The sequence below is a fragment of the Dipteris shenzhenensis genome, chromosome 9 (genome assembly GCF_047967505.1).
Source record: "Dipteris shenzhenensis isolate YYH24624 ecotype China chromosome 9, Dip_SZ_1.0, whole genome shotgun sequence".
NCBI lineage: Eukaryota > Viridiplantae > Streptophyta > Polypodiopsida > Gleicheniales > Dipteridaceae > Dipteris > Dipteris shenzhenensis.
In genome coordinates this window covers 14,242,660-14,314,748 of record NC_141604.1, presented here as the reverse complement: position 1 = coordinate 14,314,748, position 72,089 = coordinate 14,242,660, and the positions used below count along the sequence as shown (strand labels likewise).

The following is a 72,089-nucleotide window of genomic DNA, read 5'->3' as shown; positions in this document are numbered from 1 at the left end:
AAATTATTTTTTTGGCATCCACTACTTTCATTTCAGGGGGTGGTCTTCCTGCCATTAAGTACCCAATGATATTTGCACACCAATCTGGAGCAACACCTATCTAAAATAGTGTGGCATCTGGCAAGTCATCTTCTACTACAATATATTCTTCTTTTGACTTGACACAAGACATATGATTGGCAATGTACTGTTGGGCACCTTTGCGAACCACTATTTTGAAGTTGAATTCTTCAAGCAAGAGGAGCCATCTCGTTATTCTTCTTGTTGTACACAGACGATTCACAAGATAAAGCAATGCTTGATGGTCGGTGTAGAAGACAAAATCATTTGCCAATAGATAGTGTTGAAATTTCTTAACACTATACACCATTGCTAGGGCTTCTCTTTCCGTGGTGGTGTAGTTGATCTCTGCATCATTGAGTTGTCAACTGGCAAAGTAGAATGGGTAGTCTTTCTTATGTTCACTAGGTTGGAAAAGCACACTCCCAATTGCATACTTGGAGCCATCAATATGAACATGAAAATCAATATCCCAATTGGGAGATATCAGGATGGGTTTTGTGATTAGGCGCCACTTTAAAAGCTCAAAGGCTTGGTCACACTCTTCTATCCATAAGAATTCCACTAATAATTTATAAAGTGGTCTGGCTATCATGGCATACCACAAGATAAATATTCTATAATAGCCGGCATGTCCCATAAAGTGTACACCTTTGGAATTTGTAGGAGGAGGAAATTCCATGATGATTTTGATTTTGTCCATGTCAGCTGCAATCCCATGTTGAAAAATGATGTGTCCCAAAACAACTCCATCGGTGACCATGAAGTGGCATTTTGTTGGATTTATGGAGATGCCCTACTCCCTACATTTGATTAGAACTGCTTCAAGACATTTGAAGTGGTTTATTTTGTTCAAGTGGATGCACAAATCATCCAAGAACACTTGTAGAAACTTATTTAGAAATGACTTGAAAGTTGTGAACATGACTCTCTGGAGTGTGATCGGGGCATTACAAAGTCCAAATGGCATGACTCTATAGGCAAATATGCCCCATTCTATAGCAAATGTTGTTTTTGATTGGTCAACATGAGCAATTTGTACTTGGTTATAGCCACTGAAGCCATCCAAGAAGCTATATATCTCGGATCCTGCCACCTTTTCCAACACTATTTCTATCAAGGGTAGGGGAAACCCAATCAGTGCGCTCGATCTCATAGATAAATCTGCCATCTAAGAGTTTTTCTAGTTTGTGCATAAACCATGGTGCCATATTTTGGATTTGTTTGATAAGGTCCACATACCGTAGGGTGGGCACCTTCCCTTATAGGTATCATGTGTATTGCCATTTTTGGTGAAATTCTTTTCATTTCCTTGTATGACCATGCTAAGCAGTCTCGGTATTCCATTAAGAGTGCTTTGAGCTTTGTTTCATCTTCTTGTGTAAGCTATTTCCCAATGAAAACCAATTTTTCTTCCACCCCTACAGGGGCGAGGTTTATTGTGCAAGTTTTTACTGGTCCCTCATAGATTGGAGTCTCTCCAATGCTATCAGTTTCTTAAACTTCAAATTCTCTTAGTGGTCTTGGCATTGCTATGGGGACACTACCACTTGTGTAGTTCTTGAAGTACTTCGGCACTTCTCGAAGATCATCCTCTGATGGTGTTGAACTAGCCTGACATGTGCTATGGGTACTAGATGGCATAGTATTATTAACCAATTTTTTAGGCTCCTGTAGACTTTCTTTTTCTAAAGTCTCTTTATCGAGCTTCATCCGCACATGCGGCTTATACTTTCAAAACTTCTTACGTTGGGAACTATGGGGTAACTTTTCCATGGGCAAAGTATTCCCAAGTAAGGGTTCATTTGCTATGCATACTCCTTCAAGTCCATCAGGGGACCATTCAAGAGGAGGTGGCTCATATTTTGAGGGAGCTGGCTTGGTAAGATACAATTCGATTTGGACTCGTTCGAACTCATTGAAGTGTTGGACCTTGGCTTTGCGGCGATATCCTCCTTCAGCTTTCTTGCGCGATCTTCTGCTTTTATTCAACTTTGGAGTTTCAACTTTGGGAAGGTCAATTGCCATTAGGGCATGCAGAATGGTTGTCATTGTCAAAGACTTGATCTTCAAATTGAGCATTCTCAGCCTTAGTTTCAAGGTCCCAAGAAAAATCTGAGTCCTTATTGGTATGGGTATCTTCTTTAGGTTCATTATTCCACTCGAGGTCAACCATAAAGAATGGCACCTCTAGATCGATTGGTTCTTCATGTGTGAGTGGAGGATCTACCTGCATTCCTTAGCATCAACCTACGAGAGGGATCTAGTGGATGGTAGAAGTCAATGGTTGCCAATGCTTGGATCCAATTATTGACATTGCTTTGTGTATCCCCACTATGGCATGCTGTTGCAGGGGATCTGATTTGCTTGAGATTGTCGTTGAAGAGGTTTCATCCAACACTCTAGGCACAATTGGTTTTATTGCTCCTGTCCCCACATTGACATTTACTGTGGTGTTGCGATTTTGGATTGTTAGTCTATGAGTTCCCCAATCATGGAGAACTAATGCTTCACGCAATGATGTCCAAGCAAGATTTGATAGGATTTCTTGGGGAGATCCAAGATTGTGAATTGAAGGGAAAAGCGGACTCGTGTGACTTTTGTTGAGATGAACCCATAGATTGTTTGGCAAAAGGATCAATATCACCGCAAGGTTGTGTGTGAGAGGGAAGGGACGTTTAGGGATGATTTCACTATTCCCAAGGGTTTTGCCCGTGAATCATCAGCAAGGCGTATGCTGAAATTAGCCTTTTGCATTGGTGCAAGATCCCATTCATCGTAGAGCTCCTTGGATAGGACATTTACACCTACTCCACCATCCACTATGGCTTGGAATTCATCATATGCCTTATGGATCAAAGGCACAATGATGTTGCGTATGTCATCTCTCTCACCCATCCGCACAGGGATATCTTATATGTCTTCCATAGGTGGAGGGGGATTTGCGAGTTCAATCCAGCCTTTGAAACTCTTCTAGAGATTGGGACACTCTCCATAATAGGATTCCAATGGGAATTGACACATGACAAATTAGAATGCTAGAGAGTGCGGCTCCTTCAAGTTGGCATGGAGGTGCATTATGTTGCGAATTCTGTTGTTGGAACAAAGGCTCTAGTACAGTATCAATACTCGGTGGGGCCTAGTCAGGGATTGGATCTCTGCTTGCTTCTCAGCCTCAAATTGAGCTTGTTCCTTTTGTACCCATTGTTGAAGTGCTTGAAATCGAGCCTTCTCCACTTTACATTCAGGTATGGAGCTTCTTTTATGTGAGGCTCGAGACTTAATGTGGATGAGCTTGGCTGTTCATTGCTTTATGGAGGTAGATGCATGGATAAGTCTGAGGTGGTGGCTGACATGTGAAGCTTTTGCTCCATGGCCTGCATCATTTCTTATTTTACCTTCATGGTCATGGCCTCTAGGCAATCTTCATTAGACGTTTCGGCAGTGGACACGGATTTTCCCTTTTTAGAGCGCTTATCTCATGCACTGGCTCTTCCATCATCACTATTGGTGTCAGAGTCGGTCATGCCATCCTCGATGTCAATGGTTGCCACATGAGCATCACTGAATGTTTCGTAACTGCTAATCTTTTTCATGTCTTTGTGGATTTTCTTCCTTAGGCCTGCAATGAACTAGGCCGTAAGGTTGGGGCATGGGTCACATTTGGCAATTAAGTGTTTCATCTTGCCCAAGTATGTGCATACATCTTCTCGCCGACCTTGTTTGAGCTTACTTAGTTGGAGAGCAGGATGTAGTTTTTTTGTTTGAAAGCACCTTTTGAATTCTGTTTACAGCAGGTCCTATGTGGCTATGTCTTCTACTAGGAGGTCTAGGTACCATTTTGAGGCTTCATCAGTTAAGGCCATGGGGAACCATGCAACCTTGGTTTCATTGGATTGATCTCCACTAGCTCGGCATGCGGCATCAAAATGCTGGAGGAATCAGGCTGGATCTCCCCTACCATTGTACTTAGGGAGTTTGAGTTTGCCCAAGGGGTGCCTGCCTTGATTGTTATTGTTGTTACAGCCAAAATGGTTACAAGGGTTAAAGAAATTGTTCCCATCTGCTTCGAGTTCAAGGTCACCATCATCGCGATGCATCTCTACCATGCTGTGTCATGGAGTCAAAGGGATTTGCTGAATTTCAAGGGGGGGAATTCAAGCAGAGGGTTGTCAGAGGCATTGGTCGAAGCGTAGTTGCATGCAGATTTGGTGAGAGGTGGAACGGGTGCCTATGTCGTAAGTGCAGGTGTTGTGTGTTATGGGGGTTCGAGATGTGTTAGTGTTGTAGGGATTGTTGTGCTAATAATGTGCCTAGGATTGTCCCATGTGTGTAGGGAAATGTGCCAGTGCAGACAGATCGTCAATCAGAGGTCATAGCGAAAATTTATGAGCAAATTAGTACGAAAAGGGGCCCACACGATGGGGGCATGAATTAACGAGTGCTAGGGATGTCAGAGTGGTGTGCAATGGGCTAGAAAATTGCCCCATACTATGGTGTTTCCGTGTGTGAAACCGTGGTTCAAATGAGGTCCAGCTTGGCCACTAAATGGATTAGTTTCGATGCCTTAAAGTAGGGGCAAAATGGGGCCCTTTTTTGGTGGGGGGGTCCTTTGGCTAAAAGTATAGTGTGAACGGACTTAAGATGTAAGGTTGGTTAGTCTAACTGGCTAATTAGTGTAACTAGCCAATTACTCTAACTGGCAGTTACACTGAATGTTAGTTACTCTAACCTAACATAGGTCAGCCTAACTTAAACTCAATTAGTTAACCTAACCTAGTTGAATTTTAACTAACCTATAGTTGAACTAACCTAATGATAGTAAAACTAACCTTGCATACATGTAGCCTAACTAACTAAGCCTAGGTTAGCCTAACTTAACCCAATTGAACTAACTAAGTCTATGTTAGCTTAACCTAATCCACGTAAGCTAACTAACCCTCGGGTTAGTTTAAGGGTTTTTCCTTTTTTTTCTTTTTTCTTTTTGGTGAAAAAAAAACCGAGGGGGGGGCGGCCGCCGGGAGGCTATTGGAGGAGGGGTTGTGAGGAAGGAGGTACGTCAAAGGGGTGGAGAGGGGTGTGTGGAGAGGAGGGGAGGTGGTGAGGATGGGAGTAGGGTGGTGGTCGATGGAGAGGGAGGACACTCTTACGTAGGGCTCAGAATGGGGAAGAGGATGGAGGCTAGATGTGGAAGAAGAAGAATGAGGGGATGGAGTGGGTTTCTATAGGATTGGGTGTAGGGTTAGGGTTAAATCCTAAAACTCTTCCTGGGCCATAACTTTTCATTGTTAGCTCGGATCGCTATTCTGTAAAAAGGTGAAATGTTCAAAATTGTAAGCTCTACGTATTGGTGTCCATTATCTAGCCTGATTTGTTCTTCAAGTGGATTCTTTTTTAGATATAAAGAAAATGGCACAAGAGATATGGTCATGTCAACCTCAAGTACTTGTTAGATCTCAGGAATCAGAATATGGCAATTGGGATTCCTAAGCTACAGTTTCTTGGAAAAGTTTGCGAAGCATGCTGCTTTGGTAAACAAAAGCGAACCAATTTTGTCAGAAGTGCCTCTCCTGCACGAGGTATTCTTGATTTGATTCATACAGATGTATGGGATTATGCCCAAACCCGCAGCATCAATGATTCACTATATTACTTGACTTTCATCGATGACTACAGTAGATATTGTTGGGTCTACTTTCTAAAAAAGAAATATGAAGTGTTTTCCAGATTTTAAGAATTCAAAGCCATGGTAGAAAACCAGACGGGCAGAAAGATCAAGGTCATAAACTTTTGCAGAAATCACGGCATTCGAAGACAATTGAAAGAATGGGACTTTAGCAGACAATGCTAGAGCAATGCTTAGTGAGAAGCATCTTCTGAATCAATATTGGGCAAAAGCAATAGCCACTGCAAACTATTTGCTTAATCGGCTTCCTACCGAACTGGTACAGGGTATGACTCCTTATGAAGCATTCACTTGACATAAGCCACACATTGGGCATCTCCGCATATTTGGTTGCATAGCATATGCCCACATAGATGATGATCATCGCAAGAAATTGGATGCAAAGTCACGCAAATGCATCATGATTGGCTACAGTGAAGAAAGCAAAGCATACAAGTTCTATGATCCCATCAATCGCAAGGTCATTATCTCCAGAGATGTAATCTTTGATGAGGAATCGAAATGGAAAACCTCACCTACACAGGAGATAGAAGCATCGACTTCACAGTCATCTACAAAACAGGTTGATGAAGAAGAGCAAGAATTGCCAGCAACACCCCAAGCAGATCCACAGCAACTCAAACGGTCTACTAGGGAAAGCAGACCTCCAGCCAGATTGACATATGCTCAGAAAGGCAAAGTAATTCACATGCAAACCACCAACTATGCTCTTATGACTACCATCATGGCTACAAAAGAGCCAGTGTACTTCAAAGACACAGTAGACAAGCCAGAATGGCAAACTGCTATGAATGAAGAAATTGATGCTTTGTATAAGAATAATACTTGGGAATTATGTGACTTCCACCAGGAAAGAAGGCCATAGCCAAAAAATGGGTATACAAAGTGAAGTACAATCCAGATGGAAGTATTCAAAGATACAAAGCCTGACTAATTGCAATAATATGGTAAGGACTATGATGAGACTTATGCTCCAGTAGCACAGATGGATTCCACATGGTTCTTGATATCACTAGTGATACTCAGTAGATGGAATGTGTATCAGCTCGATGTCAAGAATGCATTTCTCAATGGTTATCTAAACGAGGAAGTCTACAACAACAACCGGCAGGTCATGTTGAACCAGGAAAGGAGAATAAGGTTTGCCATCTCAAGAAAAGTCTCTATGGCTTAAAGCATGCACCCAGAAGTTGGTACAGCAGAATTGACAAGTATTTTGCTAATCTGGGATACATGAAATCCAATGCAGATCATACTCTCTACTACAAAGTTCAAGGGGAAGACATTACTATTGCACTTTTGTATGTAGATGATCTGATTGTGACAAGAAGCAAGGATAGCTTCATCAGAAGATTAAAACAAGACTTATCTGCAGAGTTCAACATGAAAGATCTTGGACTAATGCACTATTGTCTTGGAATTGAGTTCTAGAGAGATTCAGATAGCACATTCATGAGTCAACTCAAGTATGTTGGTGACAGTCTCCTGAAGAAGTTTCATATGGCAGATTGCAAGATTGCAGCCACTCCCATGGAACAAAGTTTGAAACTTACTAAAGATTCAGAAAAGCCTACAGTCAATGACAGGTACTACAGGCAGCTCATTGGATCTCTTATATATCTGACTATCACTCGGCCAAATATTTGTTATGCAGTAAGCTCACTTACACAGTTTATGGCAAATCCAAAACTGTTTCATTGGAATGCAGCCAAAAGAGTCTTCAGATACAACAGAGGTACAAGACAATTTGGGATAGAATACATAGGAAGTCATCCACGGTTGCATGGATACTATGACATTGACCATGATGGTGATCATGAGACCAGGAGATCGACACAGGGATATGCATTTCTACTTGGTCAAGGTGCTATATCATGGTTGTCAAACAAATAGCCAACTGTTTCTTTGTCTTCGACTGAAGCAGAATATAGAGCACTCACTACAGGTGCATGTAAGGCTATATGGCTCAGAACACTATTGTCAGAAATAGATTACTTTGATGAGCCAAAACCAACAACAATATACTGTGATAATCAATCGGCTCAAGCATTGGCCAAGAATCCAGTATATCACTCCAAGACAAAGCACATTGACGTAATAGAGCACTTCATCAGAGAAAGAGTGTTACTTGGTGACATCACACTGCAGCATTGTGATAGCAAAGAGAATGTTGCATACATCTTTATCAAACCACTCGATAAAGAGCTTTTCGAGAAACACCGACTAGCTCTTGGTTTGACACAGAGGAAGGACATTCCCATTAAAGGGGTGTGGTGGAATGTAATACTTGGTCCTTCTTCGATTCCACAAAATCATCATCTTGAGGGAAGGCCTACTTCATGATGCTGATCTTGAGGGAAGGTGGTGAGAGTTCACGCTCAACATCATGTGATCACGTGTGCATAGCACCATCATGTGATCATATGTGCATAGCACTAACCTTATAGAGTACTATAAAGGAAAGGGTTAGATCCCCTAACCCTAACCCTAAATGGGTTTGTATATATTCTATTTTTTCAACTAAATCTCGTATCCAATTAGTCATTTGTGGTGTGCTCTCTAGCTGTGCCCTCTCTCCTCATCTCCACTGTTCTTATCTCCACTCTTCTCCTCTCCCCTCTTCATATTTTGTCAGGAGTGATGGCAATACCAAAATGATCTTAGCTATACTGGCTTCAAATGGTCATCTCTGCACAAAGTCATCGCCGTGGCTCACCTTGTCTCTGCGCCTACTCATTGTGCCTCTATGCCACCCCATCACCTGTTGACTATGCGTGCTCACTATGCCTCTCACTGTGTTTCTGTACCTCTACCCAGAATCCTTCTGCCCACCTTCTATACAAACACATCGGGTCGCAACCACAAGTCACCATCCCAGGTGACCTTGTAGCGCAAAACAATGCTGCAACTCGCCACAATTGTAACACCTCCTCACATTTTTAACACCTTGCATCCTCATGGTCCGCATTCACTGTGTCCCACACATCGAGCTCTGCCACCCTCCGTCGCAGGTTGTGCGACCATGTCTCTTTTCTTGGGAGGTGTGTGCAAGCCGCCAACCCATGATGTGGCACGACATCCCGCCTGCCATAGCTTTGTAGGCGTAACTCCTTTGTCTCTGGTTCTGACATCTCACCTCTGGCTCTGCCTCTACCACCTCCTCTGCCTCTTCCTCTACCTCTCTGCCCAAGAGCTGCCAGCAATCATGACGGCACCCCCTCATCATGATGTAATAACTCTCCCCCTCATCTCCATCTCATCTCATGATCTAACGACTCCCCCGCTCATCTCCATCTTGATCTAACGATGCGAAAGCTTTGAACCTCTTCCAAGCTCCAAAACCTCCCCGAACCTCTACCTTGAACCTCCAGAATTCCTCCCCTCTTGTCGAACCTCCCTCCTCTTTCCCAACCTCCACATCTCTGCCACATTCGCATGTTTAGTAAAGGTCCCACATGGCAACCTCTTATGCCTCTCAATGTACTTAATATATAGTAAGAAGTAAGATGTAGAAGCACAACAATGCATATTTTTTGGAACAACTATGCATGGTACACGATAAAAAACACAGAGATACACAAGGGACTTTTATGCCAAAGCTTGGCCCCAACATATCAAATTGTGAATTCCAGCGGTATTGTGAGTCAAATGCAACACTTATCCAGTATGTCCCCCCATACATTGAAAAATGGAAAATTCCCATTATTTAGTTGTGGAGAAGAGAAGAAGGGTGAAAAAGAAGAGGGAAAGGGCATTAAAAAACTAAGGGATAAAGGGCGGAAAGAGGAGTTTTTTTTAAAAAAAACTAAGGGATAAAGGAGGGAGGTGGGAGTTTTAATTAAGAGCGACCACTTAGGAAGAAGGCATGTGCTAAAAGGGGAGGGAAAATAGGGACCATTTGAAGGGGGCTTTAAAGAAGAAGGCACGTACTAAAGGGAGAGGAGGAAGAGGCACCATTTATAATATTTTAGTCAGCACTAAGTATGTTCTTCCACTCTATAGCTTAGTGGTAGGGCTCACCAATGGGAAAGAAAACATTATGGGTTCAAATCCTACCCTCTTGAATAATGTGCACTCCTCTTAGACATAGCTTAAACTAAATTAATTAACCCAAACAAATTAATTTATCCATGGACACACATAAACTAATAAGCCTCCATGGTCACATGACACTGAAGTGAAATTTTTTCTCTTTCTTGTTTTTAATGGAGACTCTTTGAAACTAGAGTTCATTTGAACTCAAGATCCAATTTTGCACCTATATAGACTCTTCCCATTCCATCACCTTTGCTAAACCATTTTCGCATGGAACCTATACACAAATGTGTACTCTTCCTCAAAGGACATAGATTTTCACTACAGGAATCCAATAGCTACTCAAGCTCAAAAGTAGTCCCTTTTGGAATTTCTTTTGATTTATTTATTTTTAAATGTATACTCTTTGAAACTAGATTCCTATGAACTCAAGATCCAATTTTGCACCTATGTAGACTCATCCCATCCCTTGGCCTTTGCTAAACCATTTTTGCATGGAACATATACACAAATGTGTACACTTCCTCAAAGAACATAGATTTTCTATTAAGGGAATCCAATAGCTACTCAAGCTCAAAAGTTGTCCCTTTTGTAAGTTCTTTTGCTTCAAGGAACCCCTACGCAATTTGTCAAATGTACACACCATTCCCCCTTGAGATTTGAACTTGAGTTTGAAGTGAGGACTTTTTGACAAAACCAAATGCTCAAAGTTTCACTTCTTGAAGAATAGGCATTAGTTCATTATACTTCCAAATATTTGATGACCATTAGATCCCTTTTGGAAGTTTTTTTGCTCCAAGAAACCCCTACACAATCTTAACACACAATCCCCCCTTGCGATTTGAACTTGAATTTAAAGGGTTTCTTGAGGAAACCAAAATTTATAAAATTTTACCCAAGCTCAAAGTTTTCCTTCTTTAAGAAAAAGCATTAGCTTATTACATTTCCCTCAATTAGATGACCTTTAAATCTTGTCTTTGATTACACATACCCCTCCATCTAATCACTTTTAAGTTCTCATTTCATTAAATGTTTTATCTTGGATCTAATTGCAAGTATCAAACATAGATTGCTTTCTTCAAAACATGCATTATCATATGAGTTGATGCTTCATTATCAACTCACTATGGGTATTAACATTCAACCAATGTTGCAAAATGGAACAAGTTTCTCCAAGTCAACTTTATAAGAGTCTAATGTCACCTATTCAACTTTGTCTAAAAAGCTACATTCATAAATTATTCAAATTCCAAAGTTGACACATTTCCACCCTCTAGCTAACGTCTTAAGATTGAATTAACAAAGTTAAAATTTAGTAATCTTCTTATCTACATAACATGCTTACTCTCTTCTAATTTGAAGATGTCATTCATAAAGCAACTTGAAATTTTAATTACAAGTTTCAATTTGATTGGAAGATGTTACTCATAAAGCAATTTTGTTTTATAATTCCAAGTACATCTATTTTCAAATTTGAAATTCCCTTCCATTTCTATATGTTAATCGAACTTCAACATTGCTATCTTTTACCAACTTTTTTAAATACTCTAGCTCAGTTCTAAATTTAGTATAATTCACTATTACCCACCAACCCAAAAGAAAAAGAAAAAGAAAACCATTGATAAATTTTGCAATGAGGCACCTTGGAAGAGAAGAGGAGCTTAGAAAAGCATCGTGTTCCACCTCTTGACTCTTGACCTATCACTTCCTCTTGGATTACCACCATTGGATAAGGGTCTCTCGAACTACCATACCCTTTGACTGTTGTATTATCTTAGACTATCACCTTAAACTCTTACACTACCACAAGCTATTGGACTACCACCTTGGGACTTTGACATGACCACATCCTTGTACTACCAAGGCAATAGGACTCCCAACACACACACACACCCATGGACTCTGAGTAACAGATGCATACACATTTAAACATGAGTAACACACATTCATGTTCCTGCCCAAACCAAACATGATGCACACTAGATCCATCTAAGGGATATTTTTTTGTCCTTTCTTTTTACCTTTTGATGAAGAAATGGGAAGGTAAATGGGAGCTCAAACCCTCTTTCAGTTTACTTCTTATTGTCTCCGATTTTACAAGAGGGACATGTACTTCAAATTTCTCTTTTTGTTTCAATGGTATGTTTTCCAATGATATAATTATATATACCTTTGTAAGACTAGAATATGAACAATGATACAAATTTAGATTTTTTCTCGATTGCCTTTATTTATAGCACAATTTATTGTCTTCCTAAATTGATTGCCTATCAAAAGATTCATCACAAAATTCAAATGTTCATCCATCACTAATTGTAGATGTTAAGCCTATTGCCTTTATTTATTGCACAATTTATTGTCTTCCTAAATTGATTGCCTATCAAAAGATTCATCACAAAATTCAAATGTTCATCCATCACTAATTGTAGATGTTAAGCCTATTGCCTTTATTTATTGCACAATTTATTGTCTTCCTAAATTGATTGCCTAGCAAAAGATTCATCACAAAATTCAAATGTTCATCCGTCACTAATTGTAGATGTTAAGCCTTGTAAGACCACCCTAAAAGACTAAAATCTTAATGTAAGACCCATGAAAAAGGACCTTCAAATAAAGTGCACTTGAAAGTAGGAACAACCAATAAATTCAAATATCACCAAATTACAAGTAAAAAAGTTCAATTTCCAAAAGTCCAATTAAATTTTCCAGCAACACATACCAAGAAAAGAACTTCATAATACACAAGAGGACCCTCTTAACTCAAAATATATTGTCAAGGCTTTGGAAGAGCAAAACAAACCAAAAGTAGAAATAGCCACTATAAAGATACAAGATTAGTGCTAAAGATGGCATACACAAGAAAAGATTCCCTTTCGTAATACTGTAGGCATTGATTAGAGAATTAGAAAATTATAACTAAGTGAACAAGGCAATAGAGCTTTCCTAGAAAAATATTTAAATGAAAGGAGACTCATCTAGGAGGACTAGTGTCTTTCATTTGCTTTTTGAACACACAACCAATGGATCCATCACAAAGACATTCAAACCTTGACAAGTGAAGGCATGCAAGGCCATGAGATGAAAGGTAAAGCTCTTGTACACCCAAAATCACGCTCAGAAACCAAGCATCCTTTATACCTCCTTTATACCTGTACGCTATATAGTTTAAAGCCATGAAACAATCCTACAAAAATCTTGGATAGCAAAGCTATTTTGAAACTTTACCCTAAACTTAGAGCTTAGTTTCAAAACCTGATCAGGAAATTTACAGACTAGTGTTACGCAAAATTTAGCCGGTCCACAATCAAGTTCTTCAGTATACATAAGAATTATTCCAACAAGAGAACCTTTAGTGGAAAGCAGACTGTTCCATTAATCTGTACTTATATATTAATACATTATACACAATCACATTCTCCAATATCTGGCTCAATACTGTATATCCAACACTGAACCTGCTCAAGTCACAGAACTCTGGCAACACTTGCTCTTTCACCTGTTTTACTCCAGATCTCACACATCATGCAGACTCTTAAGTTTAGGAAGTCTATTGACAAAGAACAATGGGGGATCCATTAGTAGAAATGGCAGAACAAAGGTATTAGAAATGGAGAAGCCTCCACTTCGAGACATGGCCTTTCCTCCCAATTCCATAAACACGCTGGTTTATCGATACTTGAACCACCTAGCTTAATCCTCCAAACTTAAGTGAAGGACAATCAGGCTCTGAGATAGACTTTGAAAAGGACACTGATATACATAGCAAATCCAAACATAATAAATTCACAAGACAGACAATCAGAAGCCCCAAAACTTGCAGGCTATTGCAGCTCAGAATAAAGCCATTCCAAAAAACATACTTCGTGCAACACACTAGCACAGCACATTCAGAAAACTCTCTTTGGTTTTCTACATAAGCACGAATGAGACACATGGGCAATATAAATGGCAGAACCTGAGGTAAGGGCAACAGAGAAATGTCTATTATAAAAGGGGACCAAATTCAATTCCATATACATGTGAAAATGGAACTCATGCCCCCTTCAGTTTGCAGGCCACAAGGTCAACTTTTAAGACAAACACACAGTAAATACATTAAAAATAGCAAAACATCCCGCCATTTGAAGTCAAAAAATTGCAAGATAGATTGACAGTCCACTGCTTAAAGCTGAACAGGCATGCAGCACAGAATAATCTTTAAAATCTCATGATCAAGAAATGCTTGTCATCTATGAACATCGGACGGGCACTCAAGCAACACTACTTCCAATTAAGGCACATCAAAATGCAATGGGACTCAACTATCTCACATAGCCATCCCTTTTCCAAGCCCTCACTGAGGAGTTATCAAACTCTGGATTCTATGCAAACAGTATAGAAAGAGAGAGAGTAGATGAAAACAAGCTATACCTGCTGATTATAACTGTGTAAGCAAGCAAGATAGTCGCAGACATAGGGGACACAAGAATTGGGTATACACAGAACAGTAGAGTGAGACTGCTACAAAGGAAGGTACAGCTATGATTCAACGTCTATCATTGTGACACGTGGCTTAATGAGGTCTCACAAAAGGAAAACGGGGGTTTATGCTGCCTACTGTAAGGAAAATCTCTAATTTAAAGCTCATATGATACCCCTTTTAGGTTCCACTCACAAAACATGCAAACCTTACAATTGTCATTCTAAAATTTTGCTCAGCACCAACACAGAGCAAACCTTAAATAAGAAAATAGGAAAATCTCCACCACTGATCAGAACAAGAATAACATGCAGAAATAGACAACTAACACTTTCACTTTTGCAAACAGTATTTTAAACATAACCCCAAAAAAAACTGTATCACAACTGTCACTTTCCTCCAATACCAGAACATTACCATCTGACAAGTAGGCATTTTGACTATCATGTCCCAAATAAGAACTAAAGCAAGATACAAACGAAGTGAAAGGAGTCCAATAATTCTCAATACATGAACCAAAATGACTAAGCAAATCATGCAGGGTGCAAATTGCAATCCATTGCTTTCACTTAGTGGGAAACTCAAGCGTTTCCAATCAAACGGGGGTTCTCCTGTTTTGTTGTACGATGGTCCACAGCATTCTCAAAAAAGATAGCCTCAACATTGCAGGCCAAACTTATCCTGGAATTGTTGACAATCAGAAACCACAGAGATATAAACAGAGAAAACCCAAAAGCTACTAAATCTCACAGCAGCTCAAAAGTAATGTTACTGAAGACCAACAAATAATGCCACTCAATTTCATTGCAAATGGCATAAACGTGATCTTTACGAAAGGCAAACAGAAACAACGACCATCCCTCTCACCAAATGTGGCACTTAGAGTTCATGTTTAAGAAATAAAAATTAATAATCCAAGAAAAGAAAAAAAGATGAACTGGAGGTGAACAAAGTACACAGAATACTAGAGGCCCTACTTGAGCGAAGCAAAATGAGTCATACAATCAATCAGATTAAAAAAGGGATGGCATGGGCCCTACTCTAGCAAAGTAAAATGAGTCATACATACAATCAGATGAAAACAGCGATGGCATGGAAGGAATCATACAAATGTAGAAACATCGACACCATGATCAAACAATTAGAAACAGCAAACATATAAAGCAATAAGCAGACAAATATCTGGGAAAGAAAGCACCACATAAAGTAATGGGGAAGAAAAACAGGGAAGGAGAAGCAAGACTTAAACACCATGTTCTGATGAAAAATAACTAACAAAACAGTGAAAACTGTGGAGCGAAAAATTGACAGTAGATGCTTAAAATAGCCAATGTTCAGCTCTCTCTCTCTCTCTCTCTCTCTCTCTCTCTCTCACACACACACACACACACATCAACATAAATGCAAGAAGGGGGCCTAAGAGACAAAGTGCACAATGAAAGCATGACAATAAACAAGTAAAGCTCTTACCATATGCGCGCAAGCTGCAGAAAAATAGGCTTTTGCCTACATTCCATAATACGGCATTGACGGTACAACTCCTGTTTGTGCACGGGGAGCAGATGACAGAGCTACCTGTGCTTGAGTTTGATAAGGAGACAAATTATACTGGCCTTGACTTTGGGCATACTGACCTTGACCTTGAGTGTACTGGCCTTGCGCCTGACCATACTGCCCTTGAGCCTGACCATAGTGGCCTTGAGCCTGATACTGCCCTTGAGACTGGCCGTACTGACCTTGACCCTGAGTGTACTGACCTTGACCCTGAGTGTACTGGCCTTGACTCTGAAGAACTGGGGTCTGAGAAGCCATAGATCCTGGCGGCACGTTGTACATGGAGGCTGCCACTCCAACACCAGGGTAAGCTCCAGATTGCCCTCCATATGCTGCCACCTGGGAACTGTAAGGACCCATAGTTGCTTGGGTGGTTCCATATGAAGGCAAACCCAGAGAGGTTTGGACCTGACTAACGCCGGGATTCAGAACTTGAGCGTGGGAGGGGTTAATAATGGATGAGGGGAGAGACGCAGAAAGAGAGGGAGGATGGCTCTGGTTTGGCCCGGCAATGTTAGGGTGCATACCAGAGTTCAATGCAGGATTCAAACCTGTATTCATAGGGGGGTTCGAGCTTTGATTGTAGGCAACCCCCGTTGACATCATACCTTGAGGTACTGCACCATATTGCATGTTAGGAGGAGCAGATGCAGGACCACCTGCTTGAGCCATGGGTAGCTCAGAACCATCGAGTTGACCTTGCATTCCTCCCGCTTTCTGTTTCAATCCTTCTACAGCAAGCTTGCAGAACAGTTGCTGCCCGTCTAAAATCTTTACGGGTTCTTCAAGCGCACGCTTGGTGGCCTCCGCTGTTTTGAAAATGAAGAGAGCGAACCCTCGCGACCTACCTGTTTGCTTGTCGAAGCCAAGAGGCCCTTCCTCGATCTCGCCGTACTGTGCAAAAAGGTTCAGCAAGCGGTCCGCAGGCCACTCCATGGGGACATTTCCTACATAAACCTTCCTAGCTGCAATGTCTTGAGGCTGTTGGGCCGGGGCAGGTCCAGTGGAAGCCAACTGACAAACGGTCATTCTGCCGTCTATCCTCTTACTAGGCTCTCTTAAAGCATTCAGAGCTCCATCCATATGCTTGAAAGTGATAAACCCGTAGCCACGGCTCTTACCGGTGTTCTTGTCCATGATAACGATGCCCTCTTCCAAATCCCCAAATTGCGAGAAAACGCCTTTGAGGGTGTCGGTATTGGTATCCCAGCCGAGGCCACGGACGAAGATCTTGCGATGGACGGGGTCTTTGTCGGCGAATTTACGAACCTCGTCAAGGACATCGTAGTGGCGGAGGGTGGCGTCGATGAGGATATCGACGAGCTGTTCTTTGGAGAGGGGGTCGATCATGAGGCGGGCATCGTCGGGGGTGAGTTCGAAGGAGGAGGGGGGAGGGGCGAGGGGGGCAACAGGGGAGGGATTGGGGGCGGCTGAAGCTACTGGTGGAGCTACGGGAGGTACTACGGGAGCAGCAGGAGCAGAGGGGGAGATGGGGATGGGGGCGGAGGAAGGGGGGGGGGAGGCGACGAGGCCACCATTTTCGTCGAGCTTTCGTTTTTTGAGGTCCATGGAAGCAGAGGAGAGCTAATGCTTCTTCTGCAGGAGAAGCAGAGGAGGTTGGCGATGGAGAGGAGCTTCAGCAGCAAGAGGAGGTTGGCTATGGCGGGGACGAAACAGGGTTGCAAAACACAGAAAATTGGAACAGCAAGAAAATTGCAGCTTTGACAAGGACGATGCAAAGTCTCAAGAAGAAGCTCAAACCCTAGCATCTAACTCAAGATCAAATAAATTTACCACATCCTTAGTTAGTTCCCTTCAAACCCTAACTCATCCCCCCCTTGCCAACTCAGCCTCAGTTATGCACGAAAAACCCGCGTACCCTGTAAATGCACCTTCTATTTTTTTATTTTTCCCTTCCAATCAAAATATTTATTGAAGGTTTCCTACACCTTTGTGAGTGCAAAAAGGTTTTTGGCCTCCACTTGTGAGGGTAGGCTTTCCTAGAATGATGGTTTCCTATTAAAACGAGTAGCGTGACCCGTCTCTATGACACGTTGGAGACCCGCTCCGCTGAGTCTCAAGGTGGGATCTTGAAATGTCTTTTATTTCCATTGTAGGCACCTCTTGGCTTTGCTTTATGCTTAGTTACTCAATGATTCAACTATATGAGCAGCCAGGGGATGTTGATCGAGGGGCAAAGCCCCCCCTTTTAAAAAAGCGTGACACACACACACACACACACATGTTCTCTCTCTCACACACACTTATCCGAGCACTTCTCTCTCTCTAAGGCCTCCAAAAAGAAATCAATTAGAATTGATTTTATTCCTATTTTTTGGTCTATTTTATTTCTTCATTTGCTTGTTTATTTTTGCTTAGTCGAGTACCTTCTTCCTTTCTTCTTTATTTCGTGTTTCCTTTCTCTCTTTTCTCTCTTTTGTTTGGATGTATTTTAGTAAGCACTGGGTTTGCCCAAGAGACTGCACGGGTCTTTGGAAACCCAATATAGCTGCCTATGCTTGGGCACTGATGATGACATAAGTATTGCTTTGCTTGCTAAGTATGCATTCCTTTTGTTTTTCAAAAAAATTTGTAACCTCTATTTTCTTCTCTTGTGTTTTCTTTTTTTATTTTTGTGTATATTTTTGGACTTTAAGACAACAAAAAATCTAAATTTGTACGATTGGATATATTCTAGTCTTACAAATGTATATACATTAGTATTGACTCAAAGCAATTGAATAACGATCTACTCCTTGAATAGTCTTTGTTAATTTTAGACTTCCTTAGGGCACAATGGGTTCTTTTTATACATTAATATATATCTTTTCACATTATTGCTCATCCCCCTTATCATTAGTGTTTTGCTAGTGTCATGTTGATTTGAGCCTCACCATTTGTGGTAGCTTTGGGTACCATCACCAATCACACATTTTCTAACATTATTGCTCATCCCCCTTATGATGGTGTTTTGTTAAAGGTGTGTTGATTCAAGACTCGGGATTTGTGGCAGCTTTGGGTTCATCTCCAATTTGATTTAGTTAGCATCCTCACTTGCTCCAGATTTTTGCTCATCTCCTTCATGATTGATGTTTTGCTAGATCGGGCGTGTCAACTCGAGCCTCATGATCTAGCAGAATAGATAAAAGACATATGTCACCAACTGCCTGCTGCCAAAATCATTCTTTCCCATGAGGATCTATTGCCTTTGTTCCAACTCTCGTCCTTTACCTTCATAAGAGGAGGGGTGGCACCTTTGAGTGCAACCTCACAAAAGGAGCATAGATGTAGAGATATAAAGAAAAGATCTGAATTTATATTGGTAGGTGTTGTTGTCTAGCCTTTCTAACATCAAGGTATGCACTGCTATTCTAACATAGCATATTTATGTCAAGCGAGGTGCTAATGAAGGTGCATTGCTAGGAGAGGCCTTTACAAGGCATCTCTCTCTCTCTCTCTCTCTCTCCCTCCCCCCCTACCCCCCTTTTGTGTGTGTGTGTGTGTGTGTGTGTGTTCTCTCTCTCTCTCTCTCTCTCTCTCTCTCTCTCTCTCTCTCTCTCTCTCTCTCTCTCTCTCTCTCTCTCCCCCCCCTACATCCCAGGCTCACGCTTGATGCCACGTGTCTTCTTCTTGACACTTGCGCAAGGAACTCAGCCACTTGTTAGACTCGGGCCATGTCACTTTGGTAGTTGATAGGCTGGTCAGTGGTGCACACTGCACGCTAGCAATCTAAGGCAGCATTCTCTCTACAGCATCAGCTCCGGGACCCACGTCATTATCATGTAGCATGCTGCAGTGGTTGCAGAGAGTGGTTGCAGAGACTGCTTGAGCATAGGCAGCCAAACAGGGTGCAAAGGAATGTCTACAAATGGCAGCATTTCGACACTGGATTGTCATACATTGACATGGCAATTGCATGTAGACTCGTGCCCCTTTGTCCCATTGCTCGCCGTGAATTTACTGCAATCTATCATGAATTTACTACAATCTATTGTCGCAAGACTCCGGGATCCACCTTGCAGTGTCTGTCCGTGTCTGTCCGCGCGATAGCACTCCGCCATGTGTTTCTCCACTGCTCTGTCTGTCCGTTGTGCCTTCTGCCACGTGCCCATGCGCGGCTCCTCCAAAGGTCCCGAACCTTCTCCCAACTTCCCCAAAGCTCCCGAACCTAAGATTTTATCCACGTGGCATAAATAGATCTTTACCGAGTGGTTTGGTAAGATGTCTGCAACATTTTCTTTGCTATCACAATGCTGCAGTGTGATGTCACCAAGTAACACTCTTTCTTTGATGAAGTGCTCTCTGACATCAATGTGCTTTGTCCTAGAGTGATATACTGGATTCTTGGCCAATGCTTGAGCCGATTGATTATCACAGTATATTGTTGTTGGCTTTGACTCATCAAAGTAATATGTTTCTAACAATAGTCTTCTGAGCCATATAGCCTCACATGCACCTGTAGTTAGTGCTCTATATTCTGCTTCAGTCGAAGACAAAGAAACAGTTGGCTGTTTGTTTGACAACCATGATATAGCACCTTGACCAAGGAAAAATGCATATCCCTGTGTCGATCTCCTGGTCTCATGATCTCCGGCATAGTCATTGTCACGGTATCCATGCAACCGTGGATGACTTCCTCTGTATTCTATCCCAAACTATCTTGTACCTCTAATGTATCTCAAGACTCTTTTGGCTGCATTCCAGTGAGACTGTTTTGGATTTACCATAAACTATGCTAGTGAGCTTACTGCATAACAAATATCTGGCCATGTGATTGTCAGATATATAAGAGATCCGATGAGCTGCCTGTAGTATCTGTCATTGACTGTAGGCTTTTCTGAATCTTTAGTGAGTTTCAAACTCTGTTCCATGGGAGTGGCTGCAATCTTGCAATCTGCCATATGAAACTTCTTCAGGAGACTGTCAACATACTTGAGCTGACTCATGAATGTGCTATCTGAATCTCTCCAGAACTCAATTCCAAGACAATAGTGCATAAGTCCAAGATCTTTCATGTTGAACTCTGCAGATAAGTCTTGTTTCAATTTTCTGATGAAGCTATCCTTGCTTCCTGTCACAATCAGATCTACGTACAAAAGTGCAATAGTAATGTCTTCGCCTTGAACTTTGTAGTAGAGAGTATGATCTACATTGGATTTCATGTATCCCAAATCAGCAAAATACTTGTCGATTCTGCTGTACCAACTTCTGGGTGCTTGCTTTAAGCCATAGAGACTTTTCTTGAGATGGCAAACCTTATTCTTGTAGACTTCCTCGTCTAGATAACCATTGAGAAATGCATTCTTGACATCGAGCTGATACACATTCCATTTGCTGAGTGTCGCTAGTGATATCAAGAACCGTATGGAATCCATCTTTGCTACTGGAACATAAGTCTCATCATAGTCTTGACCATATTGTTGTGCAAATCCTTTTGCAACTAATCTGGCTTTATATCTCTGAATACTGCCATCTGGATTGTACTTCACTTTGTATACCCATTTGTTTGCTATGGCCTTCTTTCCTGGTGGAAGGTCGCATAATTCCCAAGGGTTATTTTTATACAAAGAATCCATTTCTTCATTCATAGCAATTTGCCATTCTGGCTTGTCTACTACATCTTCGAAGTACACTGGCTCTTCTGTAGCCATGATGGTAGTCATAAGAGCATAGTTGGTGGTTTCCACCTGAATTGCTTTGCCTTTCTCAGCATATGTCAATCTGGCTGGTGGTCTGCTTTCCCTAGTAGACTATCTGAGCTGCTGTGGCTCTGCTTGGGGTGTTGCTGGCAATTCTTGCTCTTCTTCATCAACATGTTCTGTAGATGACTATGGAGTCGATGCTTCTATCTCCTGTGTAGGTGAGGTTTTCCATTCTGATTCCTCATCAAAGATTACATCTCTGGAGATAATGACTTTGCGGTTGATGGGATCATACAATTTGTATGCTTTGTTTTCTTCACCGTAGCCAACCATGATGCATTTGCATGAGTTCGCATCCAATTTCCTGCAATGATCATCATGTATGTGGGCATATGCTATGCAACCAAATATGCGGAGATGCCCAATGTGTGGCTTTTGTCCAGTGAATGCTTCATAAGGAGTCATACCCTATATTGGTTCGGTAGGAAGCCGATTAATCAAGTAGTTTGCTGTAGCTATTGCTTCTGCCCAATACTGATTCGGGAGATGCTTTTCACTAAGCATTGCTCTAGCACTATTTGCTAAAGTCCCATTCTTCCTTTCAGCTCTTGCATTCTGCTGAGGGGTATCTGCACATGTGAATTGTCTTCGAATGCCGTGATTTTTGCAAAAGTTCATGAATGCTGAAGACATGTATTCACCTCCTCTATCTGATCTCATGACCTTGATCTTTTTGCCTGTTTGGTTTTCTACCATGGCTTTGAATTCTTGAAATCTGGAAAACACTTTAGATTTCTCTTTCAAAAAGTACCCCCAACAATATCTGCTGTAGTCGTCGATGAAGGTCAAGTAGTAAAGTGAACCATTGATGCTGCGGGTTTGGGCATAACCCCATACATCTGTATGTATCAAATCAAGAATACCTAATGGACAAGAGGTACTTCTGACAAAGTTGATTTGCTTTTGTTTGCTGAAGCAGCATGCTTTGCAAAACTTTCCAAGAAACTGTAGCTTCGGAATCCCAATTGCCACATTCTGATTCCTGAGATCTAACAAGTACTTGAAGTTGACATGACCATATCTCTTGTGCCATTTCACAGATAGTGGCATCTGTTGCGGTTGAGCTGACATGGCATGCTTATCTGGTACTGTAGCTAGCATTCTGTATAAGCATCCTTCTTTGACACCTTTTGTTACTAGCTGACATCTTTTGGATTTGTCTCTGATAGTGCATTCATCACCATCGAAGATGACTTTGTAATTGTGTTCCGTCATTTGACCTACTGACAAAAGGTTCTTGCTGAGCTTCGGAACATAGAGCACATCTTTCACTAATCCTTTTGTACCAGTGAAATTGTTCATAGGGATAACACCTGTCCCTTGAACTAGATTCGGTGTATTGTCTGCTGTGTAGATGACATTTTTCTGTCCTTCTGATGGTTTTATCTCTATGAACCATTCTTGATGATTTGTCATATGAGATGATGCACCGTTGTTGATGTACCAAGGATCCTGTTCCACTTGGTCGACTTGATAGCTGTAATCCTCTTTGGGATTGAAATCAGTGTCTAGGTACACTGTATCAGTCTGATGCAATTCCTCGCTTGTAAGAAACATATTTCCATGTTCATTTGCAAAATGACTGTGACTAGAATGTCCACCACGATGATTTTCTCTGCCTCGAGAATTCCCTCGATTACTACTGGATTGACCGCCTTGGTCGTACTGTTTCTTGCGACAATCTCTTTCATAGTGTCCAAACTTGTGATAGTAGTTGCACTGAATGTTTGACATGTTGGTGGATGCATTCCCTCGTCCTTGGAATCTTCCTCGGTTCGAATGATTTCCTCTTTGCTGATTCTGATGTTGCTGAGGATGATGCTGATTCTGACTTTGATTTTGTTAATGATGATGACTTTTCTGGTATGATCTACCTCTGCCTCTCCCTCTGCTTTTGTTTGAAGCTGTGAATGCCTGATCATTAGAATGACCTTTATGTCCTTGAATGGCCTGAGTCCTAAGTTCTTCACCAAGTAGAACTGACTGAAGTTCTTCCAGTGTCGGAATTTGCTATTGGATGGCAATACTCTGGACTAGATTCTCGTATCCCTCTCCTAGTCCATTCAAAATGACTTGAACCATTTCTGCGGGGTTCATAGTCTCTCCTGCTACTGCAAGTTGATTGTTGTAGTCTTTTATGCGGAGTACATAAGCATGACCGGTTTCACTACTGTTGCGGAAACTCTGGTTGATCTGGTTTCTCAGGGTGAGAATCTTGGATGTGTTCTTGGACTTGTAGAGAGCTGCGAACATATCCCATGCTTCTTTTGATGTCTTGACTGTGTTGAGTTGTCCTGGCATGACATCTTGCACATTCTGCTTGATCAGGTGATAGGCATACTTGTCTTTCTTATCCCATTCTGCTTGAGCTCGGGCAATGGCAGGATCTGCTACTGGTGCGGAAACTATTTGTGTAGATGTAGATCCCATTGCTGGTGCTGTGACAACAGTTGGAGTAGAGCTACTTGTGGCTGGATCGTCCAATGGTCTAGGTGTAGACCCATTGACATACTCCCATTTGTCCTGAAGCACAAGAATGGTCTCCATTCGGTATTTCCATGTACCGTAATTGGAGTTTTCTAACTTAGCAGATGCCTCCAGATTGAGGTTACTAGTCGACATGGTGCAAGAAATGTACTCAAAAGTGTTGTGAAAATCTCTGTATGAATCAACTACAAATACACTGACTATGCCAAGTGAAATCTCTGTACCGTCGGTGAAGATAAAACTGCAGTATATAAAATCTGATGGTGGCCAGCTTGCCACGTGTCGGGATGTGGTTGCCTACCAAAATCTTTTAGATTCCGACAGAAATTCTAGATTCTGTCATTAGTTTGGTGAGTCGTCACTAGAGGACGTTGGAGGACGGAGATGAAGCTCAAGGAGTTGTTGCCCGCCACAAGGGCTTGAAGGGTTGTCATCCGTCGAGGTTGTGCTTATTGCAGACTTGAGTGGAGGAGCCTTGTTGCAAGTCGATGGCCGTCAGGAGTCCGTCGGTGCTGCAGGTCGCGGGTGGCGCTCGTGTAGTGTGCAGTGGAGAAGGACCGAGAGCGTGGTCGTTCGTGCAACTGAGCTTGTGCTTTGTGAGCGATGGAGAGGCGATGGCCTTAAATCACTGGAGGCTCGTCGCGATCGCCTTAGAACTGGAGGCTCATTGCGATGGCCTTACACTGGTCGTGCGCTCTGTGGCCTTTGAGGCTGTAGGAGGCTATAGTCGGAGCGGCTGACTATGAAGGCATTGGGCTTCAGAGAAAAGGCTAAACTACAGGAGGCTTGGGCTTCGCTGCTGCAGGGGTGCTTTGAGTCGACTGTGAGGCTTGTGAAAGGAGGCGCTTGGTCCAGGAGATCCACACTGAAGAAGAGGATTTAGACGGGCTGGCCGAGCCATCTGCTGAATGCTTTGTTGAGCTTTTGGTCGTAGAAGAGGCTATGGCCTTCGTTGGAGAGCGTCTGGCTAAGGAGAGGTTGTTGAATGAGAAGCTTGCTGCTTCAATAGTCTACTCCAGACCCTTGGAGAGCCTTAGGTAAAGCTCGTTGTGGCGAGTGACAGACAATAAAATCTCTTACAAACACTCAAGAAGAAACACCAGATGAATATATCTATCTCATAACAGAAATCTCTCATGAAATCTCTCTCTCACAATAAGAATGTCTCACAAAAAAATGAATTGAAATCCTCACAAGGAAATCTCAAGAAATGAACGGAAATCTCTTAAGGAATGACGAAAATTTTCTCTCAAATGGACGGATGAAGATCTCTCATCGGAAGTGGACTCTCATGGAGAACACTCAAGAGAACTCTCAATCTCACAATCTCTCTCACACTCTCAAGAATTACAATGCCTCAGCGCAAGGGAGCTTTGATACCATGACAAAATATGAAGAGAGGAGAGGAGTGGAGATGAGGAGAGAGGGCACAGCTAGAGAGCACACCACAAATGACTAAGTGTACACTAGATTTAGTTGAAAAAATAGAATATATACAAACCCTTTTAGGGTTAGGGTTAGGGGATCTAACCCTTTCCTTTATAGTACTCTATAAGGTTAGTGCTATGCACATATGATCACATGATGGTGCTATGCACACATGATCATATGATGTTGAGCGTGAACTCTCAACAACCCATCCAATTCATCTTCTATTTCCTTATTTTGGATGTTGGGCAGGCCTTATGAATGATTTTCATCAATTATATGATTTCCCTTGTTTAATTTATGATGCATACATGAAAATTTCAATACCTTTAAGATATAATAGGGATACGGTTTTTTACTTCTAGCTCAACAATTGACAAGTAGTTAATACTAAGGTGTGAGGAGTCAGGAGTCATAACTCCCTATGTGGTCAGTTGGCTTCCTAAGTTCAAACTTCTAACGTTAATTTGTCAACAATGAATTTTTGGCGCCTACTATGGTCTACCTACTCCTCGGCTCACTCCTCACAGCTAAGCCCTTTTTCCACTCTCAGTTCTATGCAAGTTACTTCAAAGTTCAAGCCCCTGATCTACTCAAGAGGAGACTGTGTGAGGTTGGACTCTAGATGGAGTAGCTCGATTCGATTCCAGGCTTCATCACCACACCAACTTTCAAGTACTTAGCGACTAGGGTTGGCAGGGTTCCGCATAATTACTTCGTTGCCTATTGCAAGATAGTGAACTTCGAAGCATATGGTACTCTCAAGATGAAAATTTCAGGTTCAACAGTTGCTCTCGCACATCGCCTTCATAAATCTTTGCTCGCCCAAGCCCCAATCTTGTTCTCTTTCAAAATAAATTCAGTTGATGACCTTGAGGCTTGGGGCTAAGAGCATTCAACATAGTGCACTTGTTCCAGATGCCAAATCTGAAATTCATAAAACAATCAATGATTGCATCTAGTGGAAAGACATTCCTTGAAATGGGATTTCAAAAACAAAGTGACACATTAGAGGATGATATTACCAATCTATTTTGGGCCACATATTTCTCCTGATGTTGATGATGAGTGGGCTATCAAAGAAGAAAGTGTCTCTTTATCTTGATTAAATCTGGATCCTCTTCTAGTTCTCTTACAATATTTTCCTAAATTTTTTGGTATCCTTTCAGCCCAAACATTTGCCAAATGGTGAGCAACATTATCCATGACTGTTGTATCTATTCATTTAATTAAAAGTTATTTATTAAGCATACATCTGTGTGTGTATGTGTGTGTGTGTGTGTGCATATGTACACACATATAGATGAATTCCATATGATGCAACTTTGAAAAGTTTCAGAACAGACTCAACTAACATAATTGATTGATCCTAATCAATTATGTTATCATCATCACTGTTATCTTCAATATACAACAAGTCTATACAATATCCTCCTAAATTTTCAAGTATCATTTCAAGCCAAACATTAGTCAAAATAAAAGGCAAGATCATCCATGAACAAAATCTTCCTCTCTCCCTCCCCCCCCCCTCCCCCTCTATCTCTCTCTCTCTCTCTCTCTAATTGTAACAAGTTTTAAAGAAATCACCCAAGTGACGTGATTGCTTAATCCTCATTGATTACATCATCATCATCACCATCACCATCATCTCCAATATTCACCAAGTCAGCCAAAATTGGTTCCTCTCCCTCTCTAGGTCCATCATAAGTATCTAATATATCATGTGGAAATGATGATGGGCATGAGAAATCTCTATAGAGAAATCAACAATGGAATCGCTATTTGCCCTTGCTCTTGGGATGTGATCAAGCACAACACTCCAATTTCGCTCCTTTGGGTCAGGCGCATAAAAAACTTGTTATACATGTGTAGCCATGACAAAGGGTTGGTCATTAAGATTTGAAGAGCTCATTTTCCTTGTTGTGTTGACTAGTTGGAATCCATACTTATCTATTTCCATTGTAGCATTCTTTCCTTTGGTATCAGATTTGAACCAATCATAGTACAATAAGATGGTAGTGAGAGACCCAAAATCCAATTGAAGTATCTTCTCAATCTTTCTAAAAAGGTGAATAAAGCTTCGTGTGGGATTTTGATCTTTGATACTACTTTGGCTTAGCATATCGAAATATGTTGTAACTCCACAATTTTGTGTTTTTTCCCCAATATCTCCAAGTGACGTGATTGCTTAATCCTCATCGACTACATCCTCATCATCACCATCATCTCCAATATTCACCAAGTCAGCCAAAATTGGTTCCTCTCCCTCTCTAGGTCCACCATAAGTATCTAATATATCACGTGGAAATGATGATGGGCATGAAAAATCTCTATAGAGAAATCAACAATGGAATCGCTATCTGCCCCTGCTCTTGGGATGTGATCAAGCACAACACTCCAATTTTGCTCCTTTGGGTCAGGCACATAAAAAACTTGTTATACATGTGTAGCCATGACAAAAGGTTGGTCATGAAGATTTGAAGAGCTCATTTTCCTTGTTGTGTTGACTAGTTGGAATCCATACTTATCTATTTTCATTGTAGCATTCTTTCCTTTGGTATCGGATTTGAACCAATCACAGTACAATAAGATGGTAGTGAAAGACCCAAAATCCAATTGAAGTATCTTCTTAATCTTTCAAAAAAAATGAATAAAGCTTCGTGTGGAATTTTGATCTTTGATACTACTTTGGCTTAGCATATCAAAATATGTTGCAACTCCACAATTTTGTGTTTTTTTCCCAATATCTCCATCTTTTGTCCATAGATGGTATCCATTGACATACATTTGTTGATGAGAAACTGCCTTATGATGACCAGGCCCTTCTGCCAAATCAAGAAGTGTAAAATAGTCATCACCTTCAAAGCTGCCACTTTCAACTAAGTCGGTGACCTACACGAAGAACATAAATAAAGTTAGAACTATCTTTATTCTAGCAAATCTACATGTGAATGAAAGTCAAGGGTATTATTACTCACCTTTTGTTTCGACCACATTGGAAAAGTTCCCAAGTATTTCATTCTTTCATTATGAGAGACATTCTTTCGTGAATGTTGAAACATCACTTCAGCCTCCTCTTCAAATATCCTATTAGAAGATCATAATAAAAGAATGTAATTGCATAATATTTGAAAGAACATGATTGGATGTTCAAGTTGGTTAAAGAAATTACCTTTTCCATTTCATGATGATTTTGCTATTTTCCAAGACACAAAGATGGGCTTGATGTCTTGTCAAGTTATCAAGTACGATCTTCACTCCATTCCCTTTCAACTCCTCATTGTAAAAAGTTTCATGCTCCTCTACATCCCATACTCTTCTGCATGATCCATCAAACTCGCTGATATACTCTGAGAATAATCCCATAGCTTCTGTGATTGCGTATCCCTAAGCTATACTTCCTTCTGGGCTTGCCTTATTTTTCACATATTGATTGAAAGTCCTCATATTTCTCTCAAAAAGATACATCCATCTGATACTAACAGGTCCCCAAACTCTCAATTCCTCAACTCCATGAATGAGTAAGTGTGTCATAATGTCAAAGAAGGAAGGAGGAAATACTTTTTCCATTAAACATAAACATATATGGCTTCCTCATACAATGCATCCCATTGTGTCATGTTCAAATCTCTTGCAGATATTTTGTGAAACACAAGACTTAGTCTCATAATAGTGGAGCGAACAAAATCAGTCAAAGAATGTCTTATTTACTAGTGACAGTATCTGCAGAAGGAAAATATGATAATCATGTGTTTTCATTCCTTGTAGCTTTTTGCTAAGAACATGCTTTTGCAAAGGTGCTGAGTACCCTGTTGGAACTTGATATTCTTTACAAATGCAAAAAAAACATCCTCTTCCTTCTTTGTAAATCTATATGACGCAGCTGGCATTTTTAACTTGTCATTTCTTCCATGGACTACTTGAGGCCATAATTTTGGTTGTATTTTCATATCCTTCATGTCTAGACGAACTCTTAATGACTGTTTATTTGATTCTTGTAAGAGTGTCTTTAAAACATTTTCAGCAATATTTTTCTCCACATGCATCACATCAAGAGTGTTACGAATAAGAAATTACTGCATCATGGAAAAGAATACAACATTTAATTTTTCATGGAAGATAAAACAAGGTATTTTAAGTTTTTTTAATCATGTAAAAGCATGAGTTCTTACCTCCCATTATGGCAATGTATAAAATATTGACCATCTTTTCCACCATGTCAATAACCCTGGATCTTCTTTAGGCCTCCTAGTACTTTCCGATAGCCACTTCTCCCTTTGTCTACAAAATTCCTTTATTTCTTTGACACTAGAATATATAGGATGCTCTCTATATTCAGTGGAGCCATTGAATGCAATTCTTAAACTTCTGAATCTATGGTCCATTGGAAGAAAGTGCCTATGGCCTATATATTCCATCTTCTTAAGGCATGATGAGTATCTTCCTCGAAATGCAGGACCACACATAGGACAAGCATTGTATCCCTTTGTGTAGCAAACCAGAAGTGAGCCCATAAGCTAGAAAGTCATGGATGGTCCATAGCAAGATTCCCCTCAAAGTGAATATTGTTCTTCTTATATCAGATTCACTTGCATCATATGCATTTACTCCAATCCATAAGACTTGAAGCTCATCAATGAGAACCTAGAACATAAAACCTGAAATATTATTTTTCATGCAATTTCACAACTAAAGCAAAATACTACATACATCTATACCACTTGTGAAATTTTTTGATGCCTACATCATGCATAAAGGTCGCATTACCTGCAAGTACACATCAATTTTTTCTGAAGGAACTTGTTTTGGACTTGGTATTAAAAGTGAGAGCTTAAAAAAGAACTTGGTTGCCAACCACGGTGGTAGATTGTAGTTCACAATCAACAAAGGCCATGTGATCCACACACTACATAGATCTGAAAATGGATTCACACCATGAATTGCAAGAGCTAATCGTACATTTCTTTTCTCTCTTTCAAATTCTGGCCATGTACTATCCACATGCTTCCATGCTAATGAATCCACTGGATGCCTACATAAACCATCTTGACTTCTTCCACCAACATGTCATTTCATGTTTTTGGCAATAAGAGGACATCTATTAAATTTTTTTGATATTAGAGCATAGAAATGCATGTCAACATGTAATAGCATAAGGTCAAATATAAGATCCACAATTTACATACCTTTATCATCTAAGAAGTCGTGGAATCAAAGAAAAGTGCCGTAATATTTTTTGAGGAACCTTTGACTTGCCACTTAACTGCCATTGACTTTCATTGCACTTGGGACACACTTCCAAACTTGTGTACTCCCCATGATATAAAATGCTTCGTTGACACAAGCATGGATATTATCACATTGTAAGCCCAACTCATGAATTTTACTTTTGGCCTCATATGATGATGAAGGAAGATAATTATAATCTTATGTTTTAAAAGATAAAGGAGCTCACTAAAGCTAGTTTGTGATCATCCATGCACCACCTTTAAATTGTAGAGTAAAAGAGTTGTTGACAATGAGCTCACTTCACATCCATCAAAAAGTGGTTTCTTTGCCTCGCTCATTAAATCTTCAAATTTGGATATGTTATCAACCTCTTTCTCCAAATCATCATCACCATAGCATGTATCCATTCTTTTTGAGTGCATGGATGCCTCATCACAAACTTCAAATCTATCTCGAAGCATGTCCTCAATTTCTATATCCTTATCTAGTCTATTTTTAACATTTGCATGCTGCATATATGTAAAACAAGTCCTTAGCCTTCTAAATGTAAAGAAAAAACCAATTTGAATAGACACACATGTGTATAAGCAAAAGAAACCTAACATACCTTCTCATTTCCATCAACTAAATTATTTTTCCATGCCCCTCTCTTTAGTAAATGCTCTTCAATTCTTGCATAACTTAAAGTCGAGCATCCATGGCATGCCTTGCAAGGACAAGGATATAATGTAACACCTGTTAGGTGCATGTATTCTCTACATTCTACTAAAAGCACTTCGATTACATCTGCTTTATCTTCCAATTCTTTTTGTGAAAGCATTGTCCAACTCTTTTCTGAGATGTGCATAGTGTAATCAAGATCAATATGAGAAGTTTCATAACAAAAAAGACAAATGTAACCTAAGAAGATCAAATAAAACATTGAAATACGTAGCACAATACATTCAAGAAAGGTAAGAGTCATTCTCTAACACAAAAGGTGAAGTGGAAGTTAAATAAATTCATAAAATGTGAAAATTTCAACTCCAAGCATAATGTCCATGAGCAACTGTCTCAATAAAACCTACATGTCCATCTTCTCTCCAAGATGGACATGTAAGATTATACACCTAGACTACATTCATTAGGCTATCATCATAGAGGGAGCTATTAATATACCCTACTACATTTCCATCAAGAACATCACCCACAATGTAAGTGTTTTCTTCCTCTACAAGATGCATAAGACCTTAGGGCTCTAAGCATCTATTCTTCTATTTCTTGCAGGCGGCATTTCTTGTGTAATTTCAAACATTTTTGCATAATGGAAACACTACTAGACGGACACCAATTTAGTATTCTGATGTTTCTTATCATTTCTACACCATTGCCCGATTTAGTATTCTGATGTTCCTTATAATTTCTACACCATTGCCTGATAAGGTATTCTAATGTTTCTTATCATTTCTACACCATTGCAAAATGGAAATGCTACACCATTGCCCGATTCAGTATTCTGATGTTTCTTATCATTTCTTCCAATGCTTGCGCTAAAAATCAAAGCTGTCTTGTAGGATGACCGCATTCCTCTAGATTTAGAGGTTACGAAGACTCTAAATAGCTAGCATCATATTCCTTGAGTCACATTCGGGAAGCATGTAGATTTTATACTGGAAGCCTATTTAGTCCATCAACTCTGGCTAGAAGTAGCAGTAGGAGGCTCCCACCGATTCAAAGGATGGAAACTATGGATGAACAATAGCAAGCGCTTGTTGTTTTTTGAACAAAAGCCGAATAGGTGAACAATGTTCATGTGGCTATTTTTGTTGAGGAGGACAGAGCAGTGGCACGGGGCAGCACAGGTGTTAAATTTAGTATGTTTCATGTTGTTTCATAGTTTCATGTCAATCAAGAAACACTTTGGGTCGATAAGCATGCAAAAGTTTCTAATTGTGCACATGCATGATTGTGCATACATGCATGTGAACGGTCAAGTGTCAGATAGCCATGCAACCATGCACATGTGTTAGTTAGAGTAGGTTTTATGTGCTCACAAAGTTTCCTATTGATTTGGAAACATCCGGGTCAATGGGCATGCAAAATTCCCCATTTGTGCACATGTATTGGGCCTAGGTGCATGAAATTTTGCATGTGTGGACCAACATGGAATTATCAACTGTGAGATTGTCAATTAGAGTAAGTTTCATGGTTATGCAAAGTTTCACATCACATCTAGCTTGGTAGGCATGAAAAACTCCCCATGTCTGCACATGCATGGCACATAGGTGTGTGCAAATCACGTTTGTGGACCATCATGGAATGTCCAAAGCATCATATGGCCATGTAGACTTTCAAGGATGTCTATTAGAATAATTTTCATGTCCTTGCATAGTTTCATGATGAATTGGGAAAATCTGTGTGGATGGGCATGCGAAATGCACTATTTGGGCACATGCATGATGCATAGGTGCATTAAATTTGCATATGGACCATCGGGGAATGCTCAAGAGTGAGATGGCCACGCAACTTTGTAGATAGTGGTAATTTGAGTAGGTTTCATGTGCTTGCAAATTTTCATATCAATTGGAGATAATTTGGGTGGGTGGGCATGCAAATTTTCCCATTTGTACACATGCATGGTGCATAGTTGCAATTCTACCTAGATGTTTCTTGATATGCACAAATGGGAAATTGCGTATGCCCATCTACCTAGATGTTTCCCGATTCACACAAAACTTTGTGAGGAAATGAATATTACTCTAATTAACCCCCTTACAAGGTTGCAAGAAGGTGAAGATGGAGTGTACATGAAAGATGATGGAAGGGGAGGAAAGATCCATCTGGGGACAAGACTACCAGAGTCAGGTTACAAACTTGATTCTTTCTTTTCTTTTTTTACATGAGAATAAGAGATTTATATTAAGAAAAAAGAAGAAAATACATACAATTAAATCGTAGAAAGGTAAGCATAAGCTACTCTACAATCTACTACTAGTTTACTGCAGTAATGCAGAACTGAAAGGAATTCATCGAGCACATGACAACAAAAATGCTCAAGAAAGGCAATTTGTCTAAAAACCACAGAATTACGAGCGAGCGAGATCCTATGAATAACCATTGTGGGAAGAACATTCCAGATAAATCTTTGACTAATCCATCATCTTCCCCCAAACACCTGATAGTACATTCTTCCATCTATTTTCAGAAGATAGATGCCCACAATCCTAAACCATGTGAAAAACGTGTGCCATACAAGTCGTATGATAGCACAACCTGGAAACCAATGCAAGTGTGTGTCTAAAGAAAACCGACAAAGAGGGCAAATAGGAGACATATCCTCACCCCACTTAGCAAGCCTATCTCGAGTCAAAAATCCGACTGAAACCATCATCTATAAAGTGAAATTTAGTCAAGCAGAGAAAATAGAAGACCAAGCACGCCTTAAGCGTAATCTCCATATGAGAATGCCATCATGCAAAGCATAAGAGCTCAAGCCAAATCAAAAGAATCATCATTGGAGAAATCCTTGAGTGCAAGATGAGGGGTAGAATTAGCACCATCAATAGTCACCCCAAATCAAAGATCCAAGGATGTGAAGATAAAAGAACTAGTCAACCAGTCATCATGGATCCGAGAAAGAAGGGTTTGCAAAAAGCCCAACTTTGTAGTTGTTGCCGATACTACAGCACCAAAGTATCCCAATTATGCCAGTATGAAAACCTAGCATACCAGAGGTCTTTGTTGGCTGTCGATGATGGTTTTGTAATCATCTGAACTTGATTCTTTATTTATCTGAAATGTCTCTCTTGAAAGAGAACAAACGATCTCATCTAGCTCAACCTCTTTACGTTAGTACATATCTAGCCTTGGTCTCATATTTCATGCTATGTAGTAGCCAACAAAGTTTTTTCCCTAGGTGGGTTTTCCCCCAAATGTTTCAAATTCCCCATGCTTGCCTCCCCCAACCCCTTTTACACCTTTTAAGATCATTCACTTAAATAAACTTGATGACAAAACTTTTGGATGAAAAAATACAAAGTTTAGCCTTTGACATGCCTCATCCTAATTTATACATCAATAAACCTTGTGCGCACATGCATTCACTAACATCATTTTCGTATCTCCTTTAACCATAGCATCAATAAACTTACCTTAAACTTGTAATTGTTAGACATCAATGCTCCACTCTCGTGTAACTATGCGGGAACTATCTAACTCTACTTGTAAGCCCCCCATATAAGGAGAAGGCATTTGAGTAGCTAAGTTATCCGATAGGTCCTGGTTTGGTGGACACCAGATGGGAGCCATGTGTGGCCTGATGGCTGGATAACTTCAAATAGAGTTAGCACACTGCCAACTAGGCTACATGCAAGTGTGGGAAGGCATCCCTTGACTGACTGCACTGAGGGTAGATGGAGCATTTCTCGGGGCAGCCCACTCTCGAGTTGTGGGGCCCATTTGGAGCCCCAAATGATCTCGGATGGCTCTGGGCCGAATGGCAACCATAGGTTAGTTGCTCTATTCTACGCCACGGTTCTATCATGTAGTCGGTGGCCTACTTCGGGACCGAGACCTCCATTCGACTGTTTTGGGCCGACTGGGTCGGTCACCCAATTGGGTCTAACCGACTATATAAGAGCAAGCCCATGAAGCCTATTATCATCATCGGCTATAGCAACCCTGATTCCTTAGCATCTAGCCTCTGTCCTCTACTGTTTCCATCATGCCATCGAAGCTTCTCACATAGGAGCGCATGGCTGGCAGGCAGCGCCATCTATTGTATCAGTTTTACAGTAATCAAATTTTTGATTCTCCATACTATCTGCTTTTCTCTCTTGCACACGAGTTCCTGTTATCTATTGAGCACAGATGTTGTATTGTTTTCTTACATGGTATCAGAGCTTGGGCTCTAGCAAGAAGATTTGGTAGTGTGTTTCTGTTTGCGAACAGATTGTGAGGGATGGTCCAGCCCACAAGACTGTGAATCCCATCGTTCGGCGAAAGCGAAAAGTTGGACGACACTAACTATCCACTCTAGAAGTTCAAGATGAAGACCATTCTAAGCGCATACGAGCTTTGGGATACTGCTACTGGGGTGGACATGAAGCCGGCGGTTGCGAGACTGAATCCAACCAATGCAGGACAATAGATAGTACCAACTGCGGATCAGATTCTCGCATGCATAAGAAGAAATGCAGATGCACTATGTTCTATTGTCTGCAGTGTAAGTGATTCTGTCATGGCGTTAATTCAACATGTCACCATAGTGGAGGAGGCATGGACGGTCTTGAAAAATCAGTACGAGACCACGAATCAGACGTGGATTCAAAATCTGGAGTCTCAACTCGTGAACGAGAAACTATCTAAGTCTGAAACGGCAAAGAAGTTCATCACCAGGGTGAAGAATCTGCGTGATCAAATGACTATGATTGGCATCACCATCACCAGCGAGAATCTAGCACGAAGGTGCATGCAGATTCTCCCACCAAAGTATGATGGTCTTGTTACGGTGCTGAATACGTAGAACAGAAATCCGCCCCTCAACTTTGAGGATTTCAGTGCGATGCTTCTGAAGGAGGAGATGTATCAAAAGACGAGGACTGGAGAAGATTCGGCTTTCTCGGCTGGATCAAAGAAAGGTAAAGGTAAGGACTCTGGTAACCCATCTTCTTCTGATGATAAAAAAGAGAAAGAAGAAGATCAAGTGCTTCTATTGCAACAAGGCAGGGCACAAGCAGAATGAGTACCGGAAGAAGATTGTAGATGAGAAGAACGGAGTAAAGAAAGAGTCCAGCAACAGCGCGCAAGCAATACCAGTAGAGATATTTGTAGCAATTGAGGAGATTTGCACGGAGGAAGTTCATGTACCTGTAGATGTAACTTGGATTATTGATAGTGGTGCATTGCGCCACATGACCAGTCATAAGGATTGGTATACCTCTCTACATCCGGTAGGGAATGACATCCTGGTAGTAGTCGGCAATGATGCATAATGTCCAGCAAAAGGAAAAGGTACGATTGCTCTCAAGTCAGATGGAGTTGTAAAATAGTTGTCCGATGTTCTTTATGTGCCAGATATCAAGAGGAACTTGTTGTCCGTTTCTGCGATCATGGATTGGGACCTCAAAGTTCACTTCGATAAGAATGACGCATAGATTTTGAATCTTCAAGGGAAGGTCATTGGTAAACGTACACGGTGCAACAACATCTACGAACTCTCAGCTTTTAGTGCTCGAGCCGATGTGAGCAACACTAAGCTGTGGCATGAGAGGTTTGGTCATCTAAACCTTAGTTCTTTAAAGGAGATGCATAAAAGTGGAATGATTACAGACCTACCAAAAATTACAGATCTGCCCGATGTATGTGAAGCTTGCATGATGGGCAAGCAACATCGGCAGCCCTTTCCTAAAGAGGCCAGCAGGGCAAAGGCTCCTCTAGAGCTCATTCACACGGACCTCTGCAGAAAGATGGAAATGAAAGCTTTGGGTGATTCCTACTACTTCATGACACTGATCGACGACTACAGTAGAAGGATATGGATATACTTCCTGAAGACTAAAGATGAGGCTTTTAGTAAGTTCAAAGAATGGCATGTAATGGTCGAGAAAGAAACGGAAAGGAAGGTGAAGAAGTTGAGATCAGACAGAGGTGGGGAGTTCACATCAAGTGAATTCGAAAGTTACTGCAAAAGTCACGGGATCAAGAGGCAGAAACCCCCGCCACATACATCATAGCAAAATGGAGTAGCAGAGCGCAAGATGCGCATCATCTGCAAAATGGGCAGGAGTATGATGAAAGGGAAAGATTTGCCAAAGACTTTCTGGGTTGAAGCATGTAACACGGCAGTTTACATTCTGAATCGTAGTTACACGAAGGCTGTGAATGGGATGACTCCATTGCAGGCCTTTTTTGGTAAGAAACCTTCAGCTGCACATTTTAGAGTTTTTGGATGTGATTGTTTTGTGCATGTCCCTGATGGTAACAGGACCAAATGGGATCTGAAGAGCCGGAAGTGTATTTTCTTGGGCTACAGTGAAGAGGCGCAGGGTTACCATCTCTATAATCCTGTTACCAAGAAGGTAATAGTAAGTCGCGATGTGGTCTTCTCAGAACAGCCGCATCAATTGGAGGAGGATGCTTCCTTCCCAGACAACCAGGACTAGGATATCCATCCAATACAACCACCAACAGTAGACCGAACTCCCCCAACGGTGCTTGGGAGGATTCAAGATAAAGAAGAGGAAGAAGAGCCTACAGAACCACAACAGCAACGGCCATTCTCGAAGTGGGTAAAGCAGCTTTTGGATGGCAGAGAACCTCCAGCCATTGAGGAGGAACTATCTGAACACCGCCGATCCAAGAGATTAGAGGAGCAAAGAAGGGCGTAGGAACACTTGGTCAACTACGCTTTGATGACAGAGGTGATCCGTGCTGAAGAACCCAAGTCTCTTGAAGAGGCACACAGTGATGATAGGTGGATGGAGGCTATGCAATTGGAGTATGGCTCCATAATGAAGAACAACACTTGGGACCTTGTGGATCGACCACCAAAACGCAAGGTAATCGGCACCAAGTGGGTGTACAAGACCAAGTACAAGGCTCAGCTCGTGGCAAAACTCGTGGCAAAAGGATTGGCATAGGTACATGGTTTTGATTATCAGGATGGCCTTGAATTCACCTTTTTTAAGGCTTGTGAAAAGTATTATGCCCATCAAATACCATTTTCATGGATAGAAGCATAATGATGCATGTTGGGAAATATCCATTCCAAGCTATGAACATGACATCAAATGGCCATGATACTTTGCAAAGGAGTTGAACTCACCTATTTTAAAGATTTTGTAAAGTTTTAAACCCATTTAATACCATTATCATGGCTAGAATCACATCAATGCATGTTTTTCAATGCTCATGCATGATGCATCGTGAAAAACTATGAAAAATCCATTTCAAGCCATGCAAATGATATCCAATGGTCATGAAACTTTGCATAGGCCTTAAAATTCCCTACTTTAAGTCTTGTGAAAAGTATCATGCCCATAAAATACCATTTTCATGGCTAGAAGCATACTGATGCATGTTTTTCAACGCTCATTCATGATGCATGGTGAAAAACTAGGAACTATCCATTCCAAGCAATGCAAATGACATCAAACGGCTATTATACTTTTTAAAGGACTTCAAGTCTTCTATTTTAAGGCTTATAAAAAGTATCATGCCCATATAATACCATTTGCATGGCTAGATACACATTGATATAATACACACCAATGCATGTTTCTCAACGCTCATGCATGAGAAATATCCATGCCAAGACAAGCAAATAACATCCAATGGGCATAATAGTTTGCAAAGGCTTGAACTTGCTAGTTTAAGTCTTGTGCAAAGTGTCATGACCTTTGGATGTCATTTTCATGGCTAGAATCTAACAAATGCATATTTTTGAATGGGCATGCATAATGCATGCTAGAAAACCATCGGCAGCCCTTTCCTAAAGAGGCCAGTAGGGCAAAGGCTCCTCTAGAGCTCATTCACACGGACCTCTGTGGAAAGATGGAGACGGAAACTTTGGGTGGTTCCTACTACTTCATGACACTGATCGACGACTACAGTAGAAGGATATGGATATACTTTCTGAAGACTAAAGATGAGGCATTTAGTAAGTTCAAAGAATGGCATGTAATGGTCGAGAAAGAAACAGGGAGGAAGGTGAAGAAGTTGAGATCAGACAGAGGTGGTGAGTTCACATCAAGTGAATTCGAAAGTTACTGCAAAAGTCACGGGATCAAGAGGCAGAAACCCCCGCCACATACATCACAGCAAAATGGAGTAGCAGAATGCAAGATGTGCATCATCTATGAAATGGGCAGGAGTATGATGAGAGGGAAAGATTTACCAAAGACTTTCTGGGCTGAAGCATGTAACACGGCAGTTTACATTATGAATCGTAGCTACACGAAGGCTATGAATGGGATGACTCCAGTGTAGGCCTTTTTTGGTAAGAAACCTTCAGCTGCACATTTCAGAGTTTTTGGATGTGATTGTTTTGTGCATGTCCCCGATGCTAACAGGACCAAATGGGAACCGAAGAGCCAGAAGTGTATTTTCTTGGGCTACAGTGAAGAAGCGAAGGGTTACCGTCTCTATAACCCTGTTACCAAGAAGGTAATAGTAAGTCGCGATGTGGTCTTCCCAGAACAGCCGCATCAATTGGAGGAGGATGCTTCCTTCCCAGACAACCAGGACTAGGATATCCATCTAGTACAACCACCAATAGTAGACCGAACTCCCCCAACGGTGCTTGGGAGGATTCAAGATAAAGAAGAGGAAGAAGAGCCTGTAGAACCACAATGGCAACGGCCATTCCCAAAGTGGGTAAAGTAGCTTTTGGACGGCAAAGAACCTCTAGCCATTGAGGAGGAACCATCCGAACACTGCCAGTCCAAGAGATTAGAGAGCAAAGAAGGGCACAGGAACACTTGGTCAACTATGCTTTGATGATAGAGGTGATCCTTGCTGAAGAACCCAAGTGTCTTGAAGAGGCATAGGGTGATGATAGGTGGATGGAGGCTATGCAGTCGGAGTATGGCTCCATAATGAAGAACAACACTTGGGACCTACCACCAAAATGCAAGGTAATTGGAACCAAGTGGGTGTACAAGACCAAGTACAAGTCCGACGGCATGTTGGATAAATACAAGGCTGAGCTCATGGCAAAAGGATTCGCACAAGTAATGTGGTTTTGATTATTAGGATACTTTTGCTCCCACAGCTAGACTAACCACAATTCGTAGGGTTTTGGCTATAGCAGCACAATAAAGTTGGCCCGTGTTTCAAATGGATGTAAAATTCGCCTTTCTAAATGGAGATCTCAAGGAGGAGGTATACGTGGAACAACCACCAGGTTTTGTTATCCTCGGTTCAGAAGGTAAAGTCTGTAAATTGAAGAAGGCACTTTATGGGCTGAAACAAGCCCCATGAGGGTGGTACCAGTGGATTGATGCCTACTTTCTGCAAAACGGGGAGCCCATTTGATGCAAATTTGTATATCTACAGAGAAGGAGGTGGGTGTATGATCGTGGTCCTTTATGTGGACGACCTTGTCATAACAGGGAATCATGAAGAGAAGATCTCGCAGATAAAGCATTTGCTAGGAAGAGAGTTTGAAATGACAGATCTCAGACTGATGCATTTCTATTTGGGGATTGAAGTTTGGCAAGAGCCAAAACAGATCTTCATCTCACAGCTGAAGTATGCTGGAGAGATACTTAAGGCATTTGGCATGGTTGAGTGCAAGACAGTTGGCACCCTATGGAGGTTGACATGAAGCTCTCAAACAAGGATTCATCACCACTGGTGGACGAAGCGAGTACAGAAGGCTTGTGGGCAGTTTGATTTACTTGTGCAACACGTGGCCGGACATCAGCTTTGCGACTGGTGTACTAAGCAGGTTTTCCAATAAGCCTCGGGAGAACCATTGGAGGGCAGGGATGCAGGTGCTAAAATACATCAAAGGCACACTTGATTATGGCATCACCTATACCAAGGGCAACATCTTGACCGGATTCTGTGACTCGGATTGGGCACGAGATGTGGACAACAGGAGATCAGTGACACGTTACTGTTTCTCACTTGGATCTGGAGCTGTGTCATGGGTCAGCAAGAAGCAACCTACAGTTTCTCTTTCTTCTACCGAGGCTGAGTACAAATCAGCATGTTTTGCTTCTTGTGAGGTAGTGTGGTTGAGGAGGATTTTAGGGGACATGGGTGCAGTGCAGAACAAGCCTACACAGTTATCATGTGACAATCAGAGTTGCATGGCGATTGCAAAGAACCCTGTGTTCCACACTCGCACAAAACACATTGAGATTCAATATCACTTTGTATGTGAGCTCATCATGGATGGAGAGGTCGACTTGGTGTACTGTTCGACTACAGAGAATGTTGCGGACATCTTCACGAAGGCTCTTGGAAGAGACTTGCTAGAGAGGCATCTTCATCGACTTGGACTGAAAAAGTAAGTCCACTTGCGAGTGGACATTGAGGGGGGGTGTTAGATATCAATGCTCCACTCTTGTGTACCTATGTGGGAACCAGTTAACTCTACTTATAAGCCCCCCATATGAGGAGAAGGCATTTGAGTAGCTTGGTTATCCGGTAGGTCCTGGTTTGGACACCAGATGGGGGCCATGTGTGGCCTGATGGCTGGACGGCTTCAGATAGAGTTGGCACACTGCCAACTAGGCTACATGCAATGCGGGAAGGCATCCCATGACTGATCGCACTGAGGGTAGATGGAGCATTTCCTGAGGCAGCCCACTCTCGAGTTGCGGGGCCCGTTTGGAGCCCCAGATGATCCTGGATGGCTATGGGCCGAATGGTGACCATAGGTCAGTTGCTCTATTCTCTGCGCCACGGTTCTATCGTGTGGTCAGTGGCTTATTTTGGGACCAACCTCCAGTCGGCCGGTTTGGGCGGACTGGGTCGGTCTCCCAATTGAGTCTAACCGACTATGACTGGTGGCTATATAAGAGCAAGCCCGTGAAGCCCATTATCATCACTGGCTACAGCAACCCTGATTCCTTAGCATCCAGCCTCCATCCTCTACTGTTTCTAGCATGCCATCGAAGCTTCTCTCACAGGAGTGCACGGCTGGGAGGTAGCGCCATCTATTGTATCAGTTTTACAGTAATCAAATTTTTGATTCTCCATACTATCTGCTTTTCTCTCTTGCATACGAGATCCTGTTATCTGTTGAGCATAGACGTTGTATTGTTTTCTTACACTAGCTTCTCTGGGTCTATTTAGGATTGATCATGGCTATGGCATCAATGGCAACATGTAGCTTGCAATGGCTTGCAAGAGAAGCATACAGAGGTTGCGAGACAAGAAAGCTACAAATCCTAGTCAAGGCACAAGGAATAGATTGCGGGTTGAGGAAAGCGATGGCACGGTATCGAAACGATAATGGAAGACACTTTTGCAACATCTGCGAAGGGAGAAACAATGAGAAGAAAGAAGACTCCTTACAGAGCAGCATTAGGATGCAGTTGCAAATGCACGCATTCGATCATTGCCATAAGAGCAAAGAACACGAGATGTGGTGTCACGATTGGTGGGAGCATTGGATGCAACAACATCAGGCCCTCCTTTATCTCATTAATAACCCATGTATGATTAAATGCATGGATGCTTATTCTTCTAGAATTTGATTTCACTGTAGTTGTATGGAAGAGACATATCCATTTTATGGCTAACCTCATGTCCGATATTCCCAATGGAGAACCGTAGCAGTAGGAGTGGAAAATGATCTTTCAGATGCCCCGCTATTCCTTGTAGATTTAATTTCGGAAAGGGCTCAAGAAATCGGACACTTTTTAGCCAATGTCCAAGACAAGACCCTTAATAAAGATAGGTCCAAGAAACTTATCAAAGATGTGGCACCATATCAATTGATAGCCGGCCAACTCTACTGAATGGGAAAGGATGGCATAATGCGCTACTTTTTCCATGAGGATGTATTTATGGAGGTCTTGGACGAAGCCAATTCACGCATCACAGGTGGTCATTTTTTTGGAGAGCTTATGGCCCACAAAGTACTGTCCACTCTCTTTGCAGATGCTGCTAAGTTTGTTAATTGTTGTGATCTTTGCCAATGACTCTCCATACCCCACATCTAATACTATATGCCTCTGATAGGGGTTCTTATAGATCAACCATTTGACAAATGGAGTATCGACTTTGTGGGACCAATCAATCCAACGGCTAAACGGACTCAGGCCTAATATATTCTTGTGCAAGGATGACCGCTAAGGCTTTGTATGAGAACATAATATCATGATTTGCCCTCCCCCTAGAAATTGTGTAATGATTGGGAATATAAACTCACCACAGCACTTTGGGCATATGGAATGGCATATAAGGTTGCTATCAATTGCACGCCCTTTAGCCTAGGGCATATCAAATGGCATATAAGGTTGCTATCAACGGCATGCTCTTTAGCCTAGTGTTTGGGGTGGAAGCAGTCATGCTTATGGAATTCATAGTCGCGAGCCTTAGAGTTGCAGATAGAGAGAGATTATCAGATGAGGCAATTCCAGAAAGGCTAGCAAAGCTTGAGGAGCTCGATGAAACAAGATTGAGAGTGGCATATGGCATTAAGTTTGAAAAACTCCAATACAAGAAGTGGATTGACTGCAACCTTTGGAATAAGGATCTAAAGGAAGGAGACCTTGTGTTATTATATAGCACAAGGAATACAAAGCATAAGTTGAAATATCATGGTATGGGTCCATGTCGAGTTGGGAAAATCACACCATAAGGGTTATGTCGAATTGTGCAGGGACCCTTGATGGAGTGGAGATGAATGGTTATATCAATGGTAGGAAGCTCAAATGCTATTATGGTCCCTTAATGCTCTAAATGCTACAGGCCATCCATCGGGGAAAAGAGCTAAAAAGAGGTCGTGCACATGAAATGACAAGCGATAGAGAAAGGTAGGGCCTGACAAGCCAAAACAAAAACCTTAAGGCTAGTGGCAATCCGCAAGGCATCCATGGAAAGGTTAAACCTCATGGATGATCTTGCTATTTCTCCAACTAGGGTACAGGTGGCATTCTAACTATGCAAGAAAACTATTTTGCTCCACGGAAGCCTTCGTTGACCTTGGGGCAAGCCATAACCTGATATCCTATGAGATGTGCACCTAGCTCCTGACATTCAAGGTAAACCTGGAGCCTACTCTTGTCATGGTACATGCAGTGAATGGAAAGATCTCCCCTGCGATAGGTTGCGTGGAACTACATGTATTTCACTACTACAAAACTAGGTAGAAATGGCAATAACAAATGGTACACAATTTTCAATTTTGCCATTTCTTATGTACGAAATGGCAACAACTTCTCAAATTGCCATATTTTTTGCAAAAATGATAGTTAGAAATGGCAACTAGTTCTTGAACTGCCATTTCTTCCAAAGAAATGGCAACAAAAAATGGCAACCTTTTATTGTCTGCCATTTCTTAGCAATAATTGGCAGCACCAAATGGCAACCAATTCTTGAAATGGCAGCAAATTCTTGATTGCCATTTCTTATGAGGAAATGGCAACAAATTCTTGATTTCCATTTCTTATAAAGAAATGGCAGCAAATTCTTGACACCAAGAAATGGTAGCCATTTCTTGACTGCCACTTCGTTCAAAGAAATGGCAAGCACTTCTTGACTGCCATTTTCTAAGAAGAAATGGCAGCACAAAATGGCAACTATCTTTTGACTCCATTTCTTATGAAGAAATGGCAACCATTTTTTAACTACCATTCTTATCAAGAAATGGCAGCACAAAATGCATATGTGGAGTAAAATTACACAATGGTTGACCATTCAGTTGCTGCAAAGTATCTTATTGCTGCCAAAGATTCAATACTACCATTCACAACATTGATATTACTGTCACTATTTCTGTATTGTCTAAGTGTGAAAGATTAATCAAAAGTCTTAAGTGCATCAGTACTCATAGTACACAGTGTGAAGAAGTCATCTAAAATTCTAAGGAATAACTTTTACCTTTTATAACACATGCATTTTACTTGATAACAAGTATTATTCAATAGTTAATTAAGAAATAAATAATAAAATTTTTACATAGCAAAATAAAATATAAAATTATAAGGACATTACATGAAGAGTTTTCCAAGAAACATTCAAGCCTATGGTTTGACCCAATGTCTGAATCTCATAATTTTTTTTTAAATATGCAAGCATCCTTAATGATTGCATCATCAACACTCCCAATGGGCATGATACTTTGTATAGGCCTTAATGAAAGTAATAGAATTGTTCTTGCAAAAGTTTTATGTGGATCAGGCATTTTTTTCATGGCCAGGAATGTGTATTTCCACAATTCTTACCATGCAACGTGGATGAGTATTAAAAATATGCATCGATGTGCTTCTAGCATATGTGTGTGTTCGATGGATATGATACTTTATACAAGTATTAATACCAATAATACCCTTATCCTTGCAAATTTTTGAGTTGGTAGGATATCATTTGCATGGTTGGGCAGACACATTTTCACAATTCTTAAACATGCATCATGCATGAGTGCTTCCAGCATATCTATGTGTGTCTGATAGGCATGATACTTTACATAGATTCAACGAAATAAAAACTTTGTGCTTTCAAAGTTTGATGGAGATCAAGCATCAATTTCATGGTTGGGCATGTGTATTTTCAAATTTCTTACCATGCATTATGCATGAGTGCTAAAAATTATGATACAAAATCAAGCAATGAGTAAAAAGCAACAATATCAAGCAACAAAGTAATCAAAACAAACAAGAGAGATGAAAGAACACAAACAAGACAGCAAGATACCAAGAAAGCAACAAACTCAAGCAAGCAACAAGATGCAATCATATCAAGCAAGCAAGTAATTGGAAAATTTTGGCAGCATCTCCCCTAGGCCATAGAAAAATCTCATATTTGCCTTTTGTGGAACCACAAAGACATAAGAAACGTGTAAACACACAATACAGATTCCAAAGATTATTCTAATGTAGGTGAAATGGTTGGGAACCTTACCTAGAAGAAGAAATTTGAAGACAAACCACTCAAAATATCATCCACTTCTTTAGTTCCCAAAATAAAAATCTTCTTCTTCAAGCTTGGAGTCGAGGGGAGTGGGCCAACGGTGGTGTGGGTGGTGTAGGGATGGCAAGGGAGGGTAGGGAGATGGTGTAAAGGTCATGAGGAAGAGGCAAAAAGTTGGCAAGATCTCAAACAAGAGAGTTGTGGCAAAAAAAGAGGCATTTGGGTTTTCCTTTTGAAAGTTTATCTGAGTTGGTATAGGCATCAGTATATACACCTATACTGATGAAAATAGAGTTTTCCTTTGTTTTTTGGATTTCCTAAAACTTTTAGTACTTCTCTCACTTCTAGTTTCTTACTAGGTTTAATAAATGATGACTTGTATTGGATTACAAAATCTTGTAGCCTGGAAGGCCTTGTTTTAGGGTGCGTGTTGAATTTTTTTATCATATCTCCTGTTTTACCACAACTTGCACCTTTTAAAACATACATAGTTGTACTTCTAGCCATGCATATGGTATTAGATGTGCATAATATTTTTCAAAAGCCTCAAACCAGGTGATTTCAAGTCCTATGCAAAGAATCATGACCATTCGATGTCATGTTCATGGATTGGATTGGATATTTCCTAGTTTAGCACCATGCATCATGCATGGTCTGTTGGGATATCTCAAGGTGTATGCCTCAGGCACACCTTATGTTTCTATGTGTGAGTGCTAGAGGCACAGTTAGGTGCCCACAAGCACAGTTAGGTGGTGGAAAGCCACATAGGATGATTGAGAGAATCTAGGAGCAGATTGAGGAGATGATTGTGGAGCTCTGAGGTCATCAGTAATGTCAGTGAGCATGTATGAGGTGCCTACTTAAGGACCTCACTCTTCTTCATTCTACAATGGAAGTAATGCAAGTATTCTGAGTTTGTGTCCACTCTTTCCTTTCCTTTCAGTTTACCAACATGGTATCAGAGCCATTTGATCCCCCTTGAGCCCATTTTTGCCACATCATCATCATCATCTTCTTCTTCTTCTTCACCATCTCTCCCTCTTCTTCCCAAAATTTGCTTAAGCCTGTTCTCCTTAGGTTCTCAACCATTTCCCATGCCCTTCCTGCTGGAGATCCACCTTGAAGGGGCGAACTTCTGGCTGTAAGAAATTGAAGAACCTCCATCTCTGCTGGTCGCCATTACACGTTTTTCATCGATTTCTCTTCCTACGTTTTCTCTGCGCCTGCTCCTTGTTTCTCTAATTCCTTTCAGGGGAAGCTTCTCCATACCTTGGGCTACCTTGTGCTGAAATCTGAGCAGCAATGGCTGCATATTGAAGGAGAAAATAGAGAAAAACCAGTCGACTTTGTAGAAGGAAGAGAAGGCGACCTGATGCGTTTTTGCACCTCTTCTTCCTAGAGGATCTACTGTGGTATACCAGCTCTCTTTTGCCTCAGAAACCCCTCTTTCCTTTGCTTTGAGGAGTGAGCTACAAGCCCTCCAAATTCAGTCTTTTAGTTTTGACAGTTTTGACAAGCTTTTGAAGATGATGCTACATAAAATGCTACTCTAGCATTTCTGGTCTTTTGAAGCTTTCAATAACTTCAGTACAAGTGTGGATTCAGTTTTGTTTTGAATTACTAGACTTGGTTTTGATTGGAAAGTTCTCATTTTAAGCCACCTCTGTGAAGCATGTAAGAAGAAGCATCATTGTTTGAATATTGGTCACTAGTCTTTGCTACATCAAGTGCTCATATTTTGAAAGTCTTTCAGTTTTTTTTTTTTTTTTTTTTTTGCCTTGTAAGAGAGATAGACACTACCCAATATCTGGGTTAGACCCTCTCATGGCTACCCTATTGAATCTAGAAAAGTTCAATGGAAAGGGCTTCCATACATGGCAGATGAAGGTGAAATTTGCATTGATGAGGGAGAACTTATGGGGACTTGTCAAACCTACTCCTACCGCTTCTTCTACGGCCTCCAATGCTGGAGAATCCTCAACTCCGACACGACCGGTAAGGGATCCAACTAGAGAAGAAAAAGCATATGGTATCATTGCTCTTGCTTTAGGAGATGATTATATACACCATATCTCTGACTTGGAGTCTCCTTCGGAAGCTTGGCAGAAGCTTGACATGATTTTTGGTGCTAGCTCTCACATCTCTAAACTATCACTTAAAATCTCTTTCTTTGAATTGAAGATGACTAGTGGTACTACTTTAGCAGCTCATGTCAACTATATGCGGAGTCTTATGACTCAATTAGCTCCTATCAACTCTCCTATTTCTCCAGATGATGCTATGGCAGTGTTACTTAAGAGCATGCCTGAAGATTATGATCACATAGTTACCACTTTGAAAAATCTTCCTAATCCTAATCTTGAAGGTATTATCTCTGCTCTCCAAGAAGAAGAAAGGCATATGGAGCTCAGGAAAGGCAATGACACTGCTTATGCTATAAAAGTCCAGAAGGGCAAGTATACTCCTTGCAATCACTGTGGAAAGACAAATCACCTTTCAAAGGACAGCTTCAAAATTAATCCATGCAAGCACTGTGGCAAGAACAACCATAATGAGAAGTTTTGCAGAGCCAAAGCAAAGAAAGAAAATGCAAATCTACTTATAGTTGAGCCTCCACAAGATGAGGCATCCCATGAAGATTATGCATTTTAAACATCTCTATGTATGCTCCAGATCTCTTTTTTTATGTCAAGGTACTCAGCCTGGATAGTCCTCCAAAATGAATGAAAATAAACTATTGTGTTTTGTGTGTTTTGTAAACACCTCTGGTCACCTTATGATGTAGGCCATGTGTATGTTTTGTTCCATGGTACCTCCTGCAGACATTGTGTGCGTGTACATGCAGGGGAGATAACCATTGGAAGGTCTTTTTGTATCCCTTTTTGTTTACCTTACACCCAAGGGAACCCTTGCTAGCATGAGAACCTAGCCATAGATTTATCCTTGACCACCATGAGATGGCATGAGAAACTATGAGACTAGATGTATCCTTGACATACCCTGAGGCATTTCCTTGAGGGGGGGTTTGTTGGGATATCTCAAGGTGTATGCCTCAGGCACACCTTATGTTTCTATGTGTGAGTGCTAGAGGCACAGTTAGGTGCCCACAAGCACAGTTAGGTGGTGGAAAGCCACATAGGATGATTGAGAGAATCTAGGAGCAGATTGAGGAGATGATTGTGGAGCTCTGAGGTCATCAGTGATGTCAGTGAGCATGTATGAGGTGCCTACTTAAGGACCTCACTCTTCTTCATTCTACAATGGAAGTAATGCAAGTATTCTGAGTTTGTGTCCACTCTTTCCTTTCCTTTCAGTTTACCAACATGGTCATTGAAAAACATGCATCTATCAACTTCTAGCCATGCAAATGACATTTGATAAACATCATACTTTGTTTAGCAGTAAAATGGGTGAGTTCAAGGCTTGTGCAAAGTATCATGGCCATTTGGTGTTATTTTCATGGCATGGAATGGATATTTCCTAGTTTTTCACCATGCATCATGCATCGGTGTGCTTGTAGCCTTGATTGGATATTTCCTAATTTCGCACCATGCATCATGCATGGTCATTGAAAAACATGCATCTATCAACTTCTAGCCATGCAAATGACATTTGATAAGCATCATACTTTGTTCAAGCAGTAAAATGGGTGAGTTCAAGGCTTGTGCAAAGTATCATGGCCATTTGGTGTTATTTTCATGGCATGGAATGGATATTTCCTAGTTTTTCACCATGCATCATGCATCGGTGTGCTTGTAGCCTTGAAAATGGTATTTGATGGACAAAATACTTTGATGAAGCCTTAAACTCGGTAATTTTAATGCCTGTGCAAAGTATCATAGCCATCTGATGTCATTTTCATGGCTTGGAATGGCTATTTCCTAAATTTTCACCATGCATCATGCATGAGTGTTGAAAAACATGCATTGATGTGCTTCTAGCCATGCAAATGGTATTTTATGGACATGAAACTTTGTAAAAGCCTTAAAATAGGTGATTTCATGACCTATGTAAAGTATCATGACCATACAATGTATTTTCATGGCTTGGAATGGATATTTCCTAGTTTTTCACCATGCATCATGAATGAGCATTGAAAAACATGCATCGGTGTGCTTCTAACCATAAAAATGGTATTTTCTGGGAATGATACTTTGCACAAGCCTTAAACAAGGAAATTTCAATGCCTATGCAAAGTATCATGTCCATCTAATGTCAATTGCATGGCTTGGAATGGATATTTCCTCGCTGTTCGCCATGCACATTGAAATACATGCATCGGTGTGCTTCTAGCCATGAAAATGATATTCAAAAGACATGATACTTTCTACTAGCCTACTGCTTGCCCATCATGCAAGCTTCACATACATCGGGCAGATCTGTAATTTCTAGTAGGTCTGCAATCATTCCACTTTTATGCATCTCCTTTAAAGAACTAAGGTTTAGATGACCAAACCTCTCATGCCACAGCTTAGGGTTCTTCACATCGGCTCGAGCACTGAAAGCTGAGAGTTCGTAGATGTTGCACCGTGTACCTTTACCAATGACCTTCCCTTGAAGATCTAGAATTTGTGCACCATTCTTATCGAATTGAACTTTGAGGTCCCGATCCGTGATCGCAGAAACGAACAACAAGTTTGTCTTGATATCTGGCACATAAAAAACATTGGACAACTGTTTTACAACTCCATCTGACTTGAGAGCAATCGTACCTTTTCCTTTTGCTGGACATTTTGCATCATTGCCGACTGCTACCAGGATGTCATTCCCTACCAGATGTAGAGAGGTATACCAATCCTTTCTATTGGTCATGTGGTGCGATGCACCACTGTCAATAATCCAAGGTTCATTCGCAGGTACATGAACTGCCTCCATGCAAATCTCCTCAATTGCTACGAATAGCTCTACTGAGACTGCTTGTGCGCTATTGCTGGACTCTTTCTTTACTCCGTTCTTCTCTCCGTTCTTCTCATCTACAATCTTCTTCTGGCACTCATTCTGCTTGTGCCCTGCCTTGTTGCAATAGAAGCACTTGATCTTCTTCTTTCTCTTTTTATCATCAGAAGAAGATGGGTTACCAGAGTCCTTACCCTTACCTTTCTTTGATCCAGCATAGAAAGCCGAATCTTCTCCAGTCCTCGTCTTTTGACACATCTCCTCCTTCAGAAGCATTGTGCTAAAATCCTCAAAGTTGAGGGGCGGATTTTTGTTCTGCGTATTCAGCGCCGTAACAAGACTTTCATACTTTGGTGGGGGGATCCGTATGCACCTTCATGCTAGATTCTCGCTGATGATGGTGATGCCAATCGCAGTCATCTGATCGCGTTGATTCTTCACATTGGTGATGAACTTCTCTGCCATTTCAGACTCAGACAGTTTCTCGGTCCCGAGTTGAGTCTATGGTGACATGTTGAATTAACGCCATGATAGAATCACTTACACTGTAGACAATAGAACACAGCGCATCTGCATTTCTTCTTGTCCACGCGAGAATCTCATCTACAGTTGGTACTATCTGTTGTGCTGCATTGGTTGGATTTGGTCTCGCAACCGGCTTCAGGTCCACCCCAGTAGCAGTATCCCAAAGCTCGTATGTGCTTAGGATGGTCTTCATCTTGATCTTCTAGAGTGGATAGTTAGTGCCGTCCAACTTTCCGCTTTCGCAGAACGGTGGGATTCACAGTCTTACGGGCAGGGCCATCTCTCACAATCTGCTCGCAAACAGAAACACACTACCAAATCTTCTTGCTAGAGCCCAAGCTCTGATACCATGTAAGAAAACAATACAACATCTGTGCTCAACAGATAACAGAATCTCGTATGCAAGAGAGAAAAGCAGATAGTATGGAGAATCAAAAATTTGATTACTGTAAAACTGATACACTAGATGGCGCTACCTCCCAGCCGTGCGCTCCTGTGAGAGAAGCTTCGATGGCGTGCTAGAAATAGTAGAGGACGGAGGCTGGATGCTAAGGAATCAAGGTTGCTGTAGCCAGTGATGATAATGGGCTTCATGGGCTTGCTCTTATATAGCCACCAGTCGTAGTCAGTTAGACTCAATTGGGAGACTGACCCAGTCCGCCCAAACTGGCCGACTGGAGGTCGGTAAGCCACCAAACACACGATAGAATCATGGCATAGAATAAAGCAACTGACCTATGGTCGCCGTTCGGCCCACAGCCATCTGGGATCATCTGGGGCTCCAAACGGGCCCCGCAGCCCGAGAGTGGGCTACCCCGAGAAATGCTCTGTCTACCCTCAGTGCAGTCAGTCATGGGATGCCTTCCCACACTTGCATGTAGCCTAGTTGGCAGTGTGCCAACTCTATCTAAAGCTGTCCAGCCATCAGGCCACACATGGCCCCCATCTGGTGTCCAAACCAGGACCTACCGGATAACCAAGCTACTCAAATGCCTTCTCCTCATATGGGGGGCTTACAAGTAGAGTTAGCTGGTTCCCACGTAGTTACACGAGAGTGGAGCATTGATATCTAACAGCTAGCTGGTGAGGCAAGCAAAGAATAGAAGACAACTTACCTGAAAGAAGACAATGCCAAACCAAAGTCTACGCAAGGTCACGTCGAGGTTCATGTAGGTTACAGGCCGTTTGCAGAGCGAGGGTAGGTTGTAGGTAGTTAATCTTCCAAGATTTGATAGGTGAGGTGTGAAAATTCAAAATTCATGGTTTGATGGGCGAGAGGTGTGAAAATTTGAAATTCATAAGAGTAGGAAAATTTTCAGCCATCCGTTTTCCCCCCTTTGGCGATACACGTTAGCGGAATTGGATATCCCAAACAAGTGCAATGTGGCCTAGAATGCTTCAAAACACAAATAGGCCAAAGGGCATGCTATCAGGTTTGATGCTGTGTATTGTGAAATCCAATGACATTTGGCATGCTTCTTTGCCATATAGCAAGCAAGTGCATGGAAAAAGAAACAATTCAAAATTGTAAATAGTGTTGGATTTATTAAAAGATCTTTGCACATGCACAAATTGCACATTTTAAACTTCTTCCACTTTAGGGTGAATCTAGATACCAATACCAACAACTATCAATGTTTTAATACCACCATGCAGTAGTCCCACTAGTTTGAATTCTAAATTTTTAATCCGTTTTGATTTTCAACAAATAAAAAAAAAGTTATGGAGCGTGCCCTCAAGTGGGTGTGCATCACTTTATCATGACATTGGAGGCCCATTAATCCATGCATAATGTTCTCATTTAGGTGTGTCCTTCAGTTGAGGAGAAGCTTACGTAGTGTACTTTTGAATGATTACTTGGTTGCATGTATGTACATAACAAAATTTTGATGTTTTTGAATAAATTGCTATATCCTATAGTCTGCGGGATGCATGCTTCACATGCAACATAGCACTTGGAGTGCTTTAACAATCTCATTCCAAATCCTTATTCCATAATTTTTTGGTCTCATGTTCAAGTTTGGAATCTGTAAAACAACTTAAAGACAAAGTTTGTCAGATTTCATTGAGCAATGCATAAGTTATGGGTCATGCAAGATACCTATATACAGAAAATTCCTTGAACCTCACCAAAAATGGCTAGACCCAAGCAAAAAATGACCCAAATGTCAAGGGGATAAATCCCATATACAAAAGTGCATTTGGATATTCCTTGGATATATGAAGGTGGCAGACCACTCTCCCAATGTCCTAACAGTTTTTAGGACAAGGGAGAGTTCTAGTGTGCCTAGGAGGTAGGGGCTTGGGACCCTCCGCACTCCACACTCTCCTTGATACCTAGCAATATTTGGTTCACTACCCAACACTTTTTATGGTGCATTGGCTTTGGTTGATATAGATTAGTAAGGTTAACTTTGTAGAGCTCCTTGAGGTGGAAATTTACAATCCAGACATGTAACTATCTTTTTATGTGGTGGAAATTGGCAATCCACACATGTAACTATCTTTATATGGCTACAACCACCTTTTTGCAGAAGTTAATGAGACCCACTATCAAATTTTGCTTTGATGAGAAACAATCTTTTGGTCCTATTAGTAGAGGATGATTTGCCTCTTCTTGTAGTCATTGGTAGACTCAATCTAGAGACATTTCATCATTGAAATGCACGTCTTGAATTTGGATTATCTCTGCTAAATTATTGTAAAGTTGTGGGATCTACAAGGAAACCATTTGTATCAAATCAATAATGCATTCTTGATTGAGTGGTAGAAGGGATGTATACTAGGATCTCTAAGGCCAACACTTTGAAATGTACTTCATCGATCTTCTAGGTCAATTGATGATTTCTTCCACTTTCTCTTCTGAGTTGAACTCTAAAGTTTGGATCCCTCCTCACCTACAAAATCTTCTTGATATTCAATGTCCCAATAGTGGTATAGGAGGACCAATTTTCTATTCCTAATAGGAGCATCATCCTCTCATATAAGTCTTAGTAGATGGCTGAATCGAGTATCTAGAGAAACCTATAAAAAGCATATATCTACAAGCCCATTGACATCACTGTTTCTTTTTTGTTCTTAGCTAGATGTAGCTCCATACACATCGTCTCCACAATATTTTCCGCCATTGAGATGCCATGGCCTAGATTTTTGGTGATGAAATGGGAACTGAGAGAGAGAGAGAGAGAGAGAGAGAGAGAGAGAGAGAGAGACAGAGGAGTACACACGATATAGCTACCAGTACACTATGTTGTATTGAACATAAACATGAATATATACATGAGTACCCCCTAGGGTTAGGGTTAGGGTTTTCCCCTGATGCCCTATTTAGATGGTGTAATTTACACCATCCTTAACACCCCCTCTTAAATTGCACTCGGTAAGTAGAGGGTGCATGTACAAGATCTTTTTGTGTTTTTTTGGGTGCATATGATAGCATACAAAACTGAAAAATAAAACTGGAAAGAGTTAGAGTAGTGCATGCATGTGCGAGCACAATGACTACATAGCAGAAGCATGTACAATGAGTAAATTTACTAGATTCTGTACATAACGTTTGTTTCCCCCCCTTAATTTGTGGTTCATCGTTCACCTTGGGAATAAAACCGAGAAGATAGGCCAAAGGGAATAGGAAGGAAATATACAGAAAGTAAAGTCCACCTCGATCAAAGACTGGTCAATCAAAAGATGACTATGTCGGGAACTGTGCGTATGGTTGCATGCCAAATATGTCATGTGTCATTGTGGACTATGCATCTACTCTATAGAAGTGGCATCCAGATGTGAGGCTAGTTGATGTAGCTATGGAGAACAAATCTGATAGGTTGTGACAAACAAGGGTGTGACCAACCCAAAAGAACTAGCAACAATATTGGATGTATGTTGCAGTAGTGTAATCTCTATCATATGATGCAGGACTGTAGAAGACTACATAGTCAATGTGGATAGAGTGATCCAAGGGATGAATAAAATTTAGGGCTGAAGGTACAGGTATGATACACTGCTCTATTGATGAAGAGGCCCGTAAAAAACTGACAAGATATGGCAACATGCCAAACCTGTATGCTCAACTATCATGAGCTAAAAGTTGTCTGCTATGTGTATGGCTAAACATCCATTGACATGGGATGTAGCATCTATCATAGGCTTGTTAAGAAGAGTTGACAGTATGAAGGCCTAGAAGCCTAAACTATCACTGAGAAAACATAATATATCCCTGAGGCATATGCGGGGTCGAATGCTGATGTAGGGACAAATCTGAAGTCCTAGATCCAACCACAAATCTACATCAAGTAAGGACTATATGCTACAGCCACAAGTGCATGTTGAAACAACACTAAGGTTCCCTAGGTTGCGCTATGGTTGAAATTGATGATGTTTGTTGTACTAGGACATAAAACACTTATTTCATTAATTTTGGACTTGTCAATGTACAAATTCATTTTTACATATACTTTTGGACTAGTTTTCAGATAAAATTTAAGAAAAACCCAATCTTCAAAGCACATATAAAAACATAAAAATAAGCATTTTTAAATATATTTTTAAAGGAGATGAAACTAAAATTATAAAATTTAATGCAGCCTAGATAAGTTACAAGAAAAAAATAAGATTCAGCAGTTGTAAACTCTCTTAATATTTAATGGTGTTAATAGACACCTTCAAAAGTTACAGTATTAAGGAAACTCTCACCATATTTATAAAGGTGTTGACAAACACCAAAAGTTACAACAATAAGCCTGAGATAAGTTACACAAAAAAATAAGATTCAACAATTGTAAACTCTCTTAATATTTATAATAGTGTTTAGGAAACACTTTTAAAAGTTACAAGTGGAAGTAGCAAACTCTCACAATTTTTATAAAGGTGTTGAAAAACACCAAAAGTTACAATAAGCCTCTCACTGGAAGGCAAATCTATTTTCTCTCTCTATCCTAAATTCAACCCATTCAAGAGCTGAGCTCATCTCATCCTCATCGATGTAGTTAAAATTACAGAAGAGAAGCAAGGATTGATGAATTTTTTTCTGCATAACACTTTGTTTATTCCGAATGACTTGCACTTCCTGGGGTGGAAATCTTCCATAACGAGCCACACGTGAAGATATCTCACTTTGAAAGTTTGTCAGCTATCTCCTATATGACTACAATTTATCTATTTCACTAGTAGCCATACTTATTTTTCTTTTCTCCTTCTTCTCTAAGCCCTTCTGACAAGCAAAGTCATCCTTCTCGTACTGGGTTAACGGAGCTAGATTTTGCTTTATCTCCTCTCTCTTTCCCTGGTTCTCGGCAATCCATAGTTTGGTGCTGCCAATGGCTTCCTCGATGGAATCGATTACTTCAAAAAGATCCATGGAAATGAGAGGAGGAAGGTAACGAGAGCGAGGAAGGTAACTAGAGGAGGTAAGGCAAGATGGAAGGAGTATGCTTGAGGAGAGGAGGCAAGGCTGCGGGCAAGATGGAAGGAGTAAGCTTGAGGAGAGGAGTAAGGTAAGAAGAGCAAAGTGGAAGAAGTGTTTGCTGCGGGCGAGATATAGAAGATGAACGACTACTAAGGGATTTATAGAACTACAGACTCATAATGTGAGATAAAAGATTTAGAATAAAGAATTGGTAGAGGTTGAGATGACTAGATTAAGTAACAAGATGCAAGACCGTAATGTGAGACATGTGAAACATGTAAGATAGTGAGTACATTGAAATCTATAAAATAAAGTGATGGGATGCAAGACCGTAATGCGAGACATGTGAGACATGTAAGACAGTGAGTACATTGAAATCTATAAAATAAAATGATGGAACACAAGAATGATATAATTATTAGAATCTCATCATGAGATATTTTTTAAATATAATAAGTTATACTTGCTGATGCAAGACTGTAATGCGAGACATGTGAGATGATAGATTTTGAGTAGATTGAAATCGATAAAATAAAGTGATGGAACACAAGAATGATATAATTATTAGATTCTCATCATAAGATATTTATTGTATATAATAAGTTAGACTTCAAAAAAAGTAAAACCAATTTAATAAATTTAGAGAGGTGAGTTGTCCATTGAGTGAAGTAAAAAATAAAAGATCGTAAATGTGAGAGACACATGAGATGATAGATTTTGAATCGGTTTAAATCTATGAAATAAACTGATTGAAGACAAGAATAATATAATTAGACTCCCTTCTTTCGTCGATCCTAGTCCTTCTACAAGCACATTCTTCATTTATCACTCTTAATTTATCATCTCTCCACCCACCATGGACGTCCTTGGCATCATCAGAGATGTGGAGTCTGGAATCGATAGTCTCAAACAATGGGTTGCTGACCAAGGAGCAAGGAGAGATGCAAGAATTCGACAAGGCTCTCGAATGACACGGATGGAGAGAGAGAAATTCGATGCACAGAGGTGGACAGAGAGGGAGGAGAATCAAAAGATAGTACAGAGCAGATAACATAAATGAATATGCGCATTGCATAGGATGCATCTCATTGACGTAATTGTGACATAGGTAGGTTACACTTACTCTGACACATTGCCATGGATAGATGCTATTGAATTGACAAAGAAACATTGCTTGGCTAAGATGTCCACCATCACCAAGCTCCAATGCGAGTTGCATTATCAATTAAGAATAATTATTATTTAATATAATCCTCCACAATGTAAGACATAAGCTAAGTAGGAATTGATACTCACTCCTCGTGATATGCAGTAAAGATAACTCGCGCCGCAGTCAAATCAACAGGTTGCAACCACTTAAAAACATCATCTATGGTCTTTTGCTTATTGCTAAGTCCATTAGAAACAAGAGGATCAACCATATATGCACATCTCTGTATATATAGGGGAAGCTATTCTAAAGCCATACTACAATAAAAAGAAAAGAATATTAGTTCATTTGATCCAATGGAAATACAAAAGCATAAAGTCAAGAAAAAGTTTGAGTCAAACCTGAGGATGTGCTATTATGACCTTGTCATTAACCTCTTTCTTGAAGTTTAAAAGGATTGAAATGTCCTCTTCATCGAGTAGAAAAGTAAGCAGTTGTTCTCGAACCTGAAACCTAAGTTGAAATGACTTCTCCATCTGTTGCAAGGTATGATTATTTTCTAGACTCATCCGATGGATAGCCAGAGTAGCTTTGCTTTCTGGAGATGAGCTTCCTATATTCTCTACTCCAGCTATGTCGTCCTCATCCTCCTCCTTTTCCTCCTCCTATAAAATGATAAAATAATTATGAGATTCAAAATTTTAAATTAATTATAATTTAAAAAAGGCTTTTAAATAAATAAAGAAAATTAAAGATAAGTTTTCATAACTCTAGATATCTTCGTGGTCTTTTTATGTAACCTTCTGAGGCAAGGTTAGTGTCATATCCATCTCCTTCACCTTCCTTATACTATAGCTGGTCTCCTCACTATCATATCTAGAGCTTTTAGCATTTTAATCATCTTTCTTGCTCTCATCATACATGGCCATCTCTATGTTGGCATCCTCTTCATGTGAGATCAGACCTTTCTTATCATACTTTATTGTGAGAGAAGCCACGGTATAAAGGTATTCTAAGCAAGCAGGGCTCTCAATAACATTTACATGGTGTCCTTTTCTAATAAGAGCTTCAAACAAATGTCCCATTCGACACAATGTGACTTCCCATCCGGACGGTAGCAAAAATTCCATCATACTAATTAAAGGATCAACACTTTTTGCTGGCCTTTCATACTGATTTGCATTGCGAAGGAGGGGACTTGGAGCTTCATGCTCTTCCAGCACTAGTTGCAATCTCTTTACAGTCCCTCTTATGTTGTTCTATAAGGAGTGATCATTGTAAGGGCTCTTCATGCACAAGAAAAAGTTTTCAAGACTCTGTATCTTGAGACCGCATTCTCTCTTGTCCCTCTTTCTTGAGTATATACCATTGTAATTCTTAAGCTCATTTCCATATTGTTTTTCTAGGGTAGCAGCCATTTTTTTCTTGTCATCTTTATCAGCAAATATGACTATGTTACATAGTCCCACTCTACCAATGGTGGTATGTAATATTCTATCAAGGAGTTGACGAATGTCATCCGGTGATATTTCATAGACAAAGAAAAGCTGAGGCCTCTCCCAAGCAGTGTCATCGGATAAAAAATCATTCAATGAAACTCCCTTGCACTCAACACTCTTTCCAGACTCTGAAATGATCTCATGTATGAAAAAAAAGCCCTTGTTCAAATTTTTTGCTTTTCTGAGAGTGTGCTTATTGATGACTTTTTGTCCATATGCATACACATTTTCCAGAATGTAACTTGCCATAGAAGGAGTAATTTCAGATCCATCATCTTCTACCTTCACCCATTTATGCACCCAAGCCTTCTGTTTAGCCAATGGTAAAGCTGATGCCATCTGCCTCACAATGCTATGATCAATTTTACATTGGCTAACTGGAATATTTTTTTCTGCCAGCAAATATTCAATTGCACTCTTTACTGCATCACACTTGACCCGTTGGATGATGCAATCTTCCATGCAATGATCTTTATCCTTTTTGCCAAAAAACCATTCTTTGGACATTAATTTCTTTGCAGCAAGACTTGCGTATTTGTCTGGCAAGTTTCTTAGAGGCCTCCACAACCGAGCCGTCATCTCTTTTTTCTCAATCTTCTTTACCTTGTCTTTAATCAATGATGGAGCCTCATATGTGACATCTCCCTTCTCACATGCAAGACACACGTCTTTGATCTGATGAAAAACTTCATCACTATGGAAATGTATGCTTGTGTAGTCTTGATACCTGTCCCTTACTGTCTTAAAGCTTGTAATCACCTCTGTTCTTTCCTGCTTTCCCCTTGGCACAATAGCACTCAAGCATGTGTAGAAGTCAACAAGATTATCCGCTTCCACTTTAGTTGTAGTTCTTTCGAGAGTGGTCACAGAGGAGAATGAAAAGTTCTCCATATGGTCCTAGCTTTTTGAGCAACATCTCTAAAGTGGAGGTGATCTTTCCTAGTGCATGAATGTCATGATTAAGTCTTTCCAACTCAATCAAATATTTTTTCTCATTCTTGAAGATACAAATGCATGCAGAGTAGTAGTGGAATTGAGGCACACTCGCGAAGGTTTGATAAGTAATTTCTCCTTTGTTGTATGCCTCTCTAGAACGCTCATTACAAGCATAGGCATAGTGCTGACCATCTATTGCCTTAAATGTGCAATGAGCTAAGGAATTTCTCTTGGCATCCTTTATATGTTGTTCTAGATCATTCACTGAACTCTGTCCTTCTTGAAGTGAGGGAACTTGTTTTCCGAGGAACTTAGTGAATTGCATCTCAAAATCTATAGGCTGAGAGAAATCAATGGATTGACTAGAATTTCCTCTGACTGGCCAAAATGCCCTTGGACGGAGTATGAAATTAGAAACAACTGGTTTTTTTCCATCAATCAAAGCCTGAAAAATCTTTTCAGCATAGACAATATCTAAGATCCTGCTGTTGGTGAAGACGCTTGCTTTGACCACCATTGAAGCATGTATAACTTGAGTCTTTTGGCCCCATATATATCCTGGATCCTCATCTGTCATAGCCTCATTCAAGCGAAGATTTAGGTACTTCATTGATAACATTTCTACTTTTGAATTTGACTCCATTTCAAGACCCTTCGCATCCTCTTCGTGTTCTTCATCTTCTCTTCTTTGCCCTTTCTTTGTATATGAATGACCTCTTTTTCGAGTTATAGGACTTGGAATTGTAGCTCATGAAGTACTTGCCTTTTGCATTTGACATCGGGGTTTATTTTTTAGGGGCTCTATGTGAACCACTTTAGATCGCCCTACTTCTTCTTCTATTGCCTCAACTTCAAGTATACTCAAGGGTTGCACTTGTTCAGTTAATCCATCAACTTCATGAGTTACACCATCTAAGTGAGTAATACCATGAATGAGAGATACATGTGCATGTCTTGTCTTATCTGATGCATGTTGTGTCTCAGCCAATTCAATTCCTATCCGAGATGCATGTGCATGTCCTCTATCATTTGATGCATGTCATGTCTTAGCCAATTCAATTCCTGTCTTAGATGTAGATCCCTTGTAAGCATCCACGTGTACAAGACCCTCATCCAATGCTACAATGTGTTCTGTCTCATCCACTCCAGTTCCTCTTTCATTTGTATTACCATGAACCAGGTCTACATGGCGTGTCTCATCACTTCCTTTCTCATGTGTGGATTCTTGCACCTTATGTCCCTCCAATGAAGTTGAACCTTGTTCAATGACACTTTGAAAGTATTCAAGGATTATCTTTGACTGCATTTTTCTTACTTCCTCAATGGGAAATTCCGTCCACACATGTTGGAGGATCTCCAATGTAGGAACCAATTCAGGAAATCTAGGTGCTTTTGGCGACGGCATCACAAAGTGCATTGCATCTTTCTTTGAAAGAAGAAATGATCTGTTGCTCATTCTTGACTTTGTGTAAATCATCATTGTATTGCTATCTTTTTCAATTTTTATTCCTAGTAAGGTGCCTCCTTGAATCAAATTGCTCTTTGAGAAAGATACATCCGATGCCCGCTCATCTTTCTCCAACTCTCTCTTTGTCATCACTAGAATGAGATTTCCTTTGCTCAATACCAAGAACCATGCTTTCTTTGTTGTGTCAACAACGGTCCAGTTTGTGAAGTCCTTTGGGGCATAAATTCTTCCATTGTATTTCAGTGTCATACCATTGACAAATGCTATAGCCTCAAGATCCATCCTATATTAAAGCACAACAAAAATTTTAGGTACAAAAACTATAATACTTTTGCATGAAAACTACAATTACTTTGATAAATCAAAAGTGCAATGAGTCCCATTGATACACCTCAAGTTTTCATTCTTTCCAATCATATAAGTGTCAATTTCATGCTTTGGGAATAGCCTAAAAGGCCTTAAAAGGCTTAGATACATGCATAAATGTGAAAAAAAATAAGGATTTACAATGAACTCGTGGATAGTGTAAAATGAAATAAAGTACAATCAAATACAAATATGAAGTCTGTCTGATATAAGTGCAATATACTCTGTCAACTCCCACAACTAGTACAAATATAATCTGCTCGTCCAGTCCCATAAGTGATTCAACTGTAATCTATCCCATGCACTTATACAACTTCCAATCATCTTGAAAGTTTTAAAACCTTGATCGTTGCTTAAATGGTAGGGTTGTTGTGAGTGTGAAACCGAATGTGAACGAATGGACTGACTCCGATTAGGAACTAGTCGGGAAATTTTGAGCATGGCGTTGATTGGTTTTTTTGGAGTTCTCTCCTCTAAGGACAAACCAATCTATGCTAATCTACACTACACCAACTGTCGAAGCGAAGAAAAGCAAGAAATAATTTCTTTTCCATTGTTCTTTTTAATACGCTTAGGTTGCGAGTTAAAAGCAAGAAACAATCTATTTTCCATTGTTCTTTTTAATATACTCAGGCTGCGAGTTTAAAAAAGATAAAATTTTTATTTACAAAAACTTACAACTCATAAGAATTTAACATTCACATTAATAAGAAGTTAAAATCTTAATAAATTTAAATTTGACTTTATGAAAAATAATAAAAACTAAAAATTTAAATTGACTCCAAACCCTAAATCCTAAACCCTATTATCCAACACATGTCATCAGGAATACAAAGTGCATATCTTTGGATTTTAGAGTGGGAGATATTTTACAAATGTTATCATTTGTAAATAAGAATGTAGCAGAAGGAATGGTCTTGGGATTTGAACAAGTGGAACACTAGACATTTGCGCAGATGAGAATTCAAAAAGTTACTGATGATGGTATGGTTGATAACTCAATCTCATTGGATGGTCCCTACTATGAGGTAGGTAAGGATTTGAGATGGAGCATGCAATTTTTAAAGATTGGAAAGACTCGGCATGTGGTTTTTTATGATAAACATAATGTATACTACATCAAAGAATTGAAAGAATATGCCAATGTACCAAGCTCTATTCCTTCAAAGATGGATGATTCCAATGCACTCAACTATAGCACTGACGTCTTATCAGGAGTCGATGAGTTCATTGGTACTGAGAAAGCAAAAGATTTCACAAGTGATGCCTTATCCGAGGTGGATGAGTCAATGCACATTAAGAACTTGGGCAAAGATGTCAAAAGTGATATCTTTTCAAGCATGGATGGCTTCATGGATACTGATAAAGTTCTTGGAGTCAAACCAAGTAACTATGGAATTATGGAAATCATGCACGATGATATAATAGTGATGTTCTCTCTGGAGTAGAGGAGTTTCAAGACTATGGAGTTATGAAATCCATAGAAAGTGCATCAATGAGTAATGTTCTCTCAGGAATAGATGAGTTTGAAGATCATTCTGGACACTCTATCGCCATTGACTATGGAGTTATGAAATCCATAGAAAGTGCATCAATGAGTGATGTTCTCTCAGGAATAGATGAGTTTGAAGATCGTTCTAAACACTCTAATGCCACCGTGACAAGTGATTTTACGATTGTATCAAAAGTAGGGATGACATCAACAAAGGACTATTCGGTATTTGACTTTGATTGTGAAACAGTTAATGTTACAAATGGTTTGACGAATGTATCAAAAGAAAGGATGACATCAACAAAGGACTATTCAGTATTTGACTGTCAGAGTGATAAGATCAAGGATGCAACATCCCATGAAAACAACGTGACAAATAAATCTTACAAGGAGAACTACACAAGTCCAAATAAGAATGTATAGAAGGTCCTAAAACAAACATACAGATGCATGAAACGACAATGAGTTTAGGCAGATCCAAAAAAGAAACCAAAGAGAATAAGATTAATGAATGAAGATGTTATGCTAAAAGCAATGCGATCTACATGCTATAAGCATAGATGTATGCAATCCATTAACTAACATGACATCAAGGGCTGTAGAGAACATGTCTGGCAAAGGAAAGGGAGCAGAAGAAATGAATACCTACTCACGAGACTGTCTTGCTTTCTTGTAAGTGATAAGAGAAGGCGAAGTTCAGGACAACAGATAAGGCCTCTTATAAATGGAAAAAGTGTTTGCAAAAATGCATATCGCATTATTACAGGATTATCACATGGCACATATTGGAATTTGGCTAATAAAGCAAAGTATGGAGTTAAATTTAACATTCATGGAAACACAGGAAGGCCTAAAACAAGAGCCTCAATGGTTGCGGCAATAGCAATTTTGAAAGATTACATTTATGAAAATGCTTTACTGCAACCCCATCTATCAAAAATGCATCTTTCGATAGGTTTGACAAAAAAAGAAGTATTTAACTCTATTAGAGAAACACGTAGGTAAAGAGGGCATGCACCGGCGTCTTTTCATACTTTGTATACTCTTTGGAAAAAAAGCTTTGGACATGTTAAAATCCCAAAGAGGCAAAAAATGTCAAAGTGCAACGACTGTGATGATCTAAAGCGAGCACTTGAGAGTGCAACATCTCCAGAACAAAAAGAAGCTTACAAAAAAAAGAGAGAATTTCATCATGGACTTGTTCGACATTTTAGAATAAAATATGCATTTTGGAAGGAGCAAGCTATTTCTCACCCAAATGAGTACATGTGCATTATTGTAGATGGTATGGATCAAAATACAACAACATTACCTCGATTCATTAACACTCCACTTAAGCTACAAGGAAAATACTTTTTAAAAACACATCTATGTGGAGTGTTAGTGCATGGATTTAAGTTTTTTGTAGACATATGGATTGATTCCTTGCATCTACATGATAGCAATCAAGTTCTAACATCTGTTATGAAGGCAATCTACAATGTACATGCAGAAAAAGGTCACCTACTAGCAACTTTGAGAGTACAATCAGACAATTGTGGATGAGAGAATAAGAATGTACTCTTGTTTGCATTTTGCTCAATGCTAAATCACTCATAGAATCTTCAATGAGATTGAAGTTGGGTTTTTTTTGGTTGGGCACACACGAGGATATCGATCAGGTATTTAGCACGGTTTCAAGAGAACTAAAACACAAGGACATGGAGACGATGGATGACTTGATAAGAAAATGTGGGAGGCAAGTTGGTGGCCATAAGGAAGGAACAGTATGCTCAATAATTGAGAGGATGTATGATTGGAAGAGCTTTATTCTACCTTTCATACAAAAAGGTGGTGATGCCCTGATAGGTCATAGCACTCCACACTATTTTCGCTTTTTCTTAAAGGATAAAAAACCAGTGATGCAGTGGCAACACTATTCTCTTGATACAAAATGGGAACCTGAAGAACCTTACTCTCTCTTAACTTCAATCCCGAGCAAAGAAATGCATCCAACATGGGCTCCTATAAAAGAATTCAACGAGAAATCCAAAGGTGAAATAGAAGGCTTAAAAGCTTTTATTACATACAAAGAGGAAATGCTCCGGAGATTTCCTGATTGGAAGCCCCCTTGGAAGGAACACACTACTATTGTAATTAGCAAGACCTACCAATTGATAAAGGACCTTGCAAAAATGCGAGAAGATGATATTAAGGCAAAACGGCCTTTATTTTGGCCAAATGTTGGTAATGACTTGCACCCAGCATGTGGTCTCTTTGAAAATGAGTTTGAATCGCTACTCCCATGTCCATATTGTGGACCCAAGAAACCCAAGAAGAGAGAGTTTATGCCACAAATAGACATAAACGTCCATTGTTTTGTTGCAGTTCGACCATTGGATGATGAACATGAGAACATAAGTTTTGGGTTGCGAAAGTAGTTGATGTGAGCATCGATGACCAGGGGAGAGCTACAACATTTACAACGGTATGGTATGAGCCAAGGGGTAGGAAGGAGAACCAGGATAACAATACATTGTATAGTAGTTGTCTGAAAAAGGAATGGGTCCCAAACCATGATGCAATTTCAAGACTTTCCACAGAGACAGTCATAGTATCTTGGAAATTAAGGTCAAAGAAAACAAAGAAGCACATGGGGTATGATGTAGAAGACAAAATAAAATTACCACAACCAATTATTTTGCACATTATAGAGTTCATAAAGATGCTCGCCCAAGAGGAAGTAGAAGGAGATAGCACAAATGAAGAATGCCCATGATAACACCATTCAAATATCGAGAAAGAGTGAAGGTGGTGGTGGTAGTCAGATGAGAGTGAATGAAGATGGCACCCAAGCGACAAGTGACGATAGAAAGAACATTCTGAACAAGCAAATGTTTGGATCGCTCATTTTTGTGATGATAGAAAAGGACATTCAAACAAGCAGATGTTTGGATCGCCCATTTGTACTAAACTCACTGTAAAAGGAAAAATAAATTATTGAAAACGCCACAGGAGATCCTTTGCACAAAGACTCATCCAGAGCAATATTTCTTGTAAAACTTATGATAATGTAAAATTGCAAGCATAGCTATTGCTATTTTTTGGAGTACAAAAGAGGCTTCTATCATGTCTCATGTCTATATAAACCTTTTAATTTCTTGAATATTCAAGAGACTTATTATAGTTTTCTGCATTGAAAGTAAAAAGAGTCTTGTAGGTCTTTTGTGTATACATTTTTTAAATTTTGTGAATCCTCAATAGCATGGTTTTTCATGGATTTAAACTAATAACTCGGATTTTTAAATTTAAGAATACGATTTTTATAAACAAGAAATAAAATTTAGGATTTAATAGTAGTTTTTGCATTATTAGTGCAACATTGTAGAGAGATATTTTGAAATGTATTATGTGGAAATGACAGTGCCAGAAGTAAACTTCTGATTCTCGAATGACATTTTCATAAAGTAAACTTTTCATTTGGGAAGGATTTTAAGGAATAGTCCAAAAGTAGACATATGAGTCCAAAATCAATGAAATAAGTGTTAGAATTGCACCGATGCATAAGTATCCTCATGCTGAGGAATGATTTACTGATTAGAAGAGGTGGTGATCATTGGATCCAAGGGTGGTGTAATATGGCATGACTGAACCAATGCTGAAATGTCTTGAAGACTGATTTGATGATCTGGATTGCTAAGAGAAATTGTGTCCAAGGGTGTGATATGCGAGGTGAAAGAAATCACTTGAAGAGCTGGATGCACTGGGGCATGTATCTCTGCATGCTGCTAGAGATGTGAGTGCCTCGTACTGAGGACTTACCTACTAAATAACTACATGACAAGAATTGGACTTGTACTATGTATCTGCATCTGATGTGATAGTAGATGCAGTCAGATCCATGCATGAATGTGAATGTTGTACATCACTAGAATTAGACATTGCTGATGTAGATGGGACTGCCTCATGTTGAGACCTTACTGTCAAATGTGCCTCATGCTAAGGGCTTACCAACAAATGTGCATGATAAAAAAGAGTGGGCTGATCCATGCTAACATGCGAAACAAATGTGTCTGATCTCTCAAGACTAATGAGGCTCAAGTTTGCATTGTAAACTAGTACATACCCTTTGGCAAACAATGAATGGTCGAAGTAGGTTCTCTTTCCACTCATGGATCTCATTCGGAGTCGTGACTAGTGTATCATCAACTGTGCGATGTGAATAACTCCAAGTTGTATGTGGTCTAGTGGTCTGTGCAAGAGGCTTACCCATGTACTAGTGAGAGTGTCTACGCATGAGAAGACTATATAAGCTACCATTGAGTGGGAACATGTGTATGCCAAAGATCAAGCCTATAAAATAAGATGACAACTCTCTATTGGGAGTAGCCAAGAGGCTGTACAAGGCTGATGTATGTGTGCAAGAACAATTGCAAGAAAATAGTCAACACTGTGTGACTTTACATGGGTGGCATGTGTGTGCAAGAAGAATGCCAATCATGAATTTGAGGAATATCACTTTGCCAAGTATCACTGATGTATGGAACTATCAAATCCCAAGTGTACTAAATTGGTGTCATATGTGTGAATGTGTATACTGATGATAGATTTGAAGGGACTGACACCACTGGGAACTAATTGGGTAATGTGGCAATGGCTTACTTGGCATAGTGGAGTTGATCTCCTCTATGGATGTGTTAGTCGACAACTAGACTACAAGTCAAAAAGTCAAATGCAACAAAATGAATTTTAATTCGTTCATTTTATGTGCCAGATGGATGCAATGGATCAGGAGGTGGTTTTGATGATGAGTATTGGATTACGCTGACTTGTGCATAAGTCAAACTGTAGATCGAAGGTGCTCATCGCATAGAGCACAATTTGGCCATCATTTTTACGTTTTAGAGCACTGAAAAATTCCCTTTGGATCAAAGTTATGGCCATTTGAAATATGTGCCAAACTTTGTCCAAGGGAGGGGTGAAAAATGATGATGTGGCTTATGGTGATGTGGCAGGATGAGGTCACATGCCAATCACACAAGGTGTGCCTATGTGGCACTGAGTGCTTAGGTGGCACTATGTTGACATAAGATACTGAGGTGGCATGTTGTTGCTGATGTGGTAGTCAAGGATGACATGGAAGTCAAAGATGGCATGGTACTACCACATGTTAGATGATGTGGCACAAGTGAGTTGGGTGGCTATAGATAGGCTTATCTACCACATGGCACTTCATTGACCTCTATGGCTAACCCAACTTGTGGTGACCTAACTGACTGACCCAATCTACCACATGGCATTTCCACATGACCTAAGGTATGGACCTTGGATGCATAAGCTTTGCAAAGAAATGAAGAAGAATGGCGACTTGACGAAAGACAAAGTGCGATGAGGTAGAGGGTGGAGTTCATTGTAGTTGATGCAGCCATGGTTCATTTTGTGGAGCGAGTCTAGGTGTTGTGGTTACAAGCCTCTGTGAGTAGGACCGTGAGTAACAATGCTTGGAGCTGTTGGTATCTTCGCTAGTCCGCCTTTAAAGGCAGTTGTGTCTATTGAGTTGTAGCCTTTGCTGCTCTTTTGAGTCTTGTCTAGCTTGTTGTCTGATATTGGAGGCATGGAGTTACCACTATTGAAGGGGAGTCATTTGGTGCTGTTTGCTGTCTGGCTATTGTTAGAGCGTTGGGCTAGGAGACTCATTGCTAGGGGCACTTTCCTCACTTGTTGCTAGTCATCAACTATTGTTTTTGGAGGTGCCAAGGCTGTAGTTGTCGAAAGGGTGTGACGACTAGTCTATTTGAGTGTTAGGCTTGAGTATGGCAGCTGTGAGTGTCCACCTTATTGATGCTAGCCCTTTGAAAGTGGATGTTGGGTCATTGTAGTGTGGTGTTGGATGTGAAGGAGTTGGGCTGCCTTGCACTTGTTTGTGTGTTGTGGTCGGCCAAAGTCATTGAAGGGTTGCATGCCCTAGTTTGAGATCATTGCTGTCATAGTGTGACAAATCATCAGCGGCTTCCAGCCACTTCATTGTCACTGGCATCGCCAAAGCTTTCTAGTAGTCATCTCCATCGAAACTATGAGTTGGTGGTGCTCCATCTAGTGAAGCATTAGTAGGATGATTGGATGTGCTGACTGGGCACTGATGACATGGCACATGTGGATAAGGCTACCATGTGGCTCAATATTAACTCAATCTTAACCAACTTGACCATAGTTAAACCTGACCAAGGTAGCTTAATCTAACCAACCTTATCCTTGTTTAACCCAAGGTAAAATATACCTAACAGTGGTTGGCAAACTCGGATGCCACATGTCAATGAATAGGGATCCTTGGAGGAGAGAAACAGAGATGGAGGTCACTGTGGCATCGTGAAGGTCGTTGGGTTGCTTCAACGGTGCTATGAAATTGGGCTTGTGAGCCGACTGAGAGGCCACTCATTTGAGGCAGTTCGTTGTTGAAGGAGGCTGATCATGGAGCATATGCGGGCTTGCAGCTTTGGAGCTGCGTAGGCAGTATGTGTTGTGAAGATCTTAGAGCTTGGGCAGCTCATGGGAGCTTGGCGCTTGTCAAAGGCATGTTGGTCACTAGAGTGTTGTCGTCCATGCTATTGGAGAAGGCGTCTAAAGCTACATCCATTGCTATGATGTAATCGGATGCCATGGAGGTCACATATGTTGGCGTTGAGCATAGCATAGAGGAGACCGGTTGTTTGGCACTGGCTATGGCCAAGAGCTGAGCTAGTCTAGAGGAGCTACTGGTCTCTTTTTGGTGGGGACATGGTGGAGAACTCGGTTCACAGAAGGCAATGCATTCGCTAGTGCCAGCCAGCTACAACGCCGGCTTGAAGTGTCCCTGAAGTTGCTGTTTGAAGAGTTTTTGGAAGAGCCTAGTTGGCCATCTGGGGTGCCGATAGTTTTGCTGCTCTTGTACCTTGAAGAGAAGTAGATAAATTCTACCAAAATGAAGAATTTGAAGCTTTTGTCTCTCAATCAAACCTTGGAAAATACTAAAAATGAAACTTACAGGCTGAGAAAACACTCAAAGTAATATGAATCATTCAAAGAATGAACACCACAAAAGAGGATATCTTGAGCTCCATGTGATAGAATTGGAATCTTTTTTATGCAACGGAATGAGCTCTACAAGATGAGCTTGAGAAGATAATGAAGGTGTCTCCTGAAGAGGGCTTGTGCCTTGACGAAAGCAAGGGCTTATGCCTTGATGAAGTAAGGGATTTCACTCTCTCTGATGGTAATCTCTCTTGATGGAAGATGGAAGTGAGAGAGGGAAAGAGAGGAGTGCACACGATATAGCTACTTGTGCACTAAGTGTATTGACAATGAACATGAAGATATACATGTGAATCCCTTAGGGTTAGGGTTAGGGTTTGCCCCTATGCCCTATGTAGATGGTGCAATTTACACCATCCTCAACATAACCCTTGTGCCTTTTAGCACTCTATGTGTTAGTGATATGCACATGTGATAATACCTAATGTTGAGGTGAATCCTCAACACCTTCCCTTAAGAGATCAACATCATGAAGTAGGCCTTCCCTGAGGATGATGATTATGGGAATGGAAGGACTAAACATTTCATTCCATTACAACCCTTTAACAAGAATGTCCTTCCTCTATGTCAAACCAAGAGCTTGTTGGTGCTTCTAGAAAATCTCTTTCCCAAGTAGTTTGGTAAAGATACTTGCAACATTTTCTTTACTGTCACAATGTTGCAATGTTGTATCCCCAAGTAACACTCTTTCTCTGATGAAGTGCTCTCCAACATCAATGTGCTTTGTCCTAGAGTGATATACTGGATTCTTGGCTAATGTTTGAGCTGATTGATGATCATATTATATTGTTGTTGGCTTTGATTCATTAAAGTAATCTATTCCTAACAATAGTGTTATGAGCCATATAGCCTCACATATGCGTGTTGTGAGTGCCCTATATTCTCATTCTGTTGAAGACAAAGAAACAGTTGGTTGTTTGTTTTGACAACATTGATATAGCACCTTAACAAGGAAAATGCATATCCTTGAGTGGATCTCCTAGTCTCATGATCTCCTCCATAGTCATTTTCATAGTATCCATGCAACCTTGGATGACTTTCTCTGTATTCTATTCCACATTATCTTGTACCTCCGACATATCTCAAGACTCTCTTG

At 40.5% G+C, this 72,089-nt stretch overlaps 2 protein-coding genes across 2 annotated transcripts; both read right to left on the bottom strand.

Annotated features, from left to right (window-relative positions):
* Positions 1-14,577: 14,577 nt before the first annotated feature.
* On the bottom strand, positions 14,578-17,528 carry LOC147898244 (uncharacterized). Its single transcript, XM_087378895.1, has 2 exons — positions 15,711-17,528; positions 14,578-14,921 (listed from the first exon to the last, which is right to left on the bottom strand). Exon 1 carries the CDS (start codon positions 17,361-17,363, stop codon positions 15,747-15,749), a length of 1,617 nt encoding a protein of 538 aa, XP_087235021.1. The 5' UTR covers positions 17,364-17,528; the 3' UTR covers positions 14,578-14,921; positions 15,711-15,746.
* Positions 17,529-28,798: 11,270 nt separating this feature from the next.
* Positions 28,799-29,481, bottom strand: LOC147898243 (uncharacterized; the record flags this gene model as incomplete). The annotated part of the gene is made up of 2 exons (XM_087379140.1): positions 28,799-29,004; positions 29,220-29,481. Coding segments are annotated over 2 exons (468 nt in total), but the record flags the coding sequence as incomplete, so codon positions are not given.
* Positions 29,482-72,089: the final 42,608 nt, after the last annotated feature.

What these genes read in the sequence shown, in the direction of transcription:
- LOC147898244 (XM_087378895.1), bottom strand. Translation starts at nt 17,363, where the DNA reads ATGGACCTCAAAAAACGAAAGCTCGACGAAAATGGTGGCCTCGTCGCC.